Source organism: Nerophis lumbriciformis, linkage group LG38 (genome assembly GCF_033978685.3).
Source record: "Nerophis lumbriciformis linkage group LG38, RoL_Nlum_v2.1, whole genome shotgun sequence".
NCBI lineage: Eukaryota > Metazoa > Chordata > Actinopteri > Syngnathiformes > Syngnathidae > Nerophis > Nerophis lumbriciformis.
In genome coordinates, this window is record NC_084585.2 from 4,547,285 (window position 1) to 4,619,373 (window position 72,089).

Here is a 72,089-nt window from a genome sequence, read left to right on the forward strand (position 1 = left end):
GCCTCCTACCGGTCGGACGTGCCCGAAACACCTTCCTCGGGAGGCGTTCGGGTGGCATCCTGACCAGATGCCCGAACCACCTCATCTGGCTCCTCTCGATGTGGAGGAGCAGCGGCTTTACTTTGAGCTCCCCCCGAATGACAGAGCTTCTCACCCTATCTCTAAGGGAGAGCCCCGCCACTCGGCGGAGAAAACTCATTTCGGCCGCTTGTACCCGTGATCTTGTCCTTTCGGTCATGACCCAAAGCTCATGACCATAGGTGAGGATGGGAACGTAGATCGACCGGTAAATCGAGAGCTTTGCCTTCCGGCTCAGCTCCTTCTTCACCACAACGGATCGATACAGCGTCCGCATTACTGAAGATGCCGCACCGATCCGCCTGTCGATCTCACGATCCACTCTTCCCCCACTCGTGAACAAGACTCCGAGGTACTTGAACTCCTCCACTTGGGGCAAGATCTCCTCCCCAACCCGGAGATGGCACTTCACCCTTTTCCGGGCGAGAACCATGGACTCGGACTTGGAGGTGCTGATTCCCATCCCAGTCGCTTCACACTCGGCTGCGAACCGATCCAGCGAGAGCTGAAGATCTTGGCCAGAGGAAGCCATCAGGACCACATCATCTGCAAATAGCAGAGACATAATCCTGCAGCCACCAAACCAGATCCCCTCAACGCCCTGACTGCGTCTAGAAATTCTGTCCATAAAGGTTATGAACAGAATCGGTGACAAAGGGCAGCCTTGGCGGAGTCCAACCCTCACTGGAAACGTGTCCGACTTACTGCCGGCAATGCGGACCAAGCTCTGGCACTGATTATACAGGGAGCGAACCCTAGAATGTTCTAGGGTTAGACTGGTCTCAATCAAAATGTATATTGGCAAAGCTTTGAGAATATACAACAAAATACCTATTCTGTCTCTGGTGGTTTTTCAACTCAGCTTGAAGTGTCGGAAAGAACTTGGGAGCGAATTGTGACTTGAATTCCCTGGGAGGAACAACTGGTCCGAAACGCAACAGTAGTAACGCGCTACATTTACTCCGTTACATCTACTTAAGTAACTTTTGGGATAAATTGGACTTCTAGGAGTAGTTTTTGTCAGGCTTGCCCCTGACAGTTTGGTTGTGTTTTAGTTTTTCCTCTGTGTGTATAGTATTTCCTGTCAGCGCTCTTGTTTTGGTTCTGTGTCTGTGAGGAAGCACATGGCGGTAAGTAACGTTAGTAGATATTTTGGCTGTCACCGTAGGCTGATGTTAGCTTCCCTGCTATGAATCACTGTCAAATGTACATCACGTGGGGACATTTATTAACACACTGAGCCTCATAGACACACACACACACACACACACACACACACACACACACACACACACACGCACAATCGCACACACACTCACGCATGCATACAAACACCAATCAGAAGTGCACAGTGTGTTCCCAGGTGCAGCCCACACCTATCAGTTTCTGGTTTGCGTAAAGGCTAACTTGTTATTTTCCTCTGTAATCTCTGCCTACTGAGCCTATGGTGTTGTTAAGTTATTGTGGCTCAATATGCCTTTTTTTTTTTTATGTTAATGTATTATTATTTAATATATATTATTGTTTTAGTTGCTTAAGAGATATTCCTGGCTCTGAATTTGCTCATTGCTATTTTTATGTGTTTGTGCATTATTTGTTGCCGTCATCATTAAACGAACAGGTTACTCATCAGTTACTCAGTACTTGAGTAGTTTTTTCACAACATACTTTTTACTTTTACTCAAGTAAATATTTGGGTGACTACTCCTTACTTTTACTTGAGTAATACATCTCTAAAGTAACAGTACTCTTACTTGAGTACAATTTCTGGCTACTCTACCCACCTCTGATAATATTACATTTCACAATGTTTAGTAAATATGAACGAGACCCTTAAGAGGCATTTAATATGGAAACGGTCAAGAATTAGGTACCGTAAACCAGGGGTGGCCACACTTTTTATGCAGGCGAGCTACTTTTCAATGGACCAAGTGGAGGGGATCTACCTCAATGTTTTTCAACCTTTTTTGAGGCAAGTGTGGAAGGATGCATATATGTTTAAGAGTTATTTTTTTTATATAGCCATGTTTAGAGTTGCTAGTATTTTTCATTTTTTATATTTTACTAGTTTCTCTTGTGTTCAGAGGTCTGTTTTGTGTCTTAAGTTGGAATGTGAAGACCTCCCCCACTGGTTTCTTATCAGTCGTGCAAGGGGAGGATGGGGGTTTTATTTGGGTGAAAAGAAGTTGTTTTTTCCCTTGGAAGGCCAGATCAACTAGAGCAGCCGATATGAATGTATTGGTTAAGCTGATCTCCTAAAGCTTTGGTATAAACTTGAAAATATTCCAATTCTGCCTTGATGGTCCTTCTTACTCAGCATATATGTCATCGAAAGAATTTGGGATTGACCAGTAACTTAAATGGTAAATGGGTTGTACTTGTATAGCGCTTTTCTACCTTTTTAAGGAACTCAAAGCGCTTTGACACTATTTCCACATTCACCCATTCACACACACACATTGATGGCGGGAGCTGCCATGCACGGCGCTAACCAGGCCCATCAGGAGCAAGGGTGAAGTGTCTTGCTCAAGGACACAACAGACATGACTAGGATGGTAGAAGGTGGGGATTGAACCAGTAACCCCCAGATTGCTGGTATGGCCACTCCCAACTTCGTCACGCCGTCCCCATTTAAGAGTTCTTTCTTTTTACATAGCCATGTTTAGAGTAGTTAGTACTTTTCCTTTTTTATATTTTACTAGTTTCTCTTGTGTTCAGAGGTCTGTTTTGTGTCTTACGTTGGAATGTGAAAACCTCCCCCACTGATTTCTTCTCAGTGGTGCGAGGGGGAGATGGGGGTTTTCTTTGGGTGAAAAGAAGTTGTTTTTTCCCTTGGAAGGCCAGATCAACTAGAGCAGCCGATATGAATGTATTGGTTAAGCTGATCTCCTAAAGCTTTGGTATAAACTTGAAAATATTCCAATTCTGTCTTGATGGTCCTTCTTACTCAGCATATATGTCATCGAAAGAATTTGGGATTGACCAGTAACTTAAATGGTAAATGGGTTGTACTTGTATAGCGCTTTTCTACCTTTTTAAGGCACTCAAAGCGCTTTGACACTATTTCCACACACACATTCACACACTGATGGCAGGAGCTGCCATGCATGGCGCTAACCAGGCCCATCAGGAGCAAGGGTGAAGTGTCTTGCTCAAGGACACAACGGACGTGACTAGGATGGTAGAAGGTGGGGATTGAACCAGTAACCCACAGATTGCTGGCACGACCACTCTCCCAACTTCGCCACGCCGTCCCCGTTTAAGAGTTCTTTCTTTTTACATAGCCATGTTTAGAGTAGTTAGTACTTTTCCTTTTTTATATTTTACTAGTTTCTCTTGTGTTCAGAGGTCTGTTTTGTGTCTTACGTTGGAATGTCAAGACCTCCCCCACTGGTTTCTTCTCAGTGGTGCGAGGGGGAGATGGGGGTTTTCTTTGGGTGAAAAGAAGTTGTTTTTTCCCTTGGAAGGCCAGATCAACTAGAGCAGCCGATATGAATGTATTGGTTAAGCTGATCTCCTAAAGCTTTGGTATAAACTTGAAAATATTCCAATTCTGTCTTGATGGTCCTTCTTACTCAGCATATATGTCATCGAAAGAACTTGGGAATGACCAGTAACTTAGATTCCCTGTGAGGAAGAGCTGGTCTGACGCAACACAAGGCACATTTTTTTTTCTTTAAAAAATCCGGAGTCACACCACCAGCAGAAAACGTTCAAAAATAAAACTCCACCAGGTCGTCGTGCCTTATTTTGAGTTTGCTGGTGTTTTCCTGTGTGTAGTGCTTTAGTTCTTGTCTTGCGCTGTTATTTTGGTGGCACTTCCTGTTTTGTTGGTGTTTTCCTGTTGCAGTTTCATGTCTTCATTTGAGCGCTATTCCGCGCACCTGCTTTGTGTTAGCAAGCAAGGCTATTTACGTTGTTGCTATCCTTCTTTGTGTGGACATTTTTGATTGTCATGTCATGTTCGGATGTACTTTTTGCTGTCGTCCAGCATTCTGTTTCTGTTTATTTTGGAGCCAGTTCAGTTTTACTTTTGTTAATTTTTGGTTTAAGCATTACATACCTTTTTACCTGCACACTGCCTCCCGCTGTGGTCTGTATATTGGGATCACAACAAAACTTCCTCGTCTCACCCGACACATTCCAACTTTTACAAAGCAATTAACTACCTGCTGCCACCTACTGACATGGAGTATTAAGTGGGTTTTTTTTGTTTTGTTTTTTTAAATTTTATAAACATTTATTTATAAATTGCAACATTTACAAACAATTGAGAAATAATAATAATCAATGGGGTCCATTTTGTTCACCCCTTTTCCAAACGGATTTCAATATAATTCTGAAAATGACTGATAATCAAAACTTTTGCTGAACTGTGTACTTTAACAAACAGTATTTTTGGCCTACACATTACAACTTAGTGCAGTATACACATTTATTCAGATGCTCATTCTTTTTTCTTTCTTTTTCGCCCACGGTACATCATGGGAATAAAATTAACCCAATCACCAAAAAAAAATTCACAAATAGAGCAAAAAGGTATTTATGATGGAAAAAAGTTGATAGTAATAATTTTTTTTTTTTAAATTAAATATGTCTAACTTTTTTTGTTAGCTCCCTGTGGGAAAGGTTTGGCCACACTCAGAATATGACAACTAGTTTAATATTAATATTAATATTAATATTAATATTAATATTAATATTAATTGCATTGTCTTATTTTTTAATTAATCAAAATAATATTATCCCCCAATATAATATAGTACTGATATGTCTGCGCATAACAAAAGCCAAAAACAATTAGTTTTACTGTATTTTATGCAGTCAGGGTCTTATGAAGTATTACAGTACAACAACAAAAACAATGTTGAATAAATATGACATAATTGTCAGAATAATTGTATCTAGGTTATCACGAAACGTTGTGTTACATTGAGTTCAGCTTGCCCTGTGAGAAGAGAAAAGGTGTCTTACCAAGCAAAAGGCTCGTAAAACTCCACTGTGTATGATGGGAGGTGACAGGAGGGGTTCGGTTTCTTTCTTGTATTGTAATGCACAGGAAGATTTTGTCTTGACCCGAGATCTACAAAGCGGAGAGGAAGCAGGGCCTGACTCCCCTCCAGGCACCTTTTCTTTGAACTGTTTTGGAACCAAAGGCAGTGGCTGTTTACGACCCCCCTCCCTTAGAAACAGCTGTTGCCATGTAATCAGGGAAAGTCCAAATAAAAGAGGAGGCATACAATCTTTCAGACCCACTCGACATTCATTGCATTCGGTCTCCCCTAAAGGGGGGGGGGGGGGGGTTACCCACATATGCGGTCCTCTCCAAGGTTTCTCATAGTCATTCACATCGACGTCCCACTGGGGTGAGTTTTTCCTTACCCTTATGTGGGCTTTGTACCGAGGATGTCGTTGTGGCTTGTGCAGCCCTTTGAGACACTTGTGATTTAGGGCTATATAAATAAACATTGATTGATTGATTGATTGATTGATCTTTCGTCAGAGCGTGGTGGAGACTGTACAAGAGTACAGGCCAGACGTTTCTCCTCAATTGAGCCAAATTTTATTCTGTCTCTGTTTAATTCCTTGCTTCCATGTCTGTTTAATAGATGTCATCAGTGGTTGAACCTGACAATAATAACAGAGGGAAGAATTGTAGACCTTTAGTAAGGGATGAAAATAAAACCATTGCGGCTTTTTTACGCCTTGCTTGGCTCAAGCTCTCTCAGCAAACTGAGCAGCTTCTCCATCTTGGCTACCTCCGCCTCAGGACCTTCAACCAAGTCCCGGCCCTTCTTGCCCTGCACACACACAAACGTGTCATGTAATCAACACCCGCGCTACGTATTTCATCCTTGGTACCACTCTGGATGGAGACGCGTTACCTTTGGTTTCTTGCGGAGGTTCGGGGAAAGTTTGAGGCTGATAACGGTGCCTCGGTCGTCGCCCACTATGACGACAGGATGGATGGGATTAAACGCAATGTGTGTCAGCTTGGTCTTCTTCTTGGGCACCACCGGCTGCTGGCAGATAGCCTGGTACTTGTTGATGGCCAGGTCGAAAACGTGCACCTGGAGAAGATGACCACAGCACTAAAAAGGTGTCGCAGTCAAAATAATCGACATGTGGGTTTACTGAAGCGGAAGGAGCTCTCTTCCACTGCACTGGCCACTACAAATCCCCACTGACAGTTAAGTCGAGCAGCGATAGCCAATGAGCAAAAATCCCGGTTAACTAGTCAGACAGGGCTATTCAACTGGCAGCCCTTGAGTTCAGTTAAAAACATGAAGGATAATCATTTTTGCAGCAAATTTCTAATAACCGAGGCGTTCCTCGAAGCACCCGTTTAAGTACCGTATTTGTCCAACTTTAAGGCGCACTTAAAATCCTTCCATTTTCTCAAAAATCGACAGTGCGCCTTACAACCCGGTGCAGCTAATGTACGGAATAATTCTGGTTGTGCTTACCGACCTCATATCAATTTTATTTGCTACATGGTGTAATGATAAGTGACGACAGTCACACACAAGAGATACATGTGGACTGCAGGTTGACGCCTGTGCAATAAATGATGCTAGCAAGTGAGCCCAAAACTTTGATGTTTTATTGAAAATATAGAAAATTACACACGGCGCTAAAAAAATCTGTCAAAATGTTTTAGTACAACTTTGGTAAGCCAGGGAGTCACGCGCATTACGGCTACCATAGTCAGACGTACTGTGCTTCAACATACAGTATTATTATGGTGTTTAAAGACCCCAAAATGGCACCTATTAAGCAACATTATCTGGCATTTGGTTTTGCAATGTTATGCAAACCAACTTTTCTTGCCTATTGGTACCTGCTGATTTGTATTTGGGTCCCCCCGAAATGTGCGCGCATCTGCCATTGTAGTCAAAAAGCTCCTTTTTTTCCCCCTATCCTCTTGTGTGGGGCAGTCATTTTAAAATTCATTGTTGTCTTTAAAATTCTTCAAAGGTTTTTGTTAGAATAATTACACATAAGTTATCACACAACTCTTATGCAACTCTTTGTCAGGCTTGTCCCTGACAGTTTGACTGTGTTTTAGTTTTTCCTCTGCGTTTGTCTTAGTTTTCTGTCAGCGCTTTTATTTTGTCTTCATTTCCTGACTGTCCCCCTGAGTGCTGCTTCCCCTCAGCTGTGGCTGATTGGCACCTGGCCACACCTGGTGTCAATCAGCCAGCTGCTATTTAAACCTGCCTTCCCCTCCAGTCAGTGCTGGATTATTGTCATTGTCGATGTCTCTACTACCTGTCATAATACTTGTCGTTGTAGCTCTGTCTACTTTTGTTCACTCTGCTCATATCATAGTTCCTTCGTGTCACAGTAAGTGTTTTTGTTTCTTGTCGACAGTTAGCCTTTGTGCTATTTTAGTTCATAGCCAAGTTTGTTCTCCGCCTTGTGCGCACCTTTAGTTTGTACCCTTTTGTTTGTTTTTTTGCTATAGTGTTAAATTAAATCATGTTTTCTTGTACCAAGCCTGCCGCCATCTCTGCATCTTGGGGTTCGCCACCAACAAACTCTGACACTCTTGTTATCTTCCACTGCAAGTTAGGAGTTGCCTCGCCGCAGCTGTTTCTGTTTCTCAGCCTGCTAACAGCCAAGGACGGACCTCAAGTACCTCAACGAAGATAAGGCAACACCGGGCAGACAAAGCAGAGACAGGGCGAAATCACGAGGCTCAGCACATTTCCATTCTGAATAATCACGCATTGTGTCGACTGAGCTGCTTGCATAATATGTGACCCCTCAGCAATGTAACTAGGAAACTCCTGAATAAAATTGGGGGTGTGGGGGCTGTTCCTCAGAGCATAGGGTGAGACTGAAACTGAATGTGCAGCTCCATGCTTTCTCCTCATGAGCAAAATTTAACTCTGTCTCTGCCTGATTCCTTGCTTTTTGTTCCGTTTAATAGGTAGTTCGGTCCTTAAACCTGACAGTTTGTTTTTTTTAATTGTGAATTTGTAATTTTTTTTTACCAAAAAAATCACATGCACAAAAGTATTCACAGCCTTTGCTCAATACTTTGTTAGTGCACTATATAAACAAGGTACGTCAATAAAAACATAAAATTGTTCGTACCTGACAAGTTTCAGCTACCGTGGCTTTGCAGCCTTCATCAGAGGTGTCATGTGATGATGTTGTCACCTTGTCTGGGATGATGTTGTCACCTTGTCTGTGATGATGTTGTCACCTTGTCTGGGATGAGTCCTAATTGGTCTGATGAAGGCTGCAGAGGCCAGGTGGCCGAAATCCAAATTGGTTCGTTAGGTCTTCAAAAAAATATGAACAAGGTTTGTCTATAAAAACCTGAAGGGTAAAATTGTTTGAATCTGACAAGTTTCGGCTACCATATGCAATTTGTTTTTCTTACAGACAGACCTGTGTGTTTACTTCCTTACCTGACGCTTTTGGCTACAACTGTTGCCCTCCTCAGAGGCTTCACTTGACAAACTCTGAGGAAGGCAACAGTTGTAGCCAAAGCCGTCAGGTACGGAAGTAAACACACGGGTCTGGCTGTAAGAATAACAAATTGCATAAGGTAGATGAAACTTGTCAGATTCAAACAATTTTACCCTTCAGATTTGTATAGACGAACCTTGTTTATAAAGTTATTATCGGTAGGCCAAATTAACCTAATCAGTATTTTTGTTGATGCACCTTTGGCAGCAATTTGCCATGAGCTTGGCAGACCTATCTTTGGGAAGTTTCAACCATTCCTCTTTGCAGCACCTGGGAAGTGTTGGTTTTCATCCAGGATGTCTCTGTACATTGATGCATTCATATTTCCCTCTATCCTGACTATCCTGAAAACCATCCCCAGAGCATGATGCTGCCACCAACATGTTTCATTGTAGGGATGGTATTGGTGATGAGCAGTGCCTGGTTTTCTCCAAACATTCACGCCAAAGTCTTCAATCTTTGTCTCATCAGACCAGATTTTTTTTTTTTTCATGATCAGAGCGTCTTTCAGGTGCATGTTGGCAAACTTTTTAAAATGGCTTCCGTCTGGCCAATCTACCATACATGCATTGCTGCAGTCAGTTGTCCTTCTGGAAGGTTCTCTTTTCTTCACAGAGAAATGCTGTAACTCTGATACAGTGACCATCGGACTAGCCTACTCTGGTCTGATGAGACAAAGATAAGTGATGGCCAGTAGATGACAGTCACACATAAAAAATACATGTGGACTGCATGTTGACGCCTGTTCAATAAATGAGGGTGCTATTCAACTGGCAGCCCAGGAATGAAACCATACTGGCCCTTGAGTTCAATTCAAAACTTGAGAGATAATACATTTTGCAGCAAATTCCTAATAACTGAGGTGTTCCTCAAGGCAGCTGTTTAAGTACACATGAGAGATATGTGTGGACTGCAGGTTGATGCATGTTCAGTAAATGACACTAGCAAGTGAGCCCAAAACTTTTGATGCATGGATTGCTGCAGAGATGGTTGTCCTTCTGGAAGGTTCTCCTCTCTCCACAGAGAAAGGCTGCAGCTCTGTCAGAGTGACCATGGTCTTGGTCACCTCCCTGACTAGACCACTCTGGTCTGATGAGACAGAGATTTAAGTCTTTAGTGTGGATCACCAGGCCAATACCATCCCTACAGTGAAACATGGTGGTGGCAGCATCATGCTGTGGGGGTGTTTTTCCAGGAACCAGGAGACTAGTCAGGATAGAGGGAAAGGCGGATGCAGCAATGTACAGAGACATCCTGGATGAAAACCAACACTTCCCATCCAACCTGATAGAGCTTGAGAGGTGCTGCAAAGAGGAATGGGCCAAACTGACCAGAGACAGGTGTGCCAAGCTTGTGGCATCGCATTCAAAAAGACTTGAGGCTGTAATTGCTGCCTAAGAATCAGAAGAATCAGAATCAGCTTTATTGTCATTACGCAAGGTAACGAGATTGAGGCCATTCCATACAGTGCGATGTGTGCATGCTAGAAAAACAATGTGCAAATATATAAAAATTTAAAAAATGTAGAAGTGCAATGAATATGGTGTGAAATGAATATATACATGACAAAACAAAACAAAAACAGGGTGGTTGGTGGAATGGGTTATTGCACCGAAGAGAAGGCAGTTATGAGGGACAATGGGGCAGTCCGTTCAGGATGGTTATGGCCCTGGGGAAGAAGCTGTTCTTTAGCCTGTTTGTTTTGGTTTTAATGCACCTGTAGCGCTTCCCAGAGGGCAGCAGGTGGAACAGGTCAGAGTCAGGGTGGGTGCTGTCCTTGATGATGGCACTGGCTCTGTTGAGGCAGCGGGAGGTGTAGATGTCCGTCAGAGAGGGGAGAGGGCGGCCGATGATCTTCTGAGCCGTGTTGACCACTCTTTGCAGCCTCTCCCTGTCTGCTGCAGTGCAGCTGCCGTACCATACCGTAATACAGTAGGTCAGCAGGCTCTCGATGGACGAGCGGTAGAAGGTCAGCAGCAGGTCAGGCTTCAGGTTGTACTTCCCGAGGACTCTAAGGAAGTGTAGCCGCTGCTGAGCCTTCTTGATGATTGATGTGGTGTTGACTGTCCAGGAGAAGTCATTAGAGATGTGGACTCCAAGGTACCTGAAGGTGTGGACCCTCTCTACACGCTCGCCGTTGATGTAGAGGGGGGCAGGGTCGGTGCTGCTCCTCCTGAAGTCGACGATGATCTCTCTGGTCTTGCTGGTGTTGAGAGCGAGGTTGTTCTCCGAAGACCAGGCCGTCAGCTTCAGGACCTCCTCTCTGTAGGCAGCCTCGTCACCCCTGGAGATGAGCCCGACCACTGTGGTATCGTCGGCGAACTTGACGGTAAGGTTTTAACTGTGGGCCGGACTGCAGTCATGGGTGTAAAGGCAATAGAGGAGGGGGCTCAGCACACAGCCCTGTGGGGAGCCGATGCTCAGCGTGCGGGAGGATGAGAGGTGCGGGCCAAGTCTCACATTCTGGGGTCGGTCCGTTAGGAAGTCCCTTATCCAGGCGTTTGTGAGAGGGGGGAGGCCAAGAGTGTCCAGTTTATTGCAGAGTCTGTCCGGGATTATTGTATTGAAGGCAGAGCTATAGTCCACAGAGAGCATCCGGACGTAGCTCTGCTGCTGCTCCAGGTGGTTCAGAGCAGAGTGGATCAACTCAGTATTGAGCAATACTTCTGTGCATGTGATTTATTCCCGTTGTCACATTATGAGTTATTTGTCTGTAGACTTTTGAGGACAAAAATGAATGTATTCCATCTTGGAATAAGGATGTCGCGTAAGAAAATGGGGAAATAGTGAAGCGCTGTGAATACTTTCCAAATGCACCGTATGTGTAGGTGTGCTGGCTGCCCACGTGCGGTGAATGATCCCACTCTTTCAACACAAGAGATGACTGTGTGTCTGAGTGCCAGATGCACAAAAAGTATGCACCGACGGGTCCATTGTTACGACGGATAATAGACAGCTTGTAGTCATTACAAGAAAATATGGCTTCTACTTTAGCTGTTTAAATACCTATTTGTGTTGTCATTTCACAAACCAATCCAACTAAATGTCACCTACAGCCATGGACATGTTTCAGTACAATAACAAGTAGAACATAATGAGCAGACTAGTGATAGTTGAAAGTGATTATTACCAATCCTTCTGTGGTGACGGCAGTAAAGACGGTGGAGGAGTTCGGAGCCCAGACCACATCACCAACTGAGGCATTCAGATCAAAGGTAAACATGGGAGTGCTGCAAGAAATTATTTGGAATTCAAAGTCATACACTTCAAACAATCCATCCACTATACTGCTTATCCTGTTCAGGTTCTCGTGTGTGGTGGGAGAAAGGCAGACCATACCTGGTCGCTTGTCAGTCAGTCACAGGGCACTTACAGAATATAGACAGAAATCATTCAGACTACAGTATTTTCCGCACTATTAGCCGCACCTAAAAACCACAAATTTACTCAAAAGCTGACAGTGCGGCTTTTAACCCGGTGCGCTTTATATATGGATTAATATTAAGATTCATTTTCATAAAGTTTCGGTCTCGCAACTACGGTAAACAGCCGCCATCTTTTTTCCCCGTAGAAGAGGAAGTGCTTCTTCTTCTACGCAAGCAACCGACAAGGTAAGCACCCGCCCCCATAGAACAGGAAGCGCTTCTTCTTCTACTGTAAGCAACCACCCGCCCGCGTAGAAGAAGAAAAAGGGCGCGGATATTACGTTTCATTTCCTTTGTGTGTTTACATCTGTAAAGACCACAAAATGGCTCCTACTAAGCGACAGAGATCCGGTTCATGAAAAGACGCAATCTCTCCATCCGCACACGGACTACTATTTCACAGCAACTGCCTAAAGACTTCCAAGAAAAGCTGGCTACTTTCCGTGCAAATTGTAAAAACAAGATAGCTGAAAAAAAGATCCGGCCAGAGAACATTATCAACATGGACGAGGTTCCACTGACTTTTGATATTCCTGTGAACCGCACTGTGGATACAACGGGAGCACGTACGGTGAATATTCGCCCCACAGGGAATGAGAAGTCATCCTTCACTGTGGTTCTAGCTTGCCATGCTAATGGCCAGAAACTTCCACCCATGGTGATATTCAAAAGGAAGACCTTGCCAAAAGAGACCTTTCCAGCCGGCGTCATCATAAAAGCTAACTCGAAGGGATGGCTGGATGAAGAAAAGATGAGCGAGTGGTTAAGGTAAGTTTACGCGAAGAGGCCGGGTGGCTTTTTTCACGCAGCTCCGTCCATGTTGATATACGACTCCATGCGCGCCCACATCACGCTGGTTTTTAATATATTATTAAAGTTTGACTGACCTATCTGACTGTTTTTTTGACATTCCTTTAGCGCAGTTAGATGCGGCTTACAACACGGGGCGGCTTATAGGTGGACAAAGTTTTGAAATATGCCGTTCATTGAAGGCGCAGCTTATAACCCAGGGCGCCTTATGGTGCGGAAAATACGGTAAGTGGGGATTGAACCCACGCTGTCTTCATAGAAATCAGGTGAATCAACCACTAGACCATCAGGCTTTAGGCCCCACCATAGCACTGAGAGAGTTCTGATCAAGGTGACGAATGATATCCGCCTGAGACGCAGTGAAAGTCTCAGTCTAAGTTCTGCGGGACACAGTTGACCACCCTATCTTTTTTTTTTTTTTTTTTAAACTCTACCTGCTAATTTCATTGTTGACAACAGTACATTCATCACACTTTCTCCCCAACCGCCATCACATTCTTATCTGTCACACTCCGTGGCCATTGTGTCTTTGTCTCAGAATTTATCGTCCCAGACGAAAGGCCTCGAACCTTTTACTTCAGAATTTATCGTACCGTACGAAGGCTCTCGAACCCGTTACTTCAGAATTTTTCGTACCGTACGAAGGGCCTCGAACCCGTTACTCGTTTAGGCGACGACCAATGACCCAGGGTGAGCTACTCCCAACTATTAGTTTATTCGTCAATGAAACTGCCCGTCACGGTAGTCGAGACACAATGACACGAGTTGACCACTTATTTACAACTTTTTATGTAATGGCGGACAAGGCAAAAATGCAATCAATCCATCAAAATGTCCACTCTGTGTCTGGCGTACAAACAGTGTTTGACTTACATACTTCAAGACAGACTCCTAAAGCAGATTTTAGAAAAAGGCTCTGCTTACCTTGTTTTATGTTCGGCCACTAGTGAGTCTGTCCAGAAGAGTGTAAGAGGTGTCCAATTCTCAGCGTGTCGCCCGGACGAGGCCCCCAAATTGTTGCGTTTTGGACCAGTTGTTCCTCCCAGGGAATTCAAGTCACAAGTCGCTCCCAAGCTTTTTACGACACTTAAAGCTGAGTTGAAAAACCACCAGAGACAGAATAGATATTTTGTAATATATTGGCAAAGCTTTGCAGATATACATTTGAGACCAGTCCAGCATAGAACATTCTATCGCGCCGCCAAAATGGTCTGTCTTCCCGACCCCAAAACCCTCTCTCCTCTCTCCTCTCTCTAGTCAAAACAAATGCTAGTCAAAACACATTCCAAAGATTTCAAGGTTAACACACACAGTTTACTTGCAGAGAAACAGAAAGAGAATAAATGGAAAACACGAGCTGTTTTCAAATATGACTATGAAAGAAAAAAAGTAACACTAAAATTCGGATATATGTAAATATCTGCCTCCGACAGAATATTAACTTGTTCAAGTCCTATCTCCATCACAGGACATACCTGGGTAACCTGTGTCTCAGACTAAATGGCTACGCCCTGTGAGGTTCCTCAGGTGTAAATTCTGGCACCCTTATTGTTTAACTTGAGATATTACAGTTCTTCATATTATTATTCTTTACTGTACTAATATTATTATATCGCCAACTTAAACCTTTTTGAGGGCTATAGGAAACTGGGAAACTATATCTTGCAAGACATTTGTACACATGTTCATCATGACGGGACAAACGGATATCGTCAAAGACCGCATACTGTAAGACGCACAGGTGGTCCACCACTTTGGTTGTCGGGTCCTATTTTTACGGGGTAAATGAGCAAGTTTCGTTTTGTCTTAGTCTTTTGTGTGATGCTCTAATCCGGAACATGTTGGCCTTGGGCCAATACAAACCAAACTATTTTCCTAAATACCAGCACAGACAGTGATTTTTGAGACTTCATCTCGAGAAGCGAAAATTCAACAATCAAAAGTTGAAAATAAATAAACACATAAAGGTGCCATATGAAACAATTTCATGTCAAGTCATCATTAAATGGCCCTGATATGTCAAAAGGCATTAATAAATCATGTTATTTAACCAATACCGTCAATGACACATCGACATTTAGGCTAACGGGGAAATGTATGTTTATGTGTAATCCAACTGACAGGGAAAAGTATAATTCCGACAAATAAACGGGTAGATATGGGTAGTGTCAGTGCCTATTTCCTTCTCAATATAATGATACGCTGAGAAAATGGGTTCCAATATTAGCACGGCTGTGGTGGCAATGTGAAACCGGAGGGTTGCTGGTTACTGGGGTTCAATCCCCACCTTCTACCATCCTAGTCACGTCCGTTGTGTCTTTGGGCAAGACACTTCACCCTTGCTCCTGATGGCTGCTGGTTAGCGCCTTGCATGGCAGCACCCGCCATCAGTGTGTGAATGTGTGTGTGAATGGGTGAATGTGGAAATACTGTCAAAGCGCTTTGAGTACCTTGTAGGTAGAAAAGCGCTATACAAGTATAACCATCCATCCATCCATCTTCTTCCGCTTATCCGAGGTCGGGTCGCGGGGGCAGCAGCCTAAGCAGGGAAGCCCAGACTTCCCTCTCCCCAACCACTTCGTCCAGCTCCTCCCGGGGGATCGCGAGGCGTTCCCAGGCCAGCCGGGAGACATAGTCTTCCCAACGTGTCCTGGGTCTTCCCCGTGGCCTCCTACCGGTCGGACGTGCCCTAAACACCTCCCGAGGGAGGCGATCGGGTGGCATCCTGACCAGATGCCTGAACCACCTCATCTGGCTCCTCTCGATGTGGAGGAGCAGCGGCTTTACTTTGAGCTCCCCCCGGATGACAGAGCTTCTCACCCTATCTCTAAGGGAGAGCCCTGCCACCCGGCGGAGGAAACTCATTTCGGCCGCTTGTACCCGTGATCTTGTCCTTTCGGTCATAACCCGAAGCTCATGACCATAGGTGAGGATGGGAACGTAGATCGACCGGTAAATTCTTCACCACAACGGATCGATACAGCGTCCGCATTACTGAAGATGCCGCACCGATCCGCCTGTCGATCTCACGATCCACTCTTCCCTCACTCGTGAACAAGACTCCGAGGTACTTGAACTCCTCCACTTGGGGCAGGGTCTCCTCCCCAACCCGAAGATGGCATTCCACCCTTTTCCGGGCGAGAACCATGGACTCGGACTTGGAGGTGCTGATTCTCATCCCAGTCGCTTCACACTCGGCTGCGAACCGATCCAGCGAGAGCTGAAGATCCTGGCCAGATGAAGCCATCAGGACCACATCATCTGCAAAAAGCAGAGACCTAATCCTGCAGCCACCAAACCAGATCCCCTCAACGCCTTGACTGCGCCTAGAAATTCTGTCCATAAAAGTTATGAACAGAATGGGTGACAAAGGGCAGCCTTGGCGGAGTCCAACCCTCACTGGAAACGTGTCCGACTTACTGCCGGCAATGCGGACCAAGCTCTGACACTGATCATACATAAGTATAACCCATTTATCATTTATTTATCATTATCAAATAATTCCTCATATGTGTTTTTGAATATTATGGACTACATGCACCAAGTTATATGGCAATCTGAAACCTTTGAAACAGTAGCCTATAGGCATACCTTGGTCAAATGTCTCCTCTTTAGTTTTGGGCGTACATTAGGCTGCTAAGCATGCTCTACTTATGTTCACCAGTATAACTGTTAGAATAATTATATATAAGTTATAACACAACTCTTATGCTTAAAGGCCATTGCGCTAGTTATTATCTATTGTGCTCAAGCTGTACTTTTTCTTCTCGTGCAAGGGCACACAACTTGTTATCTTCCACTGCATGTGAGGAGTGGCCTCGCCGCAGATGTTTTCTGTCTTTCAGCTTGCTAACAGCCAAGGACGAACCAGCACCTCAACGAAGATCAGGCATGTCAACAGCAGGCAGACAAAGCAGAGACAGGGCGCAATCACAACGCCCCCAGCACTTTCCGTTTTGAATAACCACGTATTGTGCGTACTGAGCTGCTCGCAAAATGTGTGATCCCTCCCTTTAGAAGCAGCCTCAGCGATGTAACTAGGGAACTCCTAAACTGAATAAAAAGAGGAGAGTGGGGGCTGTTCCTCAGAGCGTATGGTGAGACTGTAACTGAGTGTGCAGCTCCATGCGTTCTTCACATGAGCAAAATTGAACTCTGTCTCTGCCTGATTCCTTGCTTCTTGTTCTGTTTAATAGATAGTTGGGTGCTTAAACCTGACATCAACCATTGCTAGCGTTGGTTGTAGTTGGTTTTAGTCTTTGTTTTCTGATAGTGTTGACAATGACCATATGAGTGCCATTTGTTCTGTTATTGTATCCAGGCATGACATACTTCTTCCTGAAAATAGCCTTTCTGTGTAAAATGGGTTGTTTAGAGATTTGTTATTGACAAAACGCTTGTCTATTCAACTATTATGGTCCCAGCACCTCAACCCCTAGTAAGAGGCAGTGGAAGTTTGAAGTTCCTTGGACTAGCCCAGACATGCGTGGACATCGGGGGCGGTGCCTCTGGATTGGCAGACCGGGGTGGTGGTTCCTCTCTTTAAGAAAGGGAACCGGAGGGTGTGTTCTAACTATCGTGGGATCACACTCCTCAGCCTTCCTGGTAAGGTCTATTCAGGTGTACTGGAGAGGAGGCTACGCCGGATAGTCGAACCTCGGATTCAGGAGGAACAGTGTGGTTTTCGTCCTGGTCGTGGAACTGTGGACCAGCTCTATACTCTCGGCAGGGTCCTTGAGGGTGCATGGGAGTTTGCCCAACCAGTCTACATGTGTTTTGTGGACGTGGAGAAGGCATTCGACCGTGTCCCTCGGGAAGTCCTGTGGGGAGTGCTCAGAGAGTATGGGGTATCGGACTGTCTGATTGTGGCAGTCCGCTCCCTGTATGCTCAGTGCCAGAGCTTGGTCCGCATTGCCGGCAGTAAGTCGGACACGTTTCCAGTGAGGGTTGGACTCCGCCAAGGCTGCCCTTTGTCACCGATTCTGTTCATAACTTTTATGGACAGAATTTCTAGGCGCAGTCAAGGCGTTGAGGGGATCTGGTTTGGTGGCTGCAGGATTAGGTCTCTGCTTTTTGCAGATGATGTGGTCCTGATGGCTTCATCTGGCCAGGATCTTCAGCTCTCACTGGATCGGTTCGCAGCCGAGTGTGAAGCGACTGGGATGAGAATCAGCACCTCCAAGTCCGAGTCCATGGTTCTCGCCCGGAAAAGGGTGGGGTGCCATCTCCGGGTTGGGGAGGAGATTTTGCCCCAAGTGGAGGAGTTCAAGTACCTCGGAGTCTTGTTCACGAGTGGGGGAAGAGTGGATCGTGAGATCGAAAGGCGGATCGGTGCGGCGTCTTCAGTAATGCGGACGCTGTATCTATCCGTTGTGGTGAAGAAGGAGCTGAGCCGGAAGGCAAAGCTCTCGATTTACCGGTCGATCTACGTTCCCATCCTCACCTATGGTCATGAGCTTTGGGTTATGACCGAAAGGACAAGATCACGGGTACAAGCGGCCGAAATGAGTTTCCTCCACCGGGTGGCGGGGCTCTCCCTTAGAGATAGGGTGAGAAGCTCTGTCATCCGGGAGGAGCTCAAAGTAAAGCCGCTGCTCCTCCACATCGAGAGGAGCCAGATAAGGTGGTTCGGGCATCTGGTCAGGATGCCACCCGAACGCCTCCCTAGGGAGGTGTTTAGGGCACGTCCGACCGGTAGGAGGCCGCGGGGAAGACCCAGGACACGTTGGGAAGACTATGTCTCCCGGCTGGCCTGGGAACGCCTCGGGGTCCCACAGGAAGAGCTGGACGAAGTGGCTGGGGAGAGGGAAGTCTGGGCTTCCCTGCTTAGGCTGCTGCCCCCGCTACCCGACCTCGGATAAGCGGAAGAAGATGGATGGATGGATGGATGGACTAGCCCAGTCTATCAAGCTGGATTCGGCTGCGTATCTGGCAACCTCAGTCAGGGAGAGGGGACTACAGAATTTTGACCGTGATTGCAGTACCATTTCTGGCCATATTCCAACATATGTCTCCTTTTAAACCTGAATAGTTGTAGTATCCAAATAAAACTGCATGTCATAAAATGTCTTGACCCTTACTTGTAATCATGGTCCCAGATCTTGACGGTCCAGTCTGAACTGCAAGAGATAAAAACCTTTGGGTGGTAGGGATTCCACTTCACTGTATCCACTGCCATGTTGTGGGCATCGTAGGTGGCGAGGTACTGGTTGGAGTAATTCTTGGAGCACTAGGGAATGAGACGAAAGGGTCTATGGTGAACAATGCAAAGCCTTCGGACTATGTACTCTGGATAAAACGTTGCCGGTGGTATTCTATTAGGTGTTTCTTGAGATGATTGACAGCTAAACAATACAATAGCTAAACATGTGTGCGTGCGTTAAGATAGAAGCAACTCTTCTGCGTTTGTACACTATGTACTTACGCTGATTATTAGTGACAAAATGTGAATTGTTACGTTTGTACCTTGATCGTCAAAGATGTTTTTGGTCATTTAACCTGTGACAGTTCCACCCAAATAAATGCTTTTGATCACCTGTTGTATTTATGACTGGGGACACATTTTCCGGGCACACATGAATATGTTGAAATATGTATCCCCTTCTAACTTCATGTGTGATTCATGAAATGAGTGCAAATTCACGAGTTTTGTTGTAGATCAGGGGTGCTCACACTTTTTCTGCAGGCGAGCTACTTTTCAATTGATCAAGTCGTGGGGATCTACCTCATTCATATATATAATTTATGTTTACTTATTTATGAAATATATGTTTTTGTTAATAAGTTAAAGGTGTTTAATGATAATGCAAGCATGTTTAACACATATAGTTAATATTGTTAATAAATTAAAGGTGTTTAATGATAATACAAGAATGTTTAATACATATAGTTAATATTGTTAATACATTAAAGGTGATTAATGATAATACAAGCATGTTTAATACATATAGTTAATATTATTAACAAGTTAAAGGTGTTTAAAGATAATACAAGCATGTTTAACACATATAGTTAATATTGTTAACAAGTTAAAGGTGTTTAATGATAATACAAGCATGTTTAACACATATAGATTCCTTTCTTTCATGAAGACAAGAATATAAGTTGGTGTATTACCTGATTCTGATGACTTGCATTGATTAAAATCAGACAGTGGTGCTAAAAACGTCCGTATTTTCGAATGGAGGAGAAAAAAGTCCTCCTTTCTGTCCAATACCACATGAAAGTGGTTGGTTTTTGGCATCTTATTTGTCCAGCTTCCGTACTCCTTTGTATACACTTTACAAGAAATACATTGTCGGCAAACTCCGTAGCTTGCTAGCTTGTGCTCGCCAGCTTTCTGAGACTCTTGTTTTGTTAGCGCAACTGTGCAGTCGGTCTTTGGAGTTTTGACGACAGGTACGGCGCCAGAGTCTGTTGAAATAAAGTGTTTCTCACCTTCCTGTCGGTAATTTTAATGAACTGGCAGCAGCCAGCGTCATCTCAGAAGACCCTCGGGTGCCGTGAATGTCAATCAAGTGACGAAAGTGACGTCATAGTGAAGATTTATGATCGCTCATTTTTAGGACTATTTTTTTAATGCCTGGCTGGTGATCGACTGACACACCCTCCGAGATCGACCGGTAGCTCGCGATCGACGTAATGAGCACCCCTGTTGTAGATGATGTACAGAATGTACAGAATAAACTACATGTTAGTACATCCGTTGAGGAAAATGAGTAAATTACATTAATATCATCCTGCAATTTGATTTTGATTATATTATTCATTTCATCTTCTGGTAGATTAAAAAATAACGCCCATGGGAGCATTTTAAAACTCTGCAAGACTCAATTCCACCTATTTGACTGATGAACATGCAAGTGTAAAAAAAAGCAATTTGTACATTTTCAGAATGTGCATTTGAAATTGTGTGATGTTTTATACTGTGTGTTCATGTTCGAAATAAACTCAAGAACGTTTAGATAATAATGAGTAATATATTGGAATATGGGATCCATTATTTAAATGTCTTTTAACTATTAAATTAACCTAAAATTGTCATGTCTGTGATCATGTTTTGTTTTAGTCATGTTCGGTTTTGTTTTTGGACTTTTTGTGCACTTTTGTTTTGTTTTGTCACCATAGCAACCATTAGTTTTCACCTGTCACGTCACGCACCTGTTTCACGTTTTGAGTCACGCACCTGCTTTCACTAATCATGTCTATAGTATTTAAGTTCATTGTTTTCAGTTTGTCTTTCTGGTGACATCCCGCATTTATGCTTCTGCACACTCTTCACACACCCTTAAGACCCTTGCTGCTCTTTTTTCATGCCGGTTCCATGCCAAGTAAGGTTTTCTTTATCAAGCCACAGTTAGTGTTTTTTGTTGTTCATAGTTTCTGCCTTTGTGCAAGTATTTGTTTTCATAGCCAAGTCGTTTCTCCGCCACTGTGCGCGCTTTTCGTTTGTACTTTTTTTTTGTAGTTATAGTGTTTAAATAAATCATGTATTCACCTTCACGCCACATCTGGTCCAAATCACTTGCACCTCGGGAGAACAAACCAAGCCATGGTCCTAGTCTTGACAAAAATATGACTTATTTTATCTTTGTGGTAAACATTGGACACAGTGTGTGGTCAAGCTTATGAGATGTGATGCAAGCGTAAGCCACTGTGACACTTTTGTTCATTTTTTAATTGTTTTTATTTAATTTTTTATAAATGGCAGTGATGATAACGTCAATGGGGGATTTTTAATCACTGTTATGTTGGAATTCTTATTAATATTCATACTGTTATTATCAGTGACGTGCGGTGAGGTTGATGGCTGGTGAGGCACTGACTTCATCACAGTCAGATTTACAAACATATGAACCCTAAAGAGTATCTTATTCACCATTTGATTGGCAGCAGTTAACGGGTTATGTTTAAAAGCTCATACCAGCATTCTTCCCTGCTTGACACTCAGCATCAAGGCTTGGAATTGGGGGTTAAATCACCAAAAATGATTCCCGGGCGCGGCGCCGCTGCTGCCCACTGCTCCCCTCACCTCCCAGGGGGTGATCGAGGGGATGGGTCAAATGCAGAGGACAAATTTCATTACACCTAGTGTGTGTGTGACAATCATTGCTACTTTAACTTAACTTTAACTTTACACATACAAACTGTAGCACACAAAAAAGCACATTTAATAAAAAAAATGTTATTATGGTCTTACCTTTACTTATAAATTAAGTCCATGCGCCGCAACTAAAGCCCTCATTTAAACTTTCCACGTGCAAGATTGAATCTATTTAAAAAAGTGTAACCGAGGGTTTATAAATGTCGCCTATACTGTATGAAACTACAAAATAACAAACACGGAGGCTCCAGTTTACACGAGGACCACTTTATTTACCTTCTTTCAAAAACCTCCGCAACTTGACATCACTTCCGCTCTTAGCGCCTTCAAAATAAGAGCTCAAGGCATATACTGTATAACAGCGCATAACAGGAACTTAACATCACAAAGAGGAAAGCCCATGAAAATAGGTTACAAAAGTTATTTAATAAGAAGCCAAAAAGTGCAAAAACAATAATGTTCGTGTTGGAGGAGTTGTGAATTAGGTACACCTGCAGTCTGCAGGTGTATCTAATGTTGTGTCCCTGCAGTCATTCACAACTCCTCCAACACCAACATTATTGTTTTTGCACTTTTTGGCTTCTTATGAAATAATTTTTTAAAATAGATTCAATCTTGCACGTGGAAAGTTTAAGTGTGGGCTTTAGTTGATATAACAATTCTACAGCGGGGGTGCAGGAGGCGAGCCTCAGCCAGTGCGTCTTTTGCAGCCATTTTATGATCGCTCAGCACAAGAAATACGTTACACACATACAGTTGTTGACAAAATACACTGTACATTATATACCTCAGCTAACTAAACTATGGAAATGTATAATATAGTTTATATAGCAATACGGTCTCACTGCACAGCAGGCCAGCAGTTAGCCGAGTCCGCAATCCATGTTGAGGCACTGAGTGACGTGCCTCAACTGGCTGCTGATCACCGCACCGTCTCTTCTCAGTATTTGAACGGCAAATGTGAAAATTCAGCGATTTTGAATAAAAATAATCTAAAACTGGTGAAGTTAAATGGAAAATAACTTTATAGTATAATCACTGGATACATATAACAATTTATTTATTTTTTTATTTTTTTTCTTTTTTTTTCTTTCCATGATGGCAGGTGAGACCTGCCATTAGTGACTGCACGTCACTGGTTATTATTCATTTTTGTTTGACTATTTTGGATTGTTTTGTGTCATGTTTGTGTGTCCTCAATTGCTCTGGGCTGGGTTTGGTTTTTGGAATTAGGATTGTATTATAATTGTGTTATTGTGTAATATTTTGTTGGAATGATTAATAATCATATATTTCAACAAAAAAAAATTACATGTGTGTTCTTGTCAAGACTTGGTCTTGGGTGTGTGCTTTTCCGGGATGCAACGGAAAGTTGGCTCGGGCGAGACGGGAATGAAGGTACATGATTTATTAATTATTATCAAAAAAAAAGGAATAAATGAAAGCGCGCACAGTGGCGGAGAATAAACTATGAAATCAAAAGACTATAGCAAAAAGTACAAACGAAAAACACGCACAATGGCGGAGAACAAACTATGAAACCAAAAAGACTATAAACATGGAACAAAAACTTACTTGGCTTGGACAAAAATAGTTGCATGGAGAATGGACATGGAAAGAAGTATCAGGCATGGACAGAGCATAAATGTGGTGAGGTCGTCAGGACGAACAACAGAAAATGAAAAGCTTAAATAGCACAGACATGATTAACGAAAACAGGTGCGTGACTCAAAACGTGAAACAGGTGCGTGACGTGACAGGTGAAAACTAATGGTTGCTATGGTGACAAACAAGAGTGCACAATGAGTCCAAACGTGGAACAGGTGAAACTAATGGGTAATCATGCAAACAAGACAAGGGAGTGAAAAGCCAGAAACTAAACAAAACATGACTTAAAACAAAACATGATTACACAGACATGACAGTTCTATTTTCAAACACAGAAATCCATTTTAAATGGTCTTTATTTTTAGCTTATCATGCCATGATTTTACCTGTCTGGCCCATTTAGTAATAGATTTCCCTCCGTGTGGCCCCTGAGCTAAAATGAGTTTGACACGCCTGGCTTATGTTAAGAAGAATTCCTCTAAAACAGAGAAAACAGGTATGAAAGAGAGTGATGAGGTCCTCTGAGTGTTGAAAAGTGTTTGATGAATTTCCCAGTTTGGCGTGCAGGTGTGATTGTAGTCATAAATAAAGTGCATCCAGTCAGACGACATCAGCTTTAGGGCTTGTGTTGTATTTCAAAGCACTGACACTTCATTTTGCATCCTTCCAACACACCTTGTGTATTTTACCCTCCTCGGTGCCAACAAGGAAGAGAGACTCAATCTGCCTGTGGAAGTCCATGGAAGTACCACCAGCTGTAGACATCAGGTACGAGGATTACTATTAACTAAATAGCTGTTATAGATTATGGATACAGTAATAATCTCACCAGATGTGAGCTCTTTGATACCATCTAGGCCATCGGACACTTGATCGGTTAGCATTAGCCTGATAGCATCTGTGAAGACCAGCTCGTTCTGCATGAACACAAATACATTGTGAGGACGTCGACAATGAATACTTATTTGAAGTATCTGAATGTTGCCAACCGAACAGATGCAGCTGCACATCATTACCAGTTTGTGTCAGACAAAAACATAATTCTCTAAACCAGGGGTCGGCAACCCAAAATGTTGAAAGAGCCAAATTGGACCAAAAATACAAAAACGAATCTGTCTGGGGCCTCAAAAAATTAAAAGCCATATTACATACAGATAGTGTGTCATGAGATATACATTGAATTAAATCTGCAAGCAGCGTTGGTCGGGCCCGCGTATTTGGCAGGTGCTAGTCCTAAGTGTCCCAATACTTTTGTCCAGTGATAGTCATAAGTGTCCCAATACTTTTGTCCAGTTGTAGTCCTAAGTATCCCAATACTTTTGTCAAGTTGTAGTCCTAAGTGTCCCAATACTTTTGGCCAGTGTAAGTGTCCCAATACTTTTGTCCAGTGGTAGTCCTAAGTGTCCCAATACTTTTGTCCAGTTGTAGTCCTAAGTGTCCCAATACTTTTGGCCAGTGTAGGTGTCCCAATACTTTTGTCCAGTGGTAGTCCTAAGTGTCCCAATACTTTTGTCCAGTTGTAGTCCTAAGTGTCCCAATACTTTTGTCAAGTTGTAGTCCTAAGTGTCCCAATACTTTTGTCCAGTTGTAGTCCTAAGTGTCCCAATACTTTTGTCAAGTTGTAGTCCTAAGTGTCCCAATACTTTTGGCCAGTGTAAGTGTCCCAATACTTTTGTCCAGTGGTAGTCCTAAGTGTCCCAATACTTTTGTCCAGTTGTAGTCCTAAGTGTCCCAATACTTTTGTCCAGTTGTAGTCCTAAGTGTCCCAATACTTTTGTCAAGTTGTAGTCCTAAGTGTCCCAATACTTTTGGCCAGTGTAAGTGTCCCAATACTTTTGTCCAGTGGTAGTCCTAAGTGTCCCAATACTTTTGTCCAGTTGTAGTCCTAAGTGTCCCAATACTTTTGGCCAGTGTAGGTGTCCCAATACCTTTGTCCAGTGGTAGTCCTAAGTGTCCCAATACTTTTGTCCAGTTGTAGTCCTAAGTGTCCCAATACTTTTGTCAAGTTGTAGTCCTAAGTGTCCCAATACTTTTGGCCAGTGTAAGCGTCCCAATACTTTTGTCCAGTGGTAGTCCTAAGTGTCCCAATACTTTTGTCCAGTTGTAGTCCTAAGTGTCCCAATACTTTTGGCCAGTGTAGGTGTCCCAATACCTTTGTCCAGTGGTAGTCCTAAGTGTCCCAATACTTTTGTCCAGTTGTAGTCCTAAGTGTCCCAATACTTTTGGCCAGTGTAGGTGTCCCAATACCTTTGTCCAGTGGTAGTCCTAAGTGTCCCAATACTTTTGTCCAGTTGTAGTCCTAAGTGTCCCAATACTTTTGTCAAGTTGTAGTCCTAAGTGTCCCAATACTTTTGGCCAGTGTAAGTGTCCCAATACTTTTGTCCAGTGTAGGTGTCCCAATACTTTTGTCTACTTTTAGTCCGAAGTGTCCCAATACTTTTGTCCAGTTTTCGTCGTAAGCGTCCCAATACTTTTGTCCAGTGGTAGTTCTTAGTGTCCCAATACATTTGTCAAGTTTTAGTCCCAAGAGGCCCAATACTTTTGTCAAGTTTGAGTCCTAAGTGTCCCAATACTTTTGTCCAGTTATAGTCCTAAGTGTCCCAAAATTTTGTCCAGTTTTAGTCCTAAGTGTCCCAATACTTTTGTCAAGTAGTAGTCCTAAGTGTCCCAATACTTTTGTCCAGTGTAAGTGTCCCAATACTTTTGTCCAGTGGTAGTCCGAAGTGTCCCAATACTTTTGTCTACTTTTAGTCCGAAGTGTCCCAATACTTTTGGCCAGTGTAGGTGTCCTAATACTTTTGTCCAGTGGTAGTCCTAAGTGTCCCAATACTTTTGTCCAGTTGTAGTCCTAAGTGTCCCAATACTTTTGTCCAGTTGTAGTCCTAAGTGTCCCAATACTTTTGGCCAGTGGTAGTCCTAAGTGTCCCAATACTTTTGTCAAGTTGTAGTCCTAAGTGTCCCAATACTTTTGGCCAGTGTAAGTGTCCCAATACTTTTGTCAAGTGGTAGTCCTAAGTGTCCCAATACTTTTGTCCAGTTGTAGTCCTAAGTGTCCCAATACTTTTGGCCAGTGTAGGTGTCCCAATACCTTTGTCCAGTGGTAGTCCTAAGTGTCCCAATACTTTTGTCCAGTTGTAGTCCTAAGTATCCCAATACTTTTGTCAAGTTGTAGTCCTAAGTGTCCCAATACTTTTGGCCAGTGTAAGCGTCCCAATACTTTTGTCCAGTGGTAGTCCTAAGTGTCCCAATACTTTTGTCCAGTTGTAGTCCTAAGTGTCCCAATACTTTTGGCCAGTGTAGGTGTCCCAATACCTTTGTCCAGTGGTAGTCCTAAGTGTCCCAATACTTTTGTCCAGTTGTAGTCCTAAGTGTCCCAATACTTTTGTCAAGTTGTAGTCCTAAGTGTCCCAATACTTTTGGCCAGTGTAAGTGTCCCAATACTTTTGTCCAGTGTAGGTGTCCCAATACTTTTGTCTACTTTTAGTCCGAAGTGTCCCAATACTTTTGTCCAGTTTTCGTCGTAAGCGTCCCAATACTTTTGTCCAGTGGTAGTTCTTAGTGTCCCAATACATTTGTCAAGTTTTAGTCCCAAGAGGCCCAATACTTTTGTCAAGTTTGAGTCCTAAGTGTCCCAATACTTTTGTCCAGTTATAGTCCTAAGTGTCCCAAAATTTTGTCCAGTTTTAGTCCTAAGTGTCCCAATACTTTTGTCAAGTAGTAGTCCTAAGTGTCCCAATACTTTTGTCCAATGTAAGTGTCCCAATACTTTTGTCCAGTGGTAGTCCGAAGTGTCCCAATACTTTTGTCTACTTTTAGTCCAAAGTGTCCCAATACTTTTGTTCAGTGGTAGTCCTTAGTGTCCGAATACTTTTGTCCAGTTTTCGTCCTAAGTGTCCCAATACTTTTGTCCAGTGGTAGTCATAAGTGTCCCAATACTTTTGTCCAGTGGTAGTCCTAAGTGTCCCAATACTTTTGTCCAGTTGTAGTCCTAAGTGTCCCAATACTTTTGTCAAGTTGTAGTCCTAAGTGTCCCAATACTTTTGGCCAGTGTAAGTGTCCCAATACTTTTGTCCAGTGGTAGTCCTAAGTGTCCCAATACTTTTGTCCAGTTGTAGTCCTAAGTGTCCCAATACTTTTGGCCAGTGTAGGTGTCCCAATACCTTTGTCCAGTGGTAGTCCTAAGTGTCCCAATACTTTTGTCCAGTTGTAGTCCTAAGTGTCCCAATACTTTTGTCAAGTTGTAGTCCTAAGTGTCCCAATACTTTTGGCCAGTGTAAGCGTCCCAATACTTTTGTCCAGTGGTAGTCCTAAGTGTCCCAATACTTTTGTCCAGTTGTAGTCCTAAGTGTCCCAATACTTTTGGCCAGTGTAGGTGTCCCAATACCTTTGTCCAGTGGTAGTCCTAAGTGTCCCAATACTTTTGTCAAGTTGTAGTCCTTAGGACTACAACTTAGGACTACAACTGGACAAAAGTTTTCGGCCTAAGTGTCCCAATACTTTTGTCCAGTGGTAGTTATAAGTGTCCCAATACTTTTGGACAAAAGTATTGGGACACTTAGGACTACCACTGGACAAAGGTATTGGGACACCTACACTGGCCAAAAGTATTGGGACACTTAGGACTACAACTGGACAAAAGTTTTCGGCCTAAGTGTCCCAATACTTTTGTCCAGTGGTAGTTATAAGTGTCCCAATACTTTTGTCTACTTTTAGTCCGAAGTGTCCCAAGACTTTTGTCTAGTGTACCTACCTTGTCTGCATTGTGTGGGCATGCTGGTGCTTCCTGCTTTTAAGCAGCCATCTTGAGAAAACAGCAGCGCAGCAGCATCAGCGCAGCGGTTCTTTGAAGGCTCATAAAATCAAAACCGGAGCAGTTAGAAAAATGATTTCGATAACTTTTATTTGGAAGACAAACGCCGTCAGAGGAGATAATGTTTGAAGAGAAGTGACCGGTTTATAAAAAAAATGTTGTTTTGAAGGGGAAATTGCAAACTTCCTGTTGATTTTTGCTGGGGGTTGTCAATATATGAAATGTAGGTCTAAGTGAGACCTACATAGAGGTTTTTGTTTCATGTCTCTCCGACTTTCCCAGTGGGAGTTACAGGCAGTTTTGTCATTTTTTCTTCCGAGGAGCAGTTTTTTCTGCGTTTTATTGAAAAATTGCGGTAGAGCACAATTTTTAAATTTGGGGTTAGGTTTTTTCATTAGATTGCAATTTTAGCCAGTCCTGATGTGTGTGTTCAGCTTGGTGAGTTATGTTAAGGGGGTCAAATTATAGCTCAAAGAGGCAAAAGTGACTGTTTTTAGTACTTTTTTGTCTTGAAGGGGGAATTGCCAACTTCCTGTTGATTTTTGCCCGATGATATACAATTATGAAAACCAGGTCTAAGTCAGACCTACATAGAGGTTTTTGTTTCATGTCTCTCCGACTTTTCCAATGGGAGTTACAGGCAGTTTTGTCATTTTTTCTTCCGAGGAGCAGTTTTTTCTGCGTTTTATTGAAAAATTGCGGTAGAGCACAATTTTTAGATTTGGGGTTAGGTTTTTTCATTAGATTGCAATTTTAGCCAGTCCTGATGTGTGTGTTCAGTTTGGTGAGTTTTGAAGCATGTTAAGGGGGTCAAATTATAGCTCAAAGAGGCAAAAGTGACTGTTTTTAGTACTTTTTTGTCTTGAAGGGGGAATTGCCAACCTCCTGTTGATTTTTTTTCCGAGGATATACAATTATGAAAACTAGGTCTAAGTCAGACCTATATAGAGGTTTTTGTTTCATGTCTCTCCGATCTTCCTAGTGGGAGTTACAGGCAGTTTTGTCATTTTTTCTTCCGAGGAGCAGTTTTTTCTGCGTTTTATTGAAAAATTGCGGTAGAGCACAATTTCTAGATTTGGGGTTAGGTTTTTTCATTAGATTGCAATTTTAGCCAGTCCTGATGTGTGTGTTCAGTTTGGTGAGTTATGTTAAGGGGGTCAAATTATAGCTCAAAGAGGCAAAAGTGACTGTTTTTAGTACTTTTTTGTCTTGAAGGGGGAATTGCCAACTTCCTGTTGATTTTTGCCCGATAATATACAATTATGAAAACTAGGTCTAAGTCAGACCTACATAGAGGTTTTTGTTTCATGTCTCTCCGGCTTTCCCAGTGGGAGTTACAGGCAGTTTTGTCATTTTGTCTTCTGAGGAGCAGTTTTTTCTGCGTTTTATAGAAAATTGCGGTAGAGCACAATTTTTGGATTTGGGGTTAGGTTTTTTCATTAGATTGCAATTTTAGCCAGTCCTGATGTGTGTGTTCAGTTTGGTGAGTTATGTTAAGGGGGTCAAATTATAGCTCAAAGAGGCAAAAGTGACTGTTTTTAGTACTTTTTTGTCTTGAAGGGGGAATTGCCAACTTCCTGTTGATTTTTGCCCGATGATATACAATTATGAAAACTAGGTCTAAGTCAGACCTACATAGAGGTTTTTGTTTCATGTCTCTCCGACTTTCCCAGTGGGAGTTACAGGCAGTTTTGTCATTTTTTCTTCCGAGGAGCAGTTTTTTTCTGCGTTTTATTGAAAAATTGCGGTAGAGCACAATTTTTAGATTTGGGGTGAGGTTTTTTCATTAGATTGCAATTTTAGCCAGTCCTGATGTGTGTGTTCAGTTTGGTGAGTTATGTTAAGGGGGTCAAATTATAGCTCAAAGAGGCAAAAGTGACTGTTTTTAGTACTTTTTTGTCTTGAAGGGGGAATAGCCAACCTCCTGTTGATTTTTGCCCGAGGATATACAATGATGAAAACTAGGTCTAAGTCAGACCTATATAGAGGTTTTTGTTTCATGTCTCTCCGACCTTCCTAGTGGGAATTACGGGCAGTCTAGTTGTTTTTTTTCCTAGGGGGCGCTAGAGCGCAATTTTGAGTTTTGGGGTTTGGTTTTTTGATAAAAAGTTTTGCCGTATATTACTGATGTGTGTGTAAAATTTGGTGAGTTTTGAAGCATGCTAAGGGGGTCAAATTACAGCGCAAAGTTGCGGAAGAATAATAATAATAAAACCTTACAAATTCAATAGGTCCTTATGTCCCATTGCATAAGGACTCCCTGTGGGAGTCCTTATGCAATGGGCCATGCGGGCCCTAATTAATATGACTTAAAGGAAACTAAATGAGCTCAAATATAGCTACAAATGAGGCATACCGATGCAATATGTACATATAGCTAGCATAAATAGCATGTTAGCATCGATTAGCATGCAGTCATGCAGTGACCAAATATGTCTGATTAGCACTCCACACAAGTCAATAACATCAACAAAACTCACCTTTGTGGATTCATGCACAACGTTAAAAGTGCGGTGGACAAAATGAGACAGAAAAAGAAGTGGCATAAAACACGTCCTAGAAAGTCGGAGAAAGTTATACATGTCAACAAACTGCGGTGAGTTCAAGGACCGACAAAATTAGTAGGACAAAACGGCGCTCGCCAAATACTGGAATCAGTGAAGCATGTTTAATATAAACAGTGTGCTTTATAACAATTAGGGAGGTTTGTGTCATGATTGTCCTCCTACAGAAACCATATTAAAAAAAAAAAAAAAAAAGTCCCTTCAACTTTTCATACATTTTTGAAAAAGCTCCAGAGAGCCACTAGGGCGGCGATAAAGGGCCGCATACGGCTCTAGAGCCGCGGGTTGCCGACCCCTGCTCTAAACAAACCTTCATGATTGTCCAAGACACCACTCGGCCATCACAGGACACGGAGTAGAAATTGAGGCTGTTGTCTTTCTGCCACCGAACCTGAATGCAAAACAAGAGGACATATTTGCCAACCTTGAGACCTTCGAATTCGGGAGATTGGGGGGCGGGGTTGAGGTGGGCGGGGTTGGGGGGCGGGGTTTAGTGGTAGCGGGGGTGTATATTGTAGCCCGGAAGAGTTAGGGATGCAAGGGATTCTGGGTATTTGTTCTGTTGTGTTTATGTTGTGTTACGGTGCGGATGATCTCCCGAAATGTGTTTGTCATTCTTGTTTGGTGTGGGTTCACAGTGTGGCGCATATTTGTAACAGTGTTAAAGTTGTTTATACGGCCACTCTCAGCTGTTGATCAAGTATGTCTTGCAGTCACTTCCGTGTGTGTGCAGAAGCCGCATACAACGTGTGACTGGGCCGGCACGCTGTTCGTATGGTGAAAAAGCGGACCCGTCGACAGGTTGTAGAGGACGCTAAAGGCAGTGCCATCACGGCACGCCCTTAATATTGTTCGCCGGGTGAAAACCGGGAGAAATTCGGGAGAATGGTTTCCCTGGGAGATTTTCGGGAGAGGCACTGAAATTCGGGAGTCCATCCATCCATCCATTCATCTTCTTCCGCTTATCCGAGGTCGGGTCGCGGGGGCAGCAGCTTAAGCAGGGAAGCCCAGACTTTCCTCTCCCCAGCCACTTCGTCCAGCTCCTCCCGGGGGATGCCGAGGCGTTCCCAGGCCAGCCGGGAGAGATAGTCTTCCCAGCGTGTCCTGGGTCTTCCCCGTGGCCTCCTACCGGTCGGACGAGCCCGAAACACCTTCCTAGGGAGGCGTTCGGGTGGCATCCTGACCAGATGCCCGAACCACCTCATCTGGCTCCTCTCGATGTGGAGGAGCAGCGGCTTTACTTTGAGCTCCTCCCGGATGACAGAGCTTCTCACCCTATCTCTAAGGGAGAGCCCCGCCACCCGGCGGAGGAAACTCATTTCGGCCGCCTGTACGTATGTCCTTTCGGTCATAACCCAAAGCTCATGACCGTAGGTGAGGATGGGAACGTAGATCGACCGGTAAATTGAGAGCTTTGCCTTCCGGCTCAGCTCTTTCTTCACCACAACGGATCGATACAGCGTCCGCATTACTGAAGATGCCGCACCGATCCGCCTGTTGATCTCACGATCCACTCTTCCCCCACTCGTAAACAAGACTCCGAGGTACTTGAACTTCTCCACTTGGGGCAAGATCTCCTCCCCAACCCGGAGATGGCACTCCACCCTTTTCCGGGAGAGAACCATGGACTCGGACTTGGAGGTGCTGATTCTCATCCCAGTCGCTTCACACTCGGCTGCAAGTATGGGATCAGCATCTCCAAATCTGAGGCCATGGTTCTCAGCAGGAAACCGATGGTTTGTACAGTCCACGTAGAGGACGAGACTCTGTCCCAGGTGGAGGAGTTTAAGAATCTCGGGGTCTTGTGCAAGATGGAGAAGGAAATCAGCCGGAGAATGGGAGCAGCTGGGACAGTATTGCAGTCTCTCTGCCGCACTGTTGTGACGAAACGAGAGCTGAGCCAGAAGGCAAAGCTCTCGGTCTACCGAGCTATCTGCATTCCTACTCTCATCTATGATCATGAAGTGTGGGTCATGACCGAAAGAATAAGATGGCGGATACAAGCGGCCGAAATGAGTTTCCTCAGAAGGGTGGCTGGCATGGACCAGACCCACCACCCTTCTTATTTGAGGATACCCCTTTCCACTTTGTCCCTACCATCAGATACCTCGGCTCGACAGTCACCAACACCGGCGACCTCAAACCAGAGGTGGACCGCCGTCGCGCCCTTGCAGCCTCCGTCATGCAGTCCCTGTGGAGACCGTTGTGGCGACACCGGCACATATCTCGGGACACCAAGTTGAGGGTCTACAATTCCTCTGTCATCTCTGTCCTTCTGTACGGCTCGGAAACATGGCCGCTGAATAACATCCTAGCGGCCAGGCTAGATGGCTTTGATTCCAGAGCCCTCAGGAGGATAGAAGGCATCACGTGGAGCCAGCATGTCACCAACAAGACCCTAAGAGAGCTAACCCAACAGCTCCCAGCCTCTCGCCTCGCAGCAATGCGGCGAGTGTGCTGGTATGGCCATGTCATCCGCCTGCCGGGGGAACACCCCACGCGCAAAATCCTGGACTTCAACCCGCAGCGAGCTGGCTGGAGACGCCCTAGAGGCGCCCCCAGGACTCGCTGGCTGGATGTATTAGCCCAGGACCTTAAGGCCTGCAATGTGACTATGGCACAAGCTCAACACCTTGCCCACAACAGACCCAGATGGAGAGACCTGGTTGCTATGGTCGGCTCTACGCGCCCTAAAGTGCAAGAGGACTAAGTAAGTAAGTAAGTGGCTGGCATCTCCCTTAGAGATAGGGTGAGAAGTTTAGTCACCCAAGAGAGACTCGGAGTAGGGCCGCTGCTCCTTCGCTTGGAAAGGAGCCAGCTTCGGTGGTTGGGGCATCTCGTGCGGATGCCTCACGAGCGTCTCCCTAGGGGGGTCCTCGTTGCACGTCCCACTGGGAGGAGACCCCGTGGCAGGCCAAGGACCAGATGGGGGGATTACATCTCCTCTCTGGCTTGGTAACGCTTCGGGATTCCCCAGGAGGAAGTAGCTAATGTTGCTCTGGAGAGGGAAGTCTGAGGGTCTCTGCTGGAGCTGTTGTCCCCGCGACCCGGTTCCGGATAAGCGGTTGAAGATGGATGCATGGACTTCCTGTGTCTCGTGTTTTGTGTCTCCTTCACTTCAGCTCAGAGCGTTGGTTCCTCACATGTTCCCTGGCTCTGATTGCCAATTAGGAGGATTTTTAAGGTGCTATCGGTGATTCTGTATATTGACTCCATGCCTCTAAATAAAGTTTCCCCGTGTTTACACCAAAAACTACCCGGGTAGATTTAATTCTTCAGGAACCTTTCGTAGTTCCTCCTAGCTAGGTGGGACTTTTCGAAGCTACCCGGAACCTTTTCAGGGCGGGCTGCGCTGTCGAACGCTGATTGGTTGAACAATGTTGGGGGCGACTTGTTTATTTCTTATTTTTTATTCGTATTTCTATTACAACCAACTTGACAACGGAGAGAAAGAAGAACAAAATAAACGTTCAACTTGCAGCAACTTTTGTGGGGCATCTTTGTGCTGAATACCTTTGATCAGTGGAACTCTCTTGGAGTGTTTTACTCAGCCAGAGTCTTTAAACTATATGCAGTTTATTGTTGTTTGTTATTTTTACAAACTTCGTTTTGATACAAAAAGTGGACGGACTCTTTTAAACGTATTTTCAGAGGAGTATGAAGCGAAACGGCGACCTCAGCTGCTTACTACTCTGACTTTGTTGGATAAATGTGAAATAAAGGAAGCAGTGGAACAAAGGTATATAACATCAAATATTAACTATTTACTTTATTACATGTTGTAAAAGTAGTCAGTGACACTACATTTGTGTAGTTATTAGCCTCAACCCCAGTGAACAGAATGCTAATGCTAACAACGCGAAAGCCGATGTGTTTGTGTTGTCGGCGTGACATAAACACTGACATTTATTATTTATATATTGTTATTTACTGATAAACACTGACATTTGTTATTTATATATTGTTATTTACTGATAAACAGTTTATCAGTAAATAACAATATATCAATAACAAATGTCAGTGTTTATTAAACACTGACATTTGTTATTGATATATTGTTATTTACAGATAAACATTGACATTTATTTTTGATATATTATTATTTACTGATAAACACTGACATTTGTTATTTATATATTGTTATTTACTGATAAACACTGACATTTGTTATTTATATATTGTTATTTACTGATAAACAGTGTTTATCAGTAAATAACAATATATAAATAACAAATGTCAGTGTTTATCAGTAAATAACAATATATCAATAACAAATGTCAGTGTTTATTCAACACTGACATTTGTTATTGATATATTGTTATTTACAGATAAACATTGACATTTATTTTTGATATATTATTATTTACTGATAAACACTGACATTTATTATTTATATATTGTTATTTACAGATAAACATTGACATGTATTATTGATATATAATATTATTTACAGATAAACACTGACATTTATTATTTATATATTGTTGTTTACAGATAAACACTGACATTTATTATTGATATATTGTTATTTACAGATAAACACTGACATTTATAATTGATATATTGTTATTTACAGATAAACACTGACATTTATTGTTGATAAATTGTTATTTACAGATAAACACTGGCATTTATTATTGATATATTGTTATTTACAGATAAACACTGACATTTATTATTGATATATTGTTATTTACAGATAAACACTGACATTTATTATTGATATATTGTTATTTACAGATAAACACTGACATTTATTGTTGATATATTGTTATTTACAGATAAACACTGACATTTATTATTGATATATTGTTATTTACAGATAAACACTGACATTTATTATTGATATATTGTTATTTACAGATAAACACTGACATTTATAATTGATATATTGTTATTTACAGATAAACACTGGCATTTATTATTGATATATTGTTATTTACAGATAAACACTGACATTTATTATTGATATATTGTTATTTACAGATAACACTGACATTTATTATTGATATATTGTTATTTACAGATAAAAATTGACATTTATTATTGATATATTGTTATTTACAGATAAACACTGACATTTATTTATATATTGTTATTTACAGATAAACATTGACATTTAATATTGATATATAATATTATTTACAGATAAACACTGACATTTATTATTTATATATTGTTGTTTACAGATAAACACTGACATTTATTATTGATATATTGTTATTTACAGATAAACACTGATATTTATTATTGATATATTGTTATTTACAGATAAACACTGACATTTATTATTGATATATTGTTATTTACAGATAACACTGACATTTATAATTGATATATTGTTATTTACAGATAAACATTGACATTTATTGTTGATAAATTGTTATTTACAGATAAACACTGACATTTATTATTGATATATTGTTATTTACAGATAAACACTGACATTTATTATTGATATATTGTTATTTACAGATAAACATTGACATTTATTGTTGATAAATTGTTATTTACAGATAAACACTGACATTTATTATTGATATATTGTTATTTACAGATAACACTGACATTTATTATTGATATATTGTTATTTACAGATAAACACTGACATTTATTATTGACATATTGTTATTTACAGATAACACTGACATTTATTATTGATATATTGTTATTTACAGATAAATATTGACATTTATTATTGATATATTGTTATTTACAGATAAACATTAACATTCATTATTGATATATTGTTATTTACAGATAAACATTGACATTCGTTATTGATATATTGTTATTTACAGATAAACACTGACATTTATTATTTATGTATTGTTATTTACAGATAAATACTGACAATTATTATTGACATATTTTTATTTACAGCTCAACATTGATATTCATTTTTTATATATTGTTATTTACAGAGATAAACACTGACTATTATTATTGATATCTTTTTATTTACAGATCAACATTGCTATTTATTATTGATGTATTGTTATTACAGCTGAAATGAACCAAAAGGACTCACATGACCCTCACAAATTCATCATTTACTGGGAGGATGACTTTCTGACTGTTGGACATTGCGGGCAAAAGTCGGACTTTTTTGTGAACAACTCGTACCCTTTATTTAAAAATCATATTGTTTTGTATATAATTGCTTTGTATTTCAATTACTTACATTTTAGTAAAAGAACTGTGACCTAATATTTCTTCATTTACATGGTATCAGTGTAGAAATAGACTAAACCACTCCTCCATACGTCAGTCTGATTTGTATAAACTACCTGAACTGTGGAATGCCGTGGAAACACAAACCACACACTTCTACAGAAACTAATAGATCCGGGAAGTAGAAGTTCTAGGAACCGGAACTTTTGAAGTTCTAGGAACCGGAACTTTTGGTGGAAATGGGCCGAATGTTAACTGGACCGCCGCCGCCCCCCTCTCCCCCCCTAAAAGCTTTACTAGAAAGAGAACTTTTCAAATGTTTCTTAAAAGTGTCAACACAGTAGTTCCAGAGTCTGGGAGCTATAGCCTGGAATGCCAAGTCTCCACGGGTTCTAAAATGAGTTTTTGGGGTCTTTAGAAGACCCTGGCCTGAAGACCCTGAAGAGTAGGGGCCTAACAAGTCAGTGGTGTACTGAAGGGCCCCACCATGCAACGCACGGAAAGACCGGACTAAAATCTGAAACTCAACGCGGAATTTGACTGGAAGACTGGATCCAATGGGAGTGATATGGACTGTTCTGGGTGCACTTAGTCTCTCTTACCTGCCAGACAGGGTCACTGTGCTTGCCAGTATTAGAAGTACTCTTGTACTCAGGGTCCAGTCCCTTGTTCTTCAGGTTGTACACACCCACACAGCCATCATAGAAGCCTACGGCCACCAAGTAGGAATGTTGCTTATGGACGTCCAGGCACAGGACGCCACAACTTGTGGGGAAGATGTACTCGGGGTAGGTGGAGTTCTTCAGCGTGTAGAAAAGAAGCATCCCACGACCCTGTTTGCTGAATTCATCTGTCAGGGGAAAAAATACAGTCCTTATACTTAGTCGGCTTGTCATTTCAATCTACTCTAGACTTACATGATCCCAATCCCACTCCGAAAAAGTCTGGGTAAATAACATTCCTGTGGAATAAGGTGCATTGCTCTGTCATTTCCCACCTATTAGTGAGCAGAATGAAATGTTTGCTTGTGGGGAAGACGTCCTACCAGCAGAGGGCAGTGACACACATGGTTTTGGCTTTTTCATACTGGAACTTCCACAGGGGAAGAAGAGTGCCCTCCTGCTCCCTAAATTCATCTGCTGCATCCTCGTAGTATCTAAAATCTGAACGGGAAGACACGTGACAGATGACATATTTCAGCCTTCTGGAATCTCACACGACTGAATACTTAGACTTAGACAAACTTTAATTGTTCCTAATACCTTGTGAGATCTCATTGAAAGTGTTCTGGTTGACCATTCGCTCAAACAGCTTGGCTGCTTTTGCCACCCGGGTGATGTCGTCGCTCTAAAAAGGTGAAAACAGACAACGTTGTCAAACAATCCTGGAATTTATTGATTTTAGAACCCACACCAATGCCAAACCTAGCACAGTCATCAAAGGTCAGCCTGGAGACTATGTGGACAGCTACAAGTACCTTGGCACGGTCATAGACTCAAAGCTGACCTTCCAGATGAACATGTGAGGGTGTGTGTAAAAATGGACACCAACGTCTTCATTGCCTGAGGAAAGTGTTAGAATAATTGTTTCTAAATTATCACAAAAAACTTTGTGTTACATGTGTTACTTGACAGGCACCCCCGGACACTGCCGGGACGCGGCGGGACTTGTGGAGCTCGAACCTGGGTGTGATTTTTGAACTTTTTCGGGGATTTTCTTCACTTTTCCAACTTTTCCCCCCACTCACTGTGCGACTTTGCTGGGTGTGTTGTGGACATGTCAGGCACCCCCGGACACTGCCGGGACGCGGCGGGACTTGTGGGACTCGAACCTGGGTGTGATTTTTGAACTTTTTCGGGGATTTTCTTCACTTTTCCAACTTTTTCCCCCACTCATAGTGCGACTTTGCTGGGTGTGTTGTGGACATGTCAGGCACCCCCGGACACTGCCGGGACGCGGCGGAACTTGTGGAGCTCGAACCTGGGTGTGATTTTTGAACTTTTTCGGGGATTTTCTTCACTTTTCCAACTTTTTCCCCCACTCATAGTGCGACTTTGCTGGGTGTGTTGTGGACATGTCAGGCACCCCCGGACACTGCCGGGACGCGGCGGAACTTGTGGGACTCGAACCTGGGTGTGATTTTGAACTTTTTCGGGAATTTTCTTCACTTTTCCAACTTTTTCCCTCACTCATAGTGCGACTTTGCTGGGTGTGTTGTGGACATGTCAGGCACCCCCGGACACTGCCGGGACGCGGCGGAACTTGTGGGACTCGAACCTGGGTGTGATTTTGAACTTTTTCGGGAATTTTCTTCACTTTTCCAACTTTTTCCCTCACTCATAGTGCAACTTTGCTGGGTGTGTTGTGGACATGTCAGGCGCCCCCGGACACTGCCGGGACGCGGCGGGACTTGTGGGACTCGAACCTGGGTGTGATTTTTGAACTTTTTCGGGAATTTTCTTCACTTTTCCAACTTTTTCCCCCACTCATAGTGCGACTTTGCTGGGTGTGTTGTGGACATGTCAGGCACCCCCGGACACTGTCAAGTAACACATGTAACACATGCATGTTACATGTAACACATGCGTGTTACATGTAACACATGTAACACATGCCTGTCAAGTAACACATGTCTTCTGTCAAGTAAGAAGACAAAAACTGTCTTTGAAACCTACCAAGAAGAAGGCTCGTAAAACTCCACTGTGTAAGGGGGAAAGCCACATGAAGGGTTTTCTGTGTTCTTTCATGTATGGTAATCAACAGAAAGATATTGTTCTAACCCAAGGACTTCAAAGTGGACAGATGACAGGATCTGCCCAATTTCCAGACGAACTCTATTTGAAGTATTTTACTAACTTTTTTTGAACTATTTTATGGAACTCTTTTTGAACTATTTTATGGAACTCTTTTTGAACTATTTTACGACCTCTTCTTTTGAACAATTCTGTAGCCAAAGGCAACGATGTTTACGACCCACTTCCCCTCTGGAAGGTGGGAGGAGAAAGTCAAATAAAGAAGGAGTGCAATCTTGTGAGAGAACGTGCTGGGATACCGTGCAAGAGTACAGTGTACAGACGACTCTCCTCAATATATTGAGTCCAAATTGAATTCTGTCTCTGTTTGATTCTTTGCCTCTTGTCTTGTTTAATAGATGTCATCAGTGTTTGAACCTGACAGAAAGTGTCACGTCTCCACATAGATAGAACCATGTTGTCACTCTTTTATCGGGCATATATTGAATCCATTCTGTCCTTCTCCCTGGTGTCATGGTTGGGTAGTTTGTCCTTGAGAAACAAGTCTGCACTAAATTAAATTGTAAAGTGGGCTAGTGAGCTTATAGGTGAGCCGCAACTCAACCTATCTGACATCTATGTCACACAGCAAGGCCAGCTCTATTATTCACTGCACCATCATCCTTTATGCAGCGAAGTCCCCCTCCTTCGCTCTGGTTCATTGTTCCTCTTTGTCGGACTAAACCATAGAAGAATACTTTCGTACCTGCTGCCATCACATGCTTAAATAAGGCTATCACATGGGGATTATATTCATGTATTATGCCATAGTGCTTTAATGACAATGATTTGATTGGACAGAATTTCTAGGCGCAGTCAGGGCGTTGAGGGTATCTGGTTTGGTGGCTGCAGGATTAGGTCTCTGCTATTTGCAGATGATGTGGTCCTGATGGCTTCATCTGGCCAAGATCTTCAGCTCTCGCTGGATCGGTTCGCAGCCGAGTGTGAAGCGACTGGGATGGGGATCAGCACCTCCAAGTCCGAGTCCATGGTTCTCTCCCGGAAAAGGGTGGAGTGCCATCTCCGGGTTGGGGAGGAGATCTTGCCCCAAGTGGAGGAGTTCAAGTACCTCGGAGTCTTGTTCACGAGTGGGGGAAGAGTGGATCGTGAGATTGACAGGCGGATCGGTGCGGCATCTTCAGTAATGCGGACGCTGTATCGATCCGTTGTGGTGAAGAAGGAGCTGAGCCGGAAGGCAAAGCTCTCGATTTACCGGTCGATCTACGTTCCAATCCTCACCTATGGTCATGAGCTTTGGGTCATGACCGAAAGGACAAGATCACGGGTACAAGCGGCCGAAATGAGTTTCCTCCGCCGAGTGGCGGGGCTCTCCCTTAGAGATAGGGTGAGAAGCTCTGTCATTCGGGGGGAGCTCAAAGTAAAGCCGCTGCTTCTCCACATCGAGAGGAGCCAGATGAGGTGGTTCGGGCATCTGGTCAGGATGCCACCCGAACGCCTCCCTAGGAAGGTGTTTCGGGCACGTCCGACCGGTAGGAGGCCACGGGGAAGACCCAGGACACGCTGGGAAGACTATCTCTCCCGGCTGGCCTGGGAACGCCTCGGGATCCCCCGGGAGGAGCTGGACGAAGTGGCTGGGGAGAGGGAAGTCCGGGCTTCCCTGCTTAAGCTGCTGCCCCCGCGACCCGACCTCGGATAAGCGGAAGAAGATGGATGGATGGATGGATGGATTTGATTGGTTTATTAGGTAGTATATTTTATTGTTCTACAGCAGACCTGGGAAAACTAAGGCCACATGCGACCCGTTAAGCTTCAATGGACTTCACCCATCACTAACCCCACACACTGCTGCCGTACTGGTCCATGGCCTTGTCACCTCTCGCCTGGACTACTTGACTCACGCCTGTTTGGTCTCACTTCACAAACTTCAGCTTTTCCAGAACTTTGCAGCCCGGATAATCACCAAAACCCCTTCAATCCAGCACATCACCTCTGCTCTGCAAGAACTCCATTGGCCACCCATCAAACACCGTATCCAATAAAATCATTCTCCTCACTTTCAAAGCCATCCATAACCTTTCTCCGTCATATCTCTCTGACCTGCTCTATGTGGCCACGCCCTCACGTTCCCTAAGATCCTCTTCATCCATCCATCTCACTGTCCCCTTATATAAACTGTCCACCATGGGTGCCCCAACCCCTCGTCTGTGGAACTCATTACCACCAGACCTTCGTGATATAGACTCAATATATATCTAACCGGGTTGGGGAGGAGACCCTGCCCCAAGTGGAGGAGTTCAAGTACCTCGGAGTCTTGTTCACGAGTGAGGGAAGAGTGGATGGTGAGATCGACAGGCGGATCGGTACGGCGTCTTCAGTAATGCGGACGCTGTATCGATCCGTTGTAGTGAAGAAGGAGCTGAGCCGGAAGGCAAAGCTCTCAATTTACCGGTCGATCTACATTCCCATCCTCACCTATGGTCATGAGCTTTGGGTTATGACTGAAAGGACAAAATCACGGGTACAAGCGGCCCAAATGAGTTTCCTCCGTGGCGGGTCTCTCCCTTAGAGATAGGGTGAGAAGCTCTGTAATCCGGGAGGAGCTCAAAGTAAAGCCGCTACTCCTCCACATGGAGAGGAGCCAGATGAGGTGGTTCAAGCATCTGGTCAGGATGCCACCCGAACGCCTCCTTATGGAGGTGTTTAGGGCACGTACGACCGGTAGGAGGCCACGGGGAAGACCTAGGACACGTTGGGAAGAGTATGTCTCCCGACTGGCCTGGGAACGCCTCGGGATCCCCCGGGAGGAACTGAACGAAATGGCTGGGGAGAGGGAGGTCTGGGCTCGGATAAGCGGAAGAATATGGATGGCTGGATGGATGGATCTATCTTTAAATCAAGACTCAAAACACACCTAGTCCTGACTGTTTATTCACTGTAAATCTTATCCATCTTTGTGTTACGGCGCACGCGCAGTCTACTTCTCCCTCCTCTGCGGGAGCACTTGGAGGAGCCGTTGACAGCACGCTCGGACACGCCCCTGCTCAAGCTGAGCGCAGCACGCCCACGCAGCACGCCCACGCAGCGACAAGCCTGCACACCTGGAACTGATGAGGGCGAGCTGTTTAAAAGACCAGTGGACCCTAGGATCGGCGCGGGAACTTAGTTTTCTCATGGTGTACCGTAAGCAACAAGCTTTATGCTCGATTCGTGTTTCCTCTCCGTGCCTTGATTTGTCCCCTGTCTTCTCCCGTGTCCCCGCAGTACCCGCCGTCGCCTGGAAAGTGAGCTGTGCGTCTCATTTTCCCCTGGATCTCCCTTTGGACTCTGACTGCCTCCTTCGTTCCTCGACTTTTCTCTCGCCCCTGGATTCTGACGCCTCGTTCTCGCCCCGGATCATCTGCCTGCCCCCTGGACTTCCTCGTATCTCGTTCAACACGTTGGTAACACTCACTTCAGTTAAATTACACACATAGTCTTACACTACACACTCTTGTATTCTAGTTCACACTCCATTTCCTTAGTTTAGTTGGATTGTTTGTTGTTATTATTATTATATATATTTATTATATATAATAAATATTTTACATAAATCCCCTGGTGTCTGTCGCCGTCACCTCCCCTTAGTCCAACCATTACACTTTGTTGATGTTGTTTTTATCCAATTGATTGTATTGTTTTGATTTTGTTTGGTGTCCTTGAGTGCCCAGAAAAGTGTCTCATATGCAAAATGTATTATTATTTGTCATTAAAAACATGCCACAAATAGATTGCCAGTAAGTGGGAAAGACCTGTGCTGCTTACCGGCATCTCAATGGGAAGTATCTTCTTCTTGGTCCTGTCGCCCTCGTTCTTTGGTTTCAGTTTCTCTTTCAGGATTTCTTGTTTGTGCAGCTCGTCCTTGTACGCATCAAATATCTCCCACTGCCGAGACGCAGGCATGTGTGAGCATTTATAAGAGATACAAGAAGTTTTTTACCGGACAGAGAATGCGCTACCTGACTAGCAGTGGCGGCGTACTTGCAGCGGGGTGGAGGTATGGTCTGGCAACTTCTGCCCTGCAGGAAGATAATGATGAGGAACTGTGTGGTCAACATCAATGTTATTAAACCTCCAGTTCAGTGGTTGTCAAACTGGTAAGTGGGCTTCATCTAGTGGTGCGCCGAATAATCCCTTGGTTGTCTCGATACCAATATTTTGGTACGGGTACCAAAATGTATTTCGATACTTTTTCTAAATAAAGGGGCCCACAAAAAAAGGTAGTTATTGGCTTTATTTTAACAAAAAATCTTAGTGTAGATTAAACATATGTTTATTATTGTAATATAGTCCTTAAATAAAATAGTGAACATACAACATACTAGACAACTTGTCTTTTAGTAGTAAGTAAACAAACAAAGACTCCTAATTCATACTTGCCAACCCTCCCGGATTTTCCGGGAGACTCCCGAAATTCAGCGCCTCTCCCGAAAACCTCCCGGGACAAATTTTCTCCCGAAAATCTCCCGAAATTCAGGCGGACTCAGGTCCATGAGGACCTGAGTCCGCTAACCCACATTATAAACAGCTTACCTGCCCAATCACGTTATAACTGTAGAATGATGGAGGGCGAGTTCTTGGTTTCTTATGTTGGTTTATTGTTAGGCAGTTTCATTAACGTCCTCCCAGCGTGGCAACAACACACAACAACAGCAGTCACGTTTTTGTATACCGTAAAGCAGTTTGTCTGCCGTAAACAGCAATGTTGTGACACTCTTAAACAGGACAATACTGCCATCTAGTGCATTTGATGAAAGCACTTTTGTGCGTGCCACACAGCAATGCATCATCAGAGAGGGTGTTCAGCATGGTTTAAAAAATAGAGACAGAGAATAGAACAAGGATGGACAATTCAACCCTTAACTCAACAATGAGTAGATGAGTGTTATGTGTGTGTATATGTGTAAATAAATGAACACTTTATACATATATATATATATATATATATATATATATGTATGTGTGGGAAAAAAATCACAAGACTATTTCATCTCTACAGGCCTGTTTCATGAGGGGGTTCCCTCAATCATCAGGAGATTTTAATGGGAGCATTCACATACCATGGTTTATATAGGGCACAGAGTGGGTGGGTACAGGCTGGCGTAGGGGCGTGGTGATTGGCTCATGTGTTACCTAGGAGGTGTTTCCGTCTGTGGCGGCATGCTGTTACAATTTCGCTGCGCTTGTTGAGGGATGACAGGTCTGGACGGTAAATAATAAACAGTTTCTCTTTCAAGCATAGGTTACATCTTTTATTACCACTATTGTAAGGTGTGCTGGATGCAAGAATTTGCCATGTTATTGAATATTCAACATTATTGTCTTTGAGGTCCCAAATGTGTTTGCTGAGTTCTGTGGTATTCCGCAGGTTTTGGTTCCTGAAAGAAGCCTTGTGATTGTTCCATCTGGTTTTGAACTCTCCCTCGGTTAATCCTACATATGTGTCGGATGTGTTAATGTCCTTGCGTGTTACCTTAGATTGGTAGACAACTGATGTTTGTAAGCACCCCCCGTTGAGAGGGCAATCAGGTTTCTTTCGGCAGTTGCAGCCTTTGTTGGTTTTGGAGTCGCTCTGTCCGGGGGCCGACGGCTCATTTGCAATTGTTTTGTTGGCTGCAACTGCCGAAAGAAACCTGATTGCCCTCTCAACGGGGGGGGGGGCTTACAAACATCAGTTGTCTACCAATCTAGGGTAACACGCAAGGACATTAACACATCCGACACATATGTAGGATTAACCGAGGGAGAATTCAAAACCAGATGGAACAATCACAAGGCTTCTTTCAGGAACCAAAACCTGCGGAATACCACAGAACTCAGCAAACACATTTGGGACCTCAAAGACAATAATGTTGAATATTCAATAACATGGCAAATTCTTGCATCCAGCACACCTTACAATAGTGGTAATAAAAGATGCAACCTATGCTTGAAAGAGAAACTGTTTATTATTTACCGTCCAGACCTGTCATCCCTCAACAAGCGCAGCGAAATTGTAACAGCATGCCGCCACAGACGGAAACACCTCCTAGGTAACACATGAGTCAATCACCACGCCCCTACGCCAGCCTGTACCCACCCACTCTGTGCCCTATATAAACCATGGTATGTGAATGCTCCCATTAAAATCTCCTGATGAGTGAGGGAACCCCCTCATGAAACAGGCCTGTAGAGATGAAATAGTCTTGTGATTTTTTTTCCCACACATACATATATATATATATATATACATATATATATGAAATACTTGACCTGGTGAATTCTAGCTGTAAATATACTCCTCCCCTTTTAGCCACGCCCCCAACCACGCCCCCGTCCCACCCCGACCACGTTTAAGAAGTTGGATCTGTCCTAATAAAAATGTCAATGAAACCTTTTCATACCTGCAGTGGATTATTGAAAGTCTGGGAGGCTCTCTCGATGAAGTTGAACTGGTTTGTAGATTTGGGCTCCTGATTGCTTGCTTTGGAGGCGACACTGTCTGCTCGGTCGTCGTCGTCCTCCTCGCCCCCAGATGTGTCCTACAGGGGACTTAAGTGTCAATGTAGCTACTTCTCAATAAGAACACATGGTCATGAAACCACCAGAAGAAGTATCTTGTGGCTTACCTCTTCAGGTTTTGCTGCAGTATCTGCTGATTTGGAAGAAAACCCAAGTTGGTAAATACAGTAGGTTTTCACTTTGAGAATGTTCTTGGATAAAAGCTGGCTAATTGTTAAGCTATAGCCCTCGGGGACTGGGACCTTTGTGGGTCTTTGTATTGCCTTTGAAGATGACATCATGCAACACATTGTTCATTTCAAAAGTTGTGAAATAATTAATCTCAAAAAGTGCATTGTCCGTTCTTTGCTAAAGTTTTTTTAAGCATACATTCGGGTTCCTTGGACCCTTTTGTGGCCCATTGACTCTCTTTAATAATGGCCATTTTAAGACATACTTTAAACCTGTAATTTTGTAAGGTTTATTTCATCCATCCATCCATTTTCTTCCGCTTATCCGAGGTCGGATCGCGGAGGCAGAAGCCCAAGCAGAGAAGCCCAGACTTCCCTCTCCCCAGCCACTTTGTCCAGCTCCTCCCGGGGGATCCCGAGGCGTTCCCAGGCCAGCCGGGAGACATAGTCTTCCCAACGTGTCCTGGGTCTTCCCCGTGGCCTCCTGCCGGTCGGATGTGTCCCAAACACCTCCCTAGGGAGGCGTTCGGGTGGCATTCTGAGTAGATGCGCAAACCACCTCATCTGGCTCCTCTCCATGTGGAGGAGCAGCAGTTTTACTCTGAGTTCCTCCCGGATGGCAGAGCTTCTCACCTTATCTCTAAGGGAGAGACCCGCCACCCGGCGGAGGAAGCTCATTTGGGCCGCTTGTACCGGTGATCTTGTCCTTTCGGTCATAACCCAAAGCTCATGACCATAGGTGAGGATGGGAACGTAGATCGACCGGTAAATTGAGAGCTTTGCCTTCCGGCTCAGCTCCTTCTTCACCACAACGGATCGATACAGCGTCCGCATTACTGAAGACGTCGCACCGATCCGCCTGTCGATCTCACAATCCTTTCCTCCCCCACTCATGAGCAAGACTCCTAGGTACTTGAACTCCTCCACTTGGGGCAAGATCTCCTCCCCAGCTTGGAGATGGCACTCCACCCTTTCCCGGGCGAGAACCATGGACTCGGACTTGGAGGTGCTGATTCTCATCCCAGTCGCTTCACACTCGGCTGCGAACCGACCCAGTGAGAGCTGAAGATCCTGGCCAGATGAAGCCATCAGGACCACATCATCTGCAAAAAGCAGAGACCTAATCCTGCAGCCACCAAACCGGATCCCCTCAACGCCTTGACTGCGCCTAGAAATTCTGTCCATAAAAGTTATGAACAGAATCGGTGATTAAGGGCAGCCTTGGCGGAGTCCAACCCTCACTGGAAACGGGTCCGACTTAATGCCGGCAATGCGGACCAAGCTCTGACACTGATTATACAGGGAGCGAACTGCCACAATAAGACAGTCCGTTACCCCATACTCTCTGAGCACTCCCCACAGGACTTCCCGGGGTACACGGTCGAATGCCTTCTCCAAGTCCACAAAGCACATGTAGACTGGTTGGGCAAACTCCCATCAATCAATCAATCAATCAATCTTTATTTATATAGCCCTAAATCACAAGTGTCTCAAAGGGCTGCACAAGCCACAACGACATCCTCGGTACAAAGCCGAGGATGTCGCTCTATACTCTCAAGGACCCTGCCGAGAGTATAGAGCTGGTCCACAGTTCCACGACCAGGACGAAAACCACACTGTTCCTCCTGAATCCGAGGTTCGACTATCCGGCGTAGCCTCCTCTCCAGTACACCTGAATAGACCTTACCGGGAAGGCTGAGGAGTGTGATCCCACGATAGTTGGAACACACCCTCCGGTTCCCCTTCTTAAAGAGAGGAACCACCACCCCGGTCTGCCAATACAGAGGTACCGCCCCCGATGTCCACGCGATGTTGCAGAGTCTTGTCAACCAAGACAGCCCCACAACATCCAGAGCCTTAAGGAACTCCGGGCGGATCTCTCTGGTTTATTCCATGAAAACCAAATGAATCCAAGCATTTCTCTTTGAAATATGTGCAAATCCAGTTAGAAGATCCCTCGACCACTAGATACCGCCAGAGTACCATAGAGTACCTTGTATTCATTTTAGACACATAGTTGCTTTGAATCTGCCAACAACTTGTGAATTCGGGGAAAAAAGCTTTTTTTGCCGTACCAGAATATGCCGTACTTGGCTTCACTGTAACAACGGTGGGACACAAGGAAAGACCACTGAATTGTTTCCTTTACTGTTAATAAGCTTACAATGTTATGCAGAGGTATACTTAGAACAATTTTATACACAAATGATACTATTTATAGTCAGTGGAGAGTGAATGTTCTTCTTCGTAACAGAAAATAATTGCGGAGCACTGCCTTACATAAGGATTGTAAACGATAAACAGCACATCTCTTTCAAATGTTTGCGTTATTTCCAGTATGACTGACCTAATAATATGGCCGGAGTGCAGAAGCGTTACGACGTGACGTAGAATCTACGGAAATTACCGAAGGTGTAAGGAGCGGAATATTCCAAATGGCTGACTGAATTTGTGTCATTTTGTAAAGTTTTAGACGGAATTTTCACATACTTTAAGTATTGTAAATACAATTGGATATGGTTTAATGGATACATCCATCCATCCATCCATCTTCTTCCGCTTATCCGAGGTCGGGTCGCGGGGGCAACAGCTTAAGCAGGGAAGCCCAGACTTCCCTCTCCCCAGCCACTTCGTCCAGCTCCTCCCGGGGGATCCCGAGGCGTTCCCAGGCCAGCCGGGAGAGATAGTCTTCCCAGCGTGTCCTGGGTCTTCCCCGTGGCCTCCTACCGGTCGGACGTGCCCGAAACACCTTCCTAGGGAGGCGTTCGGGTGGCATCCTGACCAGATGCCCGAACCACCTCATCTGGCTCCTCTCCATGTGGAGGAGCAGCGGCTTTACTTTGAGCTCCTCCCGGATGACAGAGCTTCTCACCCTATCTCTAAGGGAGAGCCCCGCCACTCGGCGGAGGAAACTCATTTCGGCCGCTTGTACCCGTGATCTTGTCCTTTCGGTCATAACCCAAAGCTCATGACCATAGGTGAGGATGGGAACGTAGATCGACCGGTAAATCGAGAGCTTTGCCTTCCGGCTCAGCTCCTTCTTCACTACAACGGATCGATACAGCGTCCGCATTACTGAAGACGCCGCACGATCCACTCTTCCCCCACTCGTGAACAAGACTCCGAGGTACTTGAACTCCTCCACTTGGGGCAAGATCTCCTCCCCAACCCGGAGATGGCACTCCACCCTTTTCCGGGAGAGAACCATGGACTCGGACTTGGAGGTGCTGATTCCCATCCCAGTCGCTTCACACTCGGCTTCGAACCGATACAATGGATAATGTTAATGGATACAATGAAACACAAATAAGCATATAAAGTCTACTTGTTTTTCTACTCTACTGCTACTTGAAAATAATTCATTTTCATTCAAATTGAATTCAGTTTTGCAATGGTCCTCGCTGCTAATGTCATTGTACAATAGCGGCATCTGGTCGGTTCGCAGCCGAGTGTGAAGCGACTGGGATGAGAATCATCACCTCCAAGTCCGAGTCCATGGTTTTCGCCCGGAAAAAGGGTGGAGTGCCATCTCCGGGTTGGTGAGTAGACTCTGCCCCAAGTGAAGGAGTTCAAGTACCTGGGAGTCTTGTTCACGAGTGAGGGAAGAGTGGATCGTGAGATCGACAGACGGATCGGTGCGGCGTCTTCAGTAATGCGGACGCTGTATCGATCCGTTGTGGTGACGAAGGATCTAAGTTCCCATCCTCACCTATGGTCATGAGCTTTGGGTTATGACCGAAAGGACAAGATCACGGGTACAAGCGGCCCAAATGAGTTTCCTCCGCAGGGTGGCGGGTCTCTCCCTTAGAGATAGGGTGAGAAGCTCTGTCATCCGGGAGGAGATCAAAGTAAAGCTGCTGCTCCTCCACATGGAGAGGAGCCAGATGAGGTGGTTCGGGCATCTGGTCAGGATGCCACCCGAACACATCCCTAGGGAGGTGTTTCGGACACGTCCGACCAGTAGGAGGCCACGCGGAAGACCCAGGACTAGAGATGCGCGGATAGGCAATTATTTCATCCGCAACCGCATCAGAAAGTCGTCAACCATCCGCCATCCACCCGATGTAACATTTGATCAGAACCGCACCCGCCCGCCATCCGCCCGCACCCGCCCGTTGTTATATATCTAATATAGACGATGCAAGGCATTAGTGAGGTTATAAAGCTTTTGCTTGTTAAAGAAAGGAAACTGATCCAATGCAGCTCTGACATTCGCGTGCCAAGCTGTCACGACCCAGACGCACACCAGTGCGCAATCATATGGGAGCCGCACTGAGCGCACCTCCAAGCGCGTCTCGCTGCCGGCGACGGCCGGGTATGGGCCCAACGCTCCAGCGCCATCCATTTTCAGGGCTAGTTGATTCGGCAGGTGGGTTGTTACACACTCCTTAGCGGGTTCCGACGTCCATGGCCACCGTCCTGCTGTCTATATCAACCAGGGTGAGCCCCACCCCTTTCGTGAGCGCACTGCGCGCGGAGTGACCCCTGTTACGCGCCCCCGGCAACAGGGGTGGCGGGCAGGTAAGCTGCGCGGGCGGAGCGCGCGGAGTGACCCCTGTTACGAGCCCCCGGCCAAGGGGGTGGCGGGCAGGTAAGCTGCTTACCTGCTGCGCGTGACGCCAGCCGCGGCGAAGGCGGACGAGGCGGGGTGTCGGTGCGGTGGGCGCGGTGGTGACCCTGGACGTGCGTCGGGCCCTTCTCGCGGATCGCCTCAGCTACGGCTCCCGGTGGGGCCCTCTCGGGGGAAGGGGCCTCGGTCCCGGACCCCGGCGAGGCGTCGGGGGCCTTCTCCGCTCCGTAAAAGTGTCCATCTCTTTTTCTTTTTTTTCTTCTGTTGTGGCATATGCTGCAGGTGCCTGCTCGTTTTTCGTATGTGGGTAACAACATTTAACTATGTATATATATTTCCCAATTGGTTTAACTGCCACCCACCTGAATCTATTTAAAATCTAATTTTTTTTTTATTTCAACCGCCCGACCCGACCCGACCCGACCCGACCCGACCCGACCCGACCCGCGGATAAAATCTAGTTTTTTTTTTAAATTTCGGATAATCCGCGGACTCCGCGGTTGTGCCCGCAAACCGCGCATCTCTACCCAGGACACGTTGGGAAGACTATGTCTCCCGGCTGGCCTGGGAATGCCTCGGGATCCCCCGGGAAGAGCTGAGGAGAGGAAAGTCTGGGCTTCCCTCGGATAAGCGGAAGAAGATGGATGGATGGGTGGCACAAATTGTGTACTGCCGTACATCAAATTAGTATTTGTGAGCTACATTGTTGACCAAAACATGACAATTCTGGACACACACAAAGGTTTTAAGGTACCAATCACCATCTTCAGGGCCTTCACTGCCCGTGGGACTGGGAGCATCATCATTGTAGTCCAGAACGCCCTCCATGCTGAAGTGGATCACCAAATGCTCCACGTCGGTGGTCACCTTGTACGCACCTTCCTGGCAAAGAAACAAGTAGACAAACAGCAATGAGCTGTTTGTTTGGAGCAGGTGGCTTTAAAAACACGACATACGCTGAATTTGTAGTGGGCAAGATTTTCTGGAGCGTGTGGATTTGTTGCAATCAGCATCTTTGTGATTTCCTCTTTGAGATCCTAATCATGTGGAAGAAAGAATCCAGCAGACACATTTGACTCCACAACTGATGCTCAAAAATGAGGACCTGTGTTCATTTCTTACTGCATCGGAAAGATCCAGTTGATCTGCTGGCTTGACGAGTTTCCCTGGATCTTCCTCATCCTACGGAGTCGTTTTAGGACAAATATTGAAATGACGATAAGAGCAGCACAAACACAATATCAACAATCACAGCATTATGCATTTTTGTGCATCGTCGCTTACCTTTTTCTTGTTAGATTTGTGTGACTTGCCCAGCGGTGTCTGGCAGAACAAATCAAAAACGCACAGCAAACAAAGATGGTTACGTATTTCATAATTGGTGTACTTGATGAGTCCATTCACTGGGGAAAAGAGTTCAACTCGGTGCTATCAGGAATAGGAACTCTCACTATTATGTTAGATCCACTATGGACTGGACTCTCACACTATTATGTTAGATCCACTATGGACTGGACTCTTACTATTATGTTAGATCCACCATGGACTGGACTCTCACTATTATGTTAGATCCACCATGGACTGGACTCTCACACTATTATGTTAGATCCACTATGGACTGGACTCTCACACTATTATGTTAGATCCACTATGGACTGGACTCTCACTATTATGTTAGATCCACTATGGACTGGACTCACACACTATTATGTTAGATCCACTATGGACTGAACTCTCACACTATTATGTTGGATCCACTATGGACTGGACTCTCACTATTATGTTAGATCCACTATGGACTGGACTCTCACACTATTATGTTAGATCCACTATGGACTGGACTCTCACTATTATGTTAGATCCACCATGGACTGGACTCTCACACTATTATGTTAGATCCACTATGGACTGGACTCTCACACTATTATGTTAGATCCACTATGGACTGGACTCTCACTATTATGTTAGATCCACTATGGACTGGACTCACACACTATTATGTTAGATCCACTATGGACTGGACTCTCACACTATTATGTTGGATCCACTATGGACTGGACTCTCACTATTATGTTAGATCCACTATGGACTGGACTCTCACACTATTATGTTAGATCCACTATGGACTGGACTCTCACTATTATGTTAGATCCACTATGGACTGGACTCTCACACTATTATGTTAGATCCGCTATGGACTGGACTCTCACTATTATGTTAGATCCACTATGGACTGGACTCTCTCACTATTATGTTAGATCCACTATGGACTGGACTCTCTCACTATTATGTTAGATCCACTATGGACTGGACTCTCACTATTATGTTAGATCCACTATGGACTGGACTCTTACACTATTATGTTAGATCCACTATGGACTGGACTCTTACACTATTATGTTAGATCCACTATGGACTGGACTCTCACTATTATGTTAGATCCACTATGGACTGGACTCTCACACTATTATGTTAGATCCACTATGGACTGGACTCTCACACTATTATGTTGGATCCACTATGGACTGGACTCTCACTATTATGTTAGATCCACTATGGACTGGACTCTCACACTATTATGTTAGATCCGCTATGGACTGGACTCTCACTATTATGTTAGATCCACTATGGACTGGACTCTCTCACTATTATGTTAGATCCACTATGGACTGGACTCTCTCACTATTATGTTAGATCCACTATGGACTGGACTCTCACTATTATGTTAGATCCACTATGGACTGGACTCTTACACTATTATGTTAGATCCACTATGGACTGGACTCTTACACTATTATGTTAGATCCACTATGGACTGGACTCTCACTATTATGTTAGATCCACTATGGACTGGACTCTCACACTATTATGTTAGATCCACTATGGACTGGACTCTCACACTATTATGTTGGATCCACTATGGACTGGACTCTCACTATTATGTTAGATCCACTATGGACTGGACTCTCACACTATTATGTTAGATCCACTATGGACTGGACTCTCACTATTATGTTAGATCCACTATGGACTGGACTCTCACACTATTATGTTAGATCCGCTATGGACTGGACTCTCACTATTATGTTAGATCCACTATGGACTGGACTCTTTCACTATTATGTTAGATCCACTATGAACTGGACTCTCACTATTATGTTAGATCCACTATGGACTGGACTCTCTCACTATTATGTTAGATCCACTATGGACTGGACTCTCACACAATTATGTTAGATCCACTATGGACTGGACTCTCACACTATTATGTTAGATCCACTATGGACTGGACTCTCACACTATTATGTTGGATCCACTATGGACTGGACTATCACTAGTATGTTAGATCCACTATGGACTGGATTCTCACACTACTATGTTAGATCCACTATGGACTGGACACTCACTATTATGTTAGATCCACTATGGACTGGACTCTCTCACTATTATGTTAGATCCACTACGGACTGGACTCTCACACTATTATGTTAGATCCACTATGGACTGGACTCTCACACTATTATGTTAGATCCACTATGGACTGGACTCTCTCACTATTATGTTAGATCCACTATGGACTGGACTCTCTCACTATTATGTTAGATCCACTATGGACTGGACTCTCACTTTTACGTTAGATCCACTATGGACTGGACTCTCACTATTACGTTAGATCCACTATGGACTGGACTCTCACACTATTATGTTAGATCCACTATGGACTGGACTCTCACACTATTATGTTAGATCCACTATGAACTGGACTCTCACACTACTATGTTAGATCCACTATGGACTGGACTCTCACACTATTATGTTAGATCCACTATGGACTGGACTCTCACACTATTATGTTAGATCCACTATGGACTGGACTCTCACACTATTATGTTAGATCCACTATGAACTGGACTCTCACACTACTATGTTGGATCCACTATGGACTGGACTATCACTATTATGTTAGATCCACTACGGACTGGACTCTCACACTATTATGTTAGATCCACTATGGACTGGACTCTCACTTTTATGTTAGATCCACTATGGACTGGACTCTCACTATTACGTTAGATCCACTATGGACTGGACTCTCACTATTATGTTAGATCCACTATGGACTGGACTCTCACTATTATGTTAGATCCACTATGGACTGGACTCTCACAATATTATGCTAGATCCACTATGGACTGGACTCTCACTATTATGTTAGATCCACTATGGACTGGACTCTCACACTATTATGTTAGATCCGCTATGGACTGGACTCTCACTATTATGTTAGATCCACTATGGACTGGACTCTCTCACTATTATGTTAGATCCACTATGGACTGGACTCTCACTATTATGTTAGATCCACTATGGACTGGACTCTCACACTATTATGTTAGATCCACTATGGACTGGACTCTCACACTATTATGTTGGATCCACTATGGACTGGACTCTCACTATTATGTTAGATCCACTATGGACTGGACTCTCACACTATTATGTTAGATCCGCTATGGACTGGACTCTCACTATTATGTTAGATCCACTATGGACTGGACTCTCTCACTATTATGTTAGATCCACTATGGACTGGACTCTCTCACTATTATGTTAGATCCACTATGGACTGGACTCTCACTATTATGTTAGATCCACTATGGACTGGACTCTTACACTATTATGTTAGATCCACTATGGACTGGACTCTTACACTATTATGTTAGATCCACTATGGACTGGACTCTCACTATTATGTTAGATCCACTATGGACTGGACTCTCACACTATTATGTTAGATCCACTATGGACTGGACTCTCACACTATTATGTTGGATCCACTATGGACTGGACTCTCACTATTATGTTAGATCCACTATGGACTGGACTCTCACACTATTATGTTAGATCCACTATGGACTGGACTCTCACTATTATGTTAGATCCACTATGGACTGGACTCTCACACTATTATGTTAGATCCGCTATGGACTGGACTCTCACTATTATGTTAGATCCACTATGGACTGGACTCTTTCACTATTATGTTAGATCCACTATGAACTGGACTCTCACTATTATGTTAGATCCACTATGGACTGGACTCTCTCACTATTATGTTAGATCCACTATGGACTGGACTCTCACACAATTATGTTAGATCCACTATGGACTGGACTCTCACACTATTATGTTAGATCCACTATGGACTGGACTCTCACACTATTATGTTGGATCCACTATGGACTGGACTATCACTAGTATGTTAGATCCACTATGGACTGGATTCTCACACTACTATGTTAGATCCACTATGGACTGGACACTCACTATTATGTTAGATCCACTATGGACTGGACTCTCTCACTATTATGTTAGATCCACTACGGACTGGACTCTCACACTATTATGTTAGATCCACTATGGACTGGACTCTCACACTATTATGTTAGATCCACTATGGACTGGACTCTCTCACTATTATGTTAGATCCACTATGGACTGGACTCTCTCACTATTATGTTAGATCCACTATGGACTGGACTCTCACTTTTACGTTAGATCCACTATGGACTGGACTCTCACTATTACGTTAGATCCACTATGGACTGGACTCTCACACTATTATGTTAGATCCACTATGGACTGGACTCTCACACTATTATGTTAGATCCACTATGAACTGGACTCTCACACTACTATGTTAGATCCACTATGGACTGGACTCTCACACTATTATGTTAGATCCACTATGGACTGGACTCTCACACTATTATGTTAGATCCACTATGGACTGGACTCTCACACTATTATGTTAGATCCACTATGAACTGGACTCTCACACTACTATGTTGGATCCACTATGGACTGGACTATCACTATTATGTTAGATCCACTACGGACTGGACTCTCACACTATTATGTTAGATCCACTATGGACTGGACTCTCACTTTTATGTTAGATCCACTATGGACTGGACTCTCACTATTACGTTAGATCCACTATGGACTGGACTCTCACTATTATGTTAGATCCACTATGGACTGGACTCTCACTATTATGTTAGATCCACTATGGACTGGACTCTCACAATATTATGCTAGATCCACTATGGACTGGACTCTCACTATTATGTTAGATCCACTATGGACTGGACTCTCACAATATTATGTAAGATCCACTATGGACTGGACTCTCACACTATTATGTTAGATCCACTATGGACTGGACTCCCATTATTATGTTAGATCCACTAAGGACTGGACTCTCACACTATTATGTTAAATCCACTATGGACTGGACTCTCATAATATTATGTTAGATCCACTAAGGACTGGACTCTCACACTATTATGTTAGATCCACTATGGACTGGACTCTCACACTATATTATGTTAGATCCACTATGGACTGGACTCTCATAATATTATATTAGATCCACTATGGACTGGATTCTCACACTATTATGTTAGATCCACTATGGACTGGACTCTCACTATTATGTTAGATCCACTATGGACTGGACTCTCACACTATTATGTTAGATCCACTATTGACTGGACTCTCACTATTATGTTAGATCCACTATGGACTGGACTCTCATAATATTATGTTAGATCCACTATGGACTGGACTCTCACTATTATGTTGGATCCACTATGGACTGGACTCTCACTATTATGTTAGATCCACTACGGACTGGACTCTCACACTATTATGTTAGATCCACTATGGACTGGACTCTCACACTATTATGTTAGACCCGCTATGGACTGGACTCTCACTATTATGTTAAATCCACTATGGACTGGACTCTCACACTATTATGTTAGATCCACGATGGACTGGACTCTCACTATTATGTTAGATCCACTATGGACTGGACTCTTACTATTATGTTAGATCCACTATGGACTGGACTCTCACTATTATGTTAGATCCACTATGGACTGGACTCTCACAATATTATGCTAGATCCACTCGACGTCCATTGCACCGTCGCCCAGGGGTGGTGTCCCCACATCTGCGGTCCCCTCCAAAGTTTCTCATTGTCATCCCATTGGGTTGAGTTTTTCCTTGCCCTGATGTGGGATCTGAGCCAAGGATGTGGTTGTGGCTTGTGCAGCCCTTTGAGACACTCGTGGTTTAGGGCTATATAAGTAAACATTGATTGATTGATTGATTGAGGAATCCAATTGACGGAGAACAATGTAAACAATAAGGTTGCCATAGTAACCATGCGTTCTTAATGATATTCTCTTGTGATAATGAACTGAGTATTATTTGTGAACATGTGCCACAAACCATGAAGGAGTCACTTACTTGATCTTTGCTCATCTTTTCTTGCAACAACAAATATTAGTAATGAATGTCAACCAAACCCATGTTTTGTCCACCCTTGAAGTCAATTATGCCTTTGCGATGACATCATAAGGTTTTCACCGAGCGAAGGTACGGTTGTTTACGTCATGTGACATCAAAGGAATCCTGGAATTAACGATTTTCCTCCCGTTCAGAATTTTGATGTATATAAAAACGTACAAATCATGAAGGGGATCTTTAATGGTCGCCTTTTTTGATGACTCTATTCGATTATTTGTTTATCTGTGTGTTTTACATTTTTTTTATTCATTTATTTACTTATTTGTCTATTTATTTATTTTTGGAAGTGGAAAAATGTCACAAATAAGATCTGTGTTTTGTTCTTTTCAATGAAAGAAAATATTTGTAACTTTGAGACTGTCCAATTACATCCATGTGATATTACTGACACCCAGTGGCCATTATACGGTACTACATCCTAACATCCGTCCATCCATCCATCTTCTTCCGCTTATCCGAGGTCGGGTCGCGGGGGCAGCAGCCTAAGCAGGGAAGCCCAGACTTCCCTCTCCCCAGCCACTTCGTCCAGCTCTTCCTGTGGGACCCCGAGGCGTTCCCAGGCCAGCTGGGAGACATAGTCTTCCCAACGTGTCCTGGGTCTTCCCCGCGGCCTCCTACCGGTCGGACGTGCCCTAAACACCTCCCTAGGGAGGCGTTCGGGTGGCATCCTGATCAGATGCCCGAACCACCTCATCTGGCTCCTCTCGATGTGGAGGAGCAGCGGCTTTACTTTGAGCTCCTCCCGGATGGCAGAGCTTTTCCAGGTTTCACTGTCGCTGCCAACATGAGCATTGAAGTCCCCCAGTAGAACGAGGGAATCACCCGGGGGAGCACTCTCAAGTACTCCCTCGAGTGAATCCGAAAAGGGTGGGTACTCTGAGCTGCGGTTTGGCGCGTAAGCGCAAACCACAGTCAGGACCCGTTCCCCCACCCGAAGGCGGAGGGAAGCTACTAGAGATGCGCGGATAGGCAATTATTTCATCCGCAACCGCATCAGAAAGTCGTCAACCATCCGCAATCCACCCGATATAACATTTGATCAGAACCGCATCCGCCCGCCATCCGCCCGCACCCGCCCGTTGTTATATATCTAATATAGACGATGCAAGGCATTAGTGAGGTTATAAAGCTTTTGCCTGTTAAAGAAAAGAGACTGATCCAATGCAGCATTCGCGTGCCACGCTGTCACGACCCAAACGCACACCAGTGCGCAATCATCTGGGAGCCGCGCTGAGCGCACCTCCAAGCGCGTCTCGCTGCCGGCGACGGCCGGGTATATGGGCCCGACGCTCCAGCGCCATCCATTTTCAGGGCTAGTTGATTCGGCAGGTGGGTTGTTACACACTCCTTAGCGGGTTCCAACTTCCATGGCCACCGTCCTAGCTGCTGTCTATATCAACCAGGGTGAGCCCCACCCCTTTCGTGAGCGCACTGCGCGCGGAGTGACCCCTGTTACGCGCCCCCGGCAACAGGGGTGGCGGGCAGGTAAGCTGCGCGGGCGGAGCGCGCGGAGTGACCCCTGTTACGAGCCCCCGGCCACGGGGGTGGCGGGCAGGTAAGATGCTTACCTGCTGCGCGTGACGCCGGCCGCGGCGAAGGCGGACGAGGCGGGGTGTCGGTGCGGTGGGCGCGGTGGTGACCCTGGACGTGCGTCGGGCCCTTCTCGCGGATCGCCTCAGCTACGGCTCCCGGTGGGGCCCTCTCGGGGGAAGGGGCCTCGGTCCCGGACCCCGGCGAGGCGTCGGGGGCCTTCTCCGCTCCGTAAAAGTGTCCATCTCTTTTCTTTTTTTTCTTCTGTTGTGGCATATGCTGCAGGTGCCTGCTCGTTTTTCGTATGTGGGTAACAACATTTAACTATGTATATATATTTCCGAATTGGTTTAACTGCCACCCGCCTGAATCTATTTAAAATCTATTTTTTTTTTATTTCAATCGCCCGACCCGACCCGACCCGACCCGACCCGCTGATAAAATCTAATTTTTTTAAATTTAATCCGCCCGATTCGCGGATAATCCGCGGACTCCGCGGTTGTGCCCGCAAACCGCGCATCTCTAGAAGCTACCCTCTCGTCCACCGGGTTGAACTCCAACGTACAGGCTCTGAGCCGGGGGGAAACAAGAATTCCCACCCCAGCCCGTCGCCTCTCACTGCCGGCAACGCCAGAGTGGAAGAGAGTCCAGCCCCTCTCGAGAGAACTGGTTCCAGAGCCCTTGCTGTGTGTCGAAGTGAGTCCGACTATATCTAGCCGGAACTTCTCCACCTTGCGCACTAGCTCAGGCTCCTTCCCCCCCAGCGAGGTGACGTTCCACGTCCCAAGAGCTAGCTTCTGTAGCCGAGGATCGGACCGCCAAGTGCCCTGCCCTCGGCTGCCGCCCAGCTCACATCGCACCCGACCTCTATGACCCCTGCTATGGGTGGTGAGCCCATTGGAGGGGGGACCCACGTTGCCTCTTCGGGCTGTGCCCGGCCGGGCCCCATGGGGACAGGCCCGGCCACCAGGCGCTCGCCATCGTGCCCCACCTCCGGGCCTGGCTCCAGAGGGGGGCCCCGGTGACTCGCGTCCGGGCAAGGGAAATCTGGGTTCCTTGTTTGTTTTCTTCATAGTGGTCTTCAAGCTGCTCTTTGTCTGATCCCTCACCTAGGACCTGTTTGTCTTGGGAGACCCTACAAGGGGGCATAAAGCCCCCGGACAACATAGCTCCTAGGATCATTGGGACACGCAAACTCCTCTACCACGTTAAGGTGGCAGCTCAGAGAGGAGAACGAATAGTTAATTTCAATAATATTTCAGATCATTTGAGGTATTTTAAAATAGTTGCCTTTTCGATGATTTGATTCGATTATTTTTTTTTAACTGTGTGTTTTAGATTTATTTTTATTCATTTATTTACTTATTTGTCTATTTTTTGAGGTGGAACAAGTCACAAATGAGATCTGTGTTTTGTTCTTTTCAATGAAAGAAAATACTTGTAACTTTGGGACTGTCCATGTGACATTACTGACACCCAGTGGCCATTATACAGTACTGCACCAGCACAATCTGTTTAATTGTGAAGAGCCTCATTAGCTATGTTCGATGATAGATTTTGCCCATCGTGGACGATCCGGCAAAAATCTCATCAATCAGATTCGATTATATTTATGAGATTATTTTTTTTTATTGTTTGGGACTGTCCCATTACATCCATGTGACATTACTGACACCCAGTGGCCAGAATACAGTACTACATCCTAACAATCTGTTTAACTGGGAAGAGCCTCATTAGCGTAACCTGACTCTCGCCACATCCTTGTAGTTCGCTGAGCTCCACATGTTATCATTAGCTGTGTTCTTTGAAAAATAACAAAAAATGTGATAGATTTGCCCATCGTCGACGATCCGGCAAAATCTCACTAATCAGATTCGATTACGTCAAAGACTGATTGTATTTATGATCATTTTGTATTTTGTTTGTAGACGTTACTTAACGTCAACATTTAATAATTGCAATGATTCGGTTTGGTGACTGCAGGATTAGGTCTCTGCTTTTTGCAGATGATGTGGTCCTGATGGCTTCAACTGACCAGGATCTTCAGCTCTCACTGGATCGATTCGCAGCGACTGGGATGCGAATCAGCACCTCCAAGTCCGAGTCCATGGTTCTCGCCCGGGAAAGGGTGGAGTGCCATCTCCAGGTTAGGGAGGAGACCCTGCCCCAAGTGGAGGAGTTCAAGTACCTGGGAGTCTTCTTCACGAGTGAGGGAAGAGTGGATGGTGAGATCGACAGGCGGATCGGTGCGGCGTCTTCAGTAATGCGGACTGTTGCGTTTTGGACCAGTTGTTCCTCCCAGGGAATTCAAGTCACAATTCGCTCCCAAGTTCTTCCCGACACTTAAAGCTGAGTTGAAAAACCACCAGAGACAGAATAGGTATTTTCTTGTATATTCTCAAAGCTTTGCCAATATACATTTTGATTGAGACCAGTCTAACCCTAGAACCTTCTATCGCGCACACCCAAAATGGTCTGTCTTCCCAACGCCAAAAACCTCTCTTTCCTTCCCCCTCCCTAGCCATAACAAAAGCACAACGTCTCCCTAGCCATAATACATTCCAAAGAACTCAAGGTTAACACACAGAGTTTGCTTGCTGACAGAGCATCAAGAGAAGAAGTGGAAAAGACGAGCTGTTTTCAAATATGACAAAGAAATGGAAGAAGTACAACTTAAATTCGGATATATGTAAATATCTGCCTCCGACAGGACGCTGTATCGATCCGTTGTGGTGAAGAAGGAGCTGAGCCGGAAGGCAAAGCTCTCAATTTACCGGTCGATCTACGTTCCCATCCGCACCTATGGTCATGAGCTTTGGGTTATGACCGAAAGGACAAGATCACGGGTGCAAGCGGCCCAAATGAGTTTTCTCCGCCGGGTGGCGGGGCTCTCCCTTAGAGATAGGGTGAGAAGCTCTGCCATCCGAGGGGAGATCAAAGTAAAGCCGCTGCTCCTCCACATGGAGAGGAGCCAGATGAGGTGGTTCGGGCATCTGCTCAGGATGCCACCCGAACGCCTCCATAGGGAGGTGTTTAGGGGAAGGAGGCCACAGGGAAGACCCAGGACACGTTGGGAAGACTATGTCTCCCGGCTGGCTTGGGAACGCCTCGGGATCCCCCGGGTGGAGCTGGACAAAGTGGCTGGGGAGAGGGAAGTCTGGGCTTCCCTGCTTAGGCTGCTGCCCCCGCGACCTGACCTCGGATAAGCTGAAGAAAATGGATGGATCATTTGGGATATCTCAGAATGGTTGCCTATTTGATGATTCGATCTTTCTGTGTGGAGTTTGCATGTTCTCCCCGTGACTGCGTGGGTTCCCTCCGGGTACTCCGGCTTCCTCCCACCTCCAAAGACATGCACCTGGGGATAAGTTGATTGGCAACACTAAATTGGCCCTAGTGTGTGAATGTGAGTCTGAATGTTGTCTGTCTATCTGTGTTGGCCCTGCGATGAGGTGGCGACTTGTCCAGGGTGTACCCCGCCTTCTGCCCGAGTGTAGCTGAGATAGGCTCCAGCGCCCCCCGCGACCCCAAAAGGGAATAAGCGGTAGTAAATGGATGGATGGATGGATTTGATTATTTGTTTATCTGTATGTTTTAAATTTGTATTTATTTATTATTATTATTATTATTATTATTATTTTTATTATTATTATTATTATTATTTTGGTGGAAAAAAATCACAAATAAGATCTATGTTTGTGCTTTTCAATGAAAGAAAATATGTGTAACTTTGGGACTGTCACGTTATATCCATGTGATTTTACTGACATCTAGCGACTATTGTGCAGTACTACATCTTCATAATCTGCTGTGGAGAAAGAGCCTCATTAGTTGTGTTCTTTGAGGGGGAAAACGATCAATTTTGCTCATCTTCGACGATCCCTCAAAATATCACCAATAAGATTCGATTATGTCAAAGACGCAAATAGCATACATTTTGAAATTATTATATTCAGGAGATTCTTATTTATTTTGTTTGGGACTGTCACATTACGTCCAATGACGTGCCTGACCTCTAGTGGCCATTGTGCAGTACTACACCATCACGATCTGGTTCATTGTGCAAATACCTCACCGTTGAAGAGACGAATATCATCATTAATAATATTTGAAATGACTACATTTGCGATATTTCGTTGGTAGACGTACATTTAACGTCCAAAGTTAATAATTACTATAATAAATCACGTGTTATTTTTTTAAGACAACTCAATTTCGGAGAATAAAATGAAGTCAAGAGTGTCAAGTTAAATGAGACGTGGATACACGTATTTCCGAAATAAATATTTCACAATAAGAGCAACTTTGCAAACGCTGAGCTGTAGCGTTTATTCTGGAAAAAAAACAAGGAAATGTGGCTTTTGTTTTTGTTTCTGTGTTTATTTTTGATGTTACTTTTGAGGGCTAAGTGAGAACTCTTAACAGTTTTACTATTAAATGTGCATTTTACTTTTAACTCCACCATTTTACTTTTAACTCCACCTTTAACCACACTCTGTATTTAATTTCCAGTATATTATATTCTAAGTGAAGTACTGAACACACAGCTGTGCAAGTTTTCCAGACATCTTAGCTTTGTGTTACAGGTGACAAAGTGAATTGTTGTAATACATACTTGCCAACCTTGAGACCTCCGATTTCGGGAGGTGGGGGGCGGGGGGCGGGGTCGGGGGTGGGGCGGGGGGCGTGGTTGGGGACGGGGCGGGGGCGTGGTTGGGGGCGTGGTTAAGATATATATATATATAATAATAATAATACCTGGGATTTATATAGCGCTTTTCTAAGTACCCAAAGTCGCTTTACATGTAGAACCCATCATTCATTCACACCTGGTGGTGGTAAGCTACTTTCATAGCCACAGCTGCCCTGGGGTAGACTGCAGAAGCGTGGCTGCAATTTGCGCCAACGGCCCCTCCGACCACCACCTATCATTCATCATTCAATTCACCGGTGTGAGTGGCACCAGGGGCAAAGGGTGAAGTGTCCCGCCCAAGGACACAACGGCAGCGATTTTTGGATGGTAAGAGGCGGGGAGCGAACCTGCAACCCTCAGGTTTCTGGCACGGTTGCTCTATCCACTACGCCATGCCGCCCCAATATATATATATATATATATATATATATATATATATATATATATATATATATATATATATATATATATATATATATATATATATATAAGAAATACTTGACTTTCAGTGAATTCTAGCTATATATTTATTTATTTTTAATTTACATATATATATATATATATATATATATATATATATATATATATATATATATATATATATATATATATATATAAATAAAATAAATACTTGAATTTCAGTGTTCATTTATTTACACATATACACACACATAAAACTCATCTACTCATTGTTGAGTTAAGGGTTGAATTGTCCATCATTGTTCTATTCTCTGTCACTATTTCAGAACGCACACATTATACAAATATACATTATAAAATCAATAAGAAAACGGGAGCTCTAATTTGGGAGTCTGAATTAGGATCAGAAGTTCCTATATAAACATTGCGCACTCACGTCGCCTTTTTGTATTGATTACTGCAGCTGTGCACTGGATTCATTCACAAATACAAACTACAACTCACAAACACTTTAGAGTTAGGCTCCACCATCAGAATGTGTACTTAAACTTATAAAGATCACATGGATATTATTCAGTGAGTTGATTCACCAAAACTAACCTGTTATACAGGAGGAAAAAGCACACAGGACGTTTCAATTGTTCACAGACTGGTCGCGCTCATCAGAATGACAAGACAAGACACTTCCGGTCTGCAGGTGATAGCATTCAATTGGGAAGAAACGCCCTACTGCCCCCTACTGACCAATGTGAATACTGATAAATGTGTAATGACAGCTCCAAAAACGAATTCAAACCACAAAATAAAATAAATAAATCAACACAAAAATGTGACACATTATGGGTGGGTCACATATGCATGTACAGTAGATGGCAGTATTGTCCTGTTTAAAAGTGTCACAACATTGCTGTTTACGGCAGACGAACTGCTTTACGGTAGACGAAAACTTGACTGCTGTTGTTGTGTGTTGTTGCCGCGCTGGGAGGACGTTAATGAAACTGCCTAACAATAAACCCACATAAGAAACCAAGAACTCGCCCTCCATCATTCTATAGTTATAACGTGATTGGGCAGGTATGCTTTATATTGTAGGAAAGCGGAAGTGAGAACAGGCTGTCAACACGTCACTCAGGTCCGCATGGAGCTGGAGGGGGCGTGGCCTCCAGCTCCGCCTGAATTTCGGGAGATTTTCGGGAGAAAATTTGTCCCGGGAGGTTTTCGGGAGAGGCGCTGAATTTCGGGAGTCTCCCGGAAAATCCGGGAGGGTTGGCAAGTATGGTGTAATAACTAAAGTCAAATTAATTGTGTCTTAAACATACTTGGCCAATAAAGCTGATTCTGACGCTGATATTATATACCATTAATAATGATTTCATTGTATTTTTAGAATCTCCCCTTGGTCCAAATTCCCTCGTTCTCCAAGAATGACTTGAGGGACTTTGCACAGACCTGTGACGATGACCACGGTTTTGATCCTGACAACATGGACGTGGACCCGGTAGAGACCGTTCCAGTCCTCCAAGAGGTTTTTAAAATCTGCGGCCGGACCGTCAAGTAAGACGAGAAATCTCCTCTGAGTCACTTTGACATGTTTGTGTGAATCTTAGAAAAGTATTTAAAGGTAAAAGTTTGAAAGTGTGAGGCGATGATGGCCCGCCTGACGGAAGGCGTTTATTATGCACGGCGTGCTGAGCGTTGAGGTTCAAAGCTTGGGAAAAAAAAGGTGTTTATTCAAGCCTTTCTGCATCTGCATGATGTAATGCATCATTATGGAAGGCATTGTTTCTATAATAAGAAGGTTGATTAGCATCATTATTCAGTCAAGCTGCCACAGACACGGCGTGGGAAGCAACAAATAGGCCATGAAAAATCATTACGCAGTCTTGTGAGGACACGACACTTCACTAAATCACCAGCAAAATAGACGAACGCGAGCCTATTATGAACCATAAGCATAATAATCATGTAGTACACTCATTTATTTTCTTTTGCAAGGGTTTTTCTGGCATGACACAAAAACAAACCTAGCAGAATGTGAACGAAATGCTTGAAATGAGTGGAATATACCTCATGTTCCTTGTGTGGGTTCCTACTTGAATCTGCGGTGTACCGCTGACAGCTGTCAGTGTTATGATCCGCTGCCCGGATCATATTTTTGTTTTTGTTTTCAAGTCACTTGTGTTTTCTGCGCCTCTTGAGTTTGTTTCTGTTGCCATGACGGCAGATTATTGTCACCTGCCTCTGGTTAGTGTCCCGGACGCGCACCTGTTGCCCGGGCACTAATCAGAGGGCTATTTAGTTTACGCGCTGGCCTCATTCGGTCTGTTGGTTTTGTTTGCTCCTACGCAACAAGTTACGCTCCTAGTTTCGCTCGTAGTTTACATTTTTTGATATTAGCATCTTTGCTACCCTCTTGTTTTCCGTGCCGTGGTGCACCATGCAGCATTTTGTTCTGCATTCAGAATAAATCATTTATTCTCACCTGCAAGCCGCTTCCTGACATCCCTCTGCATCTTGAAGAGACGACCCCCGGCATCACAATGCCCCGAAGGCGTAACAGTCAGTGCAAGTCATGTACGGTTGTGTCAGCACCTTATACAGTATTTGTAGAGATCATAAAGTCATGGCGGTCTTGACTTTCTTTTTTTGTTACATCTGACATCACCTGGACAAAGATAAGACTTTCTGGAGGGAAGTTCTGTAGGGTCATTGTCCTGTTGGAACACCCAACTGCGCCCAAGACCCAACCTCCGGGCTGATGATTTTAGCTTGTCCTGAAGAATTTGGAGCTAATCCTCCTTTTTCATAGTCCTATTTACTCTCTGTAAAGCAGCAGTTCCATTGGCAGCAAAACAGGCCCAGAGCATAATACTACCACCACCCTGCTTGACGGTAGGAATGGTGTTCCTGGGATTAAAGGCCTCACCTTTTCTCCTCTAAACATATTTGTTGTACATTGTTTGGAGTACATTGTTTTTCAACCACTGTGCCGCGGCACACTAGTGTGCCGTGAGATACAGTCTGGTGTGCCGTGGGAGATTATCTAATTTCACCTATTTGGGTTAAAAATATTTTTTGCAAACTAGTAATTATAGTCTGCAAATGATGTGTTGTTGTTGAGTGTCGGTGCTGTCTAGAGCTCGGCAGAGTAACCGTGTAATACTCTTCCATATCAGTAGGTGGCAGCAAGTAGTTAATTGCTTTGTAGATGTCGGGAACAGCGGGAGGCAGCGTGCAGGTAAAAAGGTGTCTAATGCTTAAACCAAAAATAAACAAAAGGTGAGTGCCCCTAAGAAAAGGCATTGAAGCTTAGGGAAGGCTATGCAGAACTACCGTATTTTCCGCACTATAAGGCGCACCTAAAAACCACAAATTTTCTCAAAAGCTGACAGTGCGCCTTATAACCCGGTGCGCTTTATTACGATTCATTTTCATAAAGTTTCGATCTCGCAACTTCGGTAAACAGCCGCCATCTTTTTTCCCGGTAGAACAGGAAGCGCTTCTTCTTCTACGCAAGCAACCGCCAAGGAAAGCACCCGGCCCCATAGAACAGGAAGCGCTTCTTCTTCTACTGTAAGCAACCACCCGCCCCCGGAAGAAGAAGAAAAAACGCGCGGATATCACCGTACGTTTCATTTCCTGTTTACATCTGTAAAGACCACAAAATGGCTCCTACTAAGCGACAAGGATCCGGTTCATAAAAAGACGCAATCTCTCCATCCGCACACGGATTACTACCGTATTTCACAGCAACTGATATTCCTGTGAACCGCACTGTGGATACAACGGGAGCACGTACGGTGAATATTCGCACCACAGGGAATGAGAAGTCATCCTTCACTGTGGTTCTAGCTTGCCATGCTAATGGCCAGAAACTTCCACCCATGGTGATATTCAAAAGGAAGACCTTGCCAAAAGAGACCTTTCCAGCCGGCGTCATCATAAAAGCTAACTCGAAGGGATGGATGGATGAAGAAAAGATGAGCGAGTGGTTAAGGGAAGTTTACGCGAAGAGGCCGGGTGGCTTTTTTCACACAGCTCCGAAGGCGAACACACCTTCACTAAGACGGGCAGACAGCGCCGGACGACATACGCCAACATTTGCCAGTGGATCGTAAATGCCTGGGCAGATATTTCGGTCACAACTGTGGTCCGAGCTTTCCGGAAGGCAGGATTCACAGAACTACTGGACAACAACAGCGACACTGACTCCGATGACTTCGACGAGACGGAACCGGCCATTTTGGATCCCACGCTTGCGCAACTTTTCAATTCGGACACCGAAGACGAAGAATTCGAAGGATTTACGAATGAAGAATAACTTCAGAAGGTGAGCGCTATGTTTATTTTGTGTGTTGTGACATTAACGTTCGAGCAACATTATGTTGCTATTGCTCTACACCATTTTGAATTTTACTATGTTTGTGATTGCACATTTGCGTACATTTTGGGACAGAGTTGTTAGAACGCTGGTTTTCAATATATTATTAAAGTTTGACTGAACTATCTGACTGTTTTTTTGACATTCCCTTTAGCGCAGCGTAGGCGCGGCTTATAATCCGGGGCGGCTTATTGGTGGACAAAGTTATGAAATATGTAATTCATTGAAGGTGCGGCTAATAATCCGGTGCGCCTTATAGTGCGGAAAATACGGTAAACTAAAACTGAACTGGCTACAAAATAAACAAAAACAGAATGCTGGACGACAGCAAAGACTTACTGTGGAGCAAAGACGGCGTCCACAATGTACATCCGAACATGACATGACAATCAGCAATGTCCCCACAAAGAAGGATAAAAACAACTGAAATATTCTTGATTGCTAAAACAAAGTAGATGTGGGAAATATCACTCAAAGGAAGACATGAAACTGCTACAGGAAAATAACAAAAAAAGAGAAAAAGCCACCAAAATAGGAGCGCAAGACAAGAACTAAAACACTACACACAGGAAAACAGCAAAAAAGTCCAAATAAGTCAAGGTGTGATGTGACAGGTGGTGACAGTACACCAGTGGTTCTTAACCTGGGTTCGATGGAACCCTAGGGGTTCGGTGAGTCGGCCTCAGGGGTTCAGCGGAGGTCAAAACACACCCGACTCATCGTGTGAATAAAAACTTCTCAAGAACAAGGTGATGTTCATGCACGCTTCATTTTGTGCACCAGTAATAAAACATGGTAACGCGTTAGTATGGAGAACATATTCACCATTAATTAGTTGCTTATTAACATGCAAATTAGTAACATATTGGTTCTTAACTAGTCATTATAAAGTACTTATTAATGCCTTATTCTGCATGGCCTTATTATAACTCTAACCCAGTGACGTGCAGTCACTAGAGGCAGGTGAGGCCCCCGCCTCACCTTCCATCATGGAAAGAAAAAAAATGTAAAAATAAAAAATAAAAATAAAATTGTTATATGTATACAGTGATTATACTATAAAGTTATTTTCCATTTAACTTCACCAGTTTTAGATTATTTTTATTCAAAATCGCTGAATTTTCACATTTGCCGTTCAAATACTGAGAAGAGACGGTGCGGTGAACAGCAGCCAGTTGAGGCACGTCACTCAGTGCCTCAACATGGATTGCGCAATGACTCGGCTAACTGCTGGCCTGCTGTGCAGTGAGACTGTATTGCTATATGAACTATATTATACATGTCCATAGTTTAGTTAGCTGAGGTATATAATGTACAGTGTATTTTGTCAACAACTGTATGTGTGTAAAGTATTTCTTGTGCTGAGCGATCATAAAACGGCTGCAAAAGACGCACTGGCTGAGGCTCGCCTCCTGCACCCCCGCCGTAGAATTTTTATATCAACTAAAGCCCACACTTAAACTTTCCACGTGCAAGATTGAATCTATTTTAAAAAAGTTATTTCATAAGAAGCCAAAAAGTGCAAAAACAATAATGTTCGTGTTGGAGGAGTTGTGAATGACTGCAGGGACACAACATTAGATACACCTGCAGACTGCAGGTGCATCTAATTCACAACTCCTCCAACACGAACATTATTGTTTTTGCACTTTTTGGCTTCTTATTAAATAACTTTTGTAACCTATTTTCATGGGCTTTCCTCTTTGTGATGTTAAGTTCCTGTTATGCGCTGTTATACAGTATATGCCTTGAGCTCTTATTTTTGAAGGCGCTAAGAGCGGAAGTGATGTCACGTTGCGGAGGTTTTTGAAAGAAGGTAAATAAAGTGGTCCTCGTGTAAACTGGAGCCTCCGTGTTTGTTATTTTGTAGTTTCATACAGTATAGGCCACATTTATAAACCCTCGGTTACACTTTTTTAAATAGATTCAATCTTGCACGTGGAAAGTTGAAGTGAGGGCTTTAGTTGTGGACTTAATTTATAAGTAAAGGTAAGACCATAATAACGTTTTTTTATTAAATGTGCTTTTTTGTGTGCTACAGTTTGTATGTGTAAAGTTAAAGTTAAGTTAAAGTAGCAATGATTGTCACACACACACTAGGTGTGGTGAAATGTGTCCTCTGCATTTGACCCATCCTCTTGATCACCCCCTGGGAGGTGAGGGGAGCAGTGGGCAGCAGCGGCGCCGCGCCCGGGAATAATTTTTGGTGATTTAACCCCCAATTCCAAGCCTTGATGCTGAGTGCCAAGCAGGGAAGAATGCTGGTATGAGCTTTTAAACATAACCCGTTAACTGCTGCCAATCAAATGGTGAATAAGATACTCTTTAGGGTTCATATGTTTGTAAATCTGACTGTGATGAAGTCAGTGCCTCACCAGCCATCAACCTCACCGCACGTCACTGCTCTAACCCTCTAACCCTAACCCTAATCAAATAACTCTAAATTAAGTCTTTGTTACTTAGAATATGTTCCTCATACTAAAGTGTTACCAAAAACATATAATTTTGTCTTGAAATTGAAAAAAAAAAACCATTATTTTATTTTTAACTAAAGAAAGGTTGGGTGAATGCGCATATGAAACTGGTGGGGTTCGGTACC

At 44.1% G+C, this 72,089-nt stretch overlaps 1 protein-coding gene across 5 annotated transcripts; it reads right to left on the reverse strand.

Moving 5' to 3' along the window:
* Positions 1-5,575: 5,575 nt before the first annotated feature.
* LOC133578070 (dynein axonemal intermediate chain 1-like) lies at positions 5,576-58,493 on the reverse strand. Of its 5 annotated transcripts, none has more exons than XM_061932225.1 (20): positions 58,407-58,493; positions 52,371-52,409; positions 52,209-52,268; positions 52,043-52,123; positions 51,848-51,968; positions 46,454-46,476; positions 46,229-46,366; positions 43,805-43,864; positions 43,611-43,730; positions 38,319-38,403; positions 38,102-38,219; positions 37,974-38,017; positions 37,659-37,906; positions 31,193-31,273; positions 24,338-24,425; positions 24,184-24,263; positions 18,878-19,026; positions 11,693-11,792; positions 5,964-6,149; positions 5,576-5,879 (listed from the first exon to the last, which is right to left on the reverse strand). In XM_061932225.1, exons 1-20 carry the CDS (start codon positions 58,419-58,421, stop codon positions 5,778-5,780), a joined length of 1,938 nt encoding a protein of 645 aa, XP_061788209.1. In that variant the 5' UTR covers positions 58,422-58,493; the 3' UTR covers positions 5,576-5,777. The 5 variants fall into 5 exon arrangements, 4 of the variants coding, with proteins under 4 accessions (XP_061788209.1, XP_061788208.1, XP_061788211.1 ...); XM_061932224.1 differs by having other exon boundaries at positions 46,454-46,479; XR_009811812.1 differs by lacking the exon at positions 11,693-11,792 and having other exon boundaries at positions 46,454-46,479.
* Between the last annotated feature and the right edge of the window lie 13,596 nt (positions 58,494-72,089).

Excerpts from the sequence above, each read along its gene's own strand:
- LOC133578070 (XM_061932224.1), bottom strand. Across the intron at positions 31,274-37,658 it reads ACAGTGACCCTGTCTGGCAG|GTTCGGTGGCAGAAAGACAA; the intron begins GTAAGAGAGACT and ends TTTTGCATTCAG. Across the intron at positions 24,426-31,192 it reads TGTCTTGGACAATCATGAAG|AACGAGCTGGTCTTCACAGA; the intron begins GTTTGTTTAGAG and ends GTGTTCATGCAG.